We start from the raw sequence: 72,089 nt of genomic DNA on the forward strand, positions 1-72,089 counted from the left end.
AGGGAGGAAGCAGGAGGCACAACGGAGAGGATCCCAAGCTGCAAGCCGCAGGGGGGATGAGGAAGGCCCAGCAAGGCCAGGCTGGAGGTGACCCCGCAAGGCCAATGGCCTTGGCCACCTCCGCCTGCAGAGGACATGGATGGGCTGGCTGCTGCTGTCCTCCCCAAACCACCTTTGTTAGTGAGTGCTCTGCACCTTCCCCTCCCCAGTATCGCAGCATGTGACAGCAGGAGCATTGATTGGCACCTGAGGGAAACACTTGGCCCTGCTCCAAGGGGTGAGTCTCAGTGAGATGGTTGTTAGAGAGAGCCAGCAGTGGCAGCCCAGCCTCAAACAGTCCTGTCCTCCCCCCCCCCCCCCCACCAACATTGCACTTTTCTTCCTCTTGTTTTCCTGTCCTCTATATCAATCCATTACTTCCATCTGCTTCAAACCAAATGTGCCAAATAAAAATGGAGATTTTCTTCTTCTTCTTCTTTTTTTTTTTTTTTTTTTTCTAGAGCAAATTAGGCAGCTGGAGGTTACATCTCTTTTGAAAATTGACAACCCATTACCAGGCATAATGCAAAGCAGTTGGCTGCGCACACAGTCATGCAATGTTTTGCTGGGCTGATGCAGCAAAATCAAGGAACTTGTGCCTTGTGCCCAGCTGCAAATGCCGGCAAGGCTCCAGAACGCCACCAATTTTACAACGGCTGTCACACCAGAGGAGCTTATCCTCCCAGACAGTGGAAGTGCACAATTAGGTCACATTAAGCACTGAGAAAATACCACAGCGGTTCCACACGACAACTGAAAGCGAGCAACAATGGGAGACAGCTCCTGGCTGGCAGGAGCACTCTGGGCATCGGTACATATTTTCTGTTAAGCACTTGCACAGGAAGGATGTGGGTGCAGGATGGGAGCAATCACCCAGGCAGAGGGAGGCATGATGTTTTCCCACCAGGCAGTGAAGCAAGACAGCCAAGCACAGCGCCCGGGTAGCTTCATCCCCAGCGAGTTGCTGCTACCCTGGCATGCACAGAAGTAGAGGAGCCAGATCCCTGCCCCTCACTGCTCATTTTGATACATCCCCTGGTTCCTCCAGGAGGGCTTACTTCAGGGTCAGAATGAACACACCGAGGAGCAATGCTCACAGCTGGGGCTTCAGTCTTAGGTAGGGTTCTTTTGTCCATACAGCACCAAGCACAGTAACTGGAGCTCCCAGTCCTGCCACAGGAGGAAGAGCATTTGAAGTCTCTTTATCGTTGCACCTACTTGCTACAAAGCCTGTCTTTGGCCAGAGGTGGAATAGCAAGGAGAACAGAGCCCATTCTGCTCACAGAAAGCCTCTTGTGTCCTATCAGCATCACCTAATTACGCTTGGTTGATTTCAGCTTTGGAAAGCTGAAATGAAAGGTGGTCATTGTGTTGGCTCTTACTGTAGTCACAGGTAACAGGCAGCCTGTTGCACAATGTTTGGTGCTCACCACAAAGCTATCGTGCTGAAAAGTTTCTACTCCACTGCCACACCAGTGCTAGTTATTAAAAACATAAATAGAAGGGTTTTGTGCAGGACCTCAAAAACAGGGCAACTCTGTGTGGAGGGAGAGCGCAAGGAAAAACTACAGACACCTTCAGCACTGTGGAAAATGCTGGCCTGTGTATTTAACTCCTGAGCACCAAAAAAGTTACTTGTGGGGGTTGCAGATTAGAAAAGCATGTTTAATTTTGCCTGGGATCAAACACATCACCATTCTGCAGCAGCAAGCAACACACCTCTGAGATGTCAACACGAGCAGCGCAGCTCTCTCCGCACCTGAACTAACGACACGATTCTTGAAGAAACGGGAAAACGGAAACTTTTCACCACGTTATTTCCAGTGGAAATACTAGTTGTTGTGATCAACACTCCTGTTGCAACATCGCCTGTATGGGTGTGTCTTCACAGAGCATCTCTTGTGTCTTCACGGAGCATCTCAGCTCCGCTCGCACACCTCCAGGCCAGCAGATGAAAAGCCTGCAGCGCACCCCAAGAGAAGGCAGCGGAGATGCGGTCGCGGAGCGGAGCGGAGCCGGCGAAGGGGTGGCGGCGGGGCCGGGCAGCCGCGGGAGGCGCCGCGGAGCCGGGCTGGCAGCGCCGCCGCGCTCCCTCTGGCGGCCGCGCCGCGCTTATTCCGGCAGGGAGCCCGAGACCCACCCATCCCTCCCAACCTTGGGCTGGGAGAGGCTGGAGACAATGAAGAGCGAGTATCTGACACCTGCTAGCATCAGAGGAAGAGCGCTGAGTGTTGTTGCACGGCTACATTCACTTCTCCTTACCGTGACTCATTCCTAACTCACCATGCCGTCGTTTAGCCTCAGCCTGCTTTGGGTTTCCTGCAGTAATTTGATTTGCATGCTCTGGGTTTCTGATCAGATCCCATCCGCTGCAAGCGCTGTGTTGTCTTAGCACCACACCGTAAGTAAAGACTGGAAAGCCTCCAGCCAACAGACACCCAAGAAAAAAAAATAAAGGTTTCTTTGTTGTTCATGCAGTTTTCTCGAGCTGCTTGAACAAAAGTTATTGGTGGCTATTTTTTAAATGAAAGAAGTAGTGAGAAAATAACTTTGTGGCATATTGGGCTAGCAGATTGTTCAGACATTGTACAGTGACAATAAAGCCTTTAGGATTCGTTGACTGACATATATAATGAATGTAGCTGTCAAACTTTTGTGCAGCAATTTTATTTTGCATTGACAAGCTATTTCACTGGGCAGGGTTTTGCATAAGAAGAATAATTCACGTTGTTGTGTTGCTGCTATTTACAGAGCACAGAGGACAGTGGAATCATTACAATATAAATATTAATATTCAAATTTCTTTTGGAATACATAATTTTGTATGCAACGTATACTACGCATACATCTTGGTACAGGGAAAGAGGCATTGTTCTGCAGAGAGAAGGGGGGCCTGGAGCTGCTGGGGTTTGTTGTTCATTCACTGATTCATTATGTGGCCTTTGAAAAGGCACTTAGTCATTCTGCAGTTTAATTTTTCTCTCTGTAGAAAGGGGAACAATGCATCAACACAAACTGTTCCATGGTTTTTGCACTCACTGTTATCTGTTGGAGTTGTTGAAGTCACAGAGACAGCTCAGGGTCAAGGGGCTTGTCTGAGCAGTCCTCATGCACAGGAAGCCGAGAGGCAGGGAACAGCTCTGCTCTTCTGAAATGTCCTCTTTTTCCTACCAAGGCAGCGGCAGGGTAAATTTGGACTACCTAGCACAGCAGTTGCTTGTGCCTGTTACACTACTTTTGTTATGAACAATGACTTGCCATGGGTAGAATATACACTGAAATCACTAGCCTTGAAGAGAACAGAAAACAACCAAGCAGGCAAAGCAGAACATAAAGGAGAAAAAAGAAAAAAAAAAAAAAAAAAAGAGTATAAGCAAGGATGAATCTCACAGTGCATTCACTATGCAGTCAAGCCTATAAGCAGGTTGTGTATCTACGGGTAGGAAATCACAAAGACATCTCCTGTTCCCTGGAGGAAGGTAAGCAACTTCTGAAATTGCCTTCATAGACTATTATTAGAACCACACCGAGGCTGAAGTAGCCTGTGCCCAAAGCCACATCATGCAAACACTGTGTACATAAAAAGAAACACTCACAGGTCTGCAGTTAATAAAAATGTTGGGCCCATGCTCTGGTACCAGTGTCGTTTGAGAAAGCTGCTGAACAAGTGACGTTCTGGAAAGGACTTGCAAAGAACAAGCTTGGAAAAGGCACAATAATCCAGCTTGAGGGCTGAGGTCAGTAAGCACACATTATTACATTTATTTATTTATTTATTTTTAAGAGTGTAACTGTTTTTGTTTCTTACTTTACTTATTTATTCATTTCCCTTTTAAAGGGAAATATCAAGAAATTCTAGAGATGGGAACTTCATCTCTGCTCCCAAAATAACAGTACTTTTTTTTTTGACCAGAAAAGCCAATTTGGCAAAGGGTGTCAGAGCAGTTCACAGTCTGTTTATGTACCAAAGCTCTGTATACAACTAAGAAGGAAAACAGGCACTGTATGAAACTGTACCTCCAGTCCTCAAAATGAAGAAAGGAGCCAGAGCATAGAGGAGAGAAGTGGGAAGGAGCCTTCTTACCCACCCCACAGCCCTGTAAGACTTTAACAGAAAGATAAAGGGTAGATTTGAGCAATTCAAGGCAGCTGGAAGAGAACTGATGCTCGTGGGTTGCCATCTTCATTATTTAAGATGAAGTTAACAACTGCACAGTGCACAAGGTGCACGCATACAGGGATGTTCCTGCTTGCTATGAGCTGACAGTTTCTTAAAAGTGACATTTGTGGTTGGAGTTGGTTTTCTGACAGGCAGTGCTGCCTCCCCCCCCCGACTGTTATGGTGCTCAGCTTTTCCCGGTGTCTACAACAGAGAATGGCACATTCCTGGGCTTTGCCAAATCTTTAGCACTAAGAATTGGATTCCAAACAGTTCAGCATCTGCTTTAGCCAAAACAGCTCAGCCATTTCCAGGAATATTATTATGGGAAAATATATTGCTTGGCACACGTTAAATAAATCCAGACAACCTTTTATATGAGGATCTCTAGCTTCAGAAGGGAAATTTTGAAATCTGGCAGAGAGGAGGCCTTTGTGGCAGAAATGTGTCTATCCATGTTAAAATCTACCCACATTTGGCCAGATTACGGAACAAGTTAAAACTGCAGGCAAGGGCTGAGTAAAGGCATTTGAAAACAGCAGTTATCTGTTATGTCTGCTGTGGGCAAGAAGACCCTTACCTCCTGCACAGCTGCAGGAACATGGCTTGATCTGAGCTGTGGAGGAGGAAGAAGGACGCAGCCCCATCGCATCAGGAGGGACAATTAAAGACCAAGGAGCTTGGGAGCAAGAAAGAGACACAGCCCGATGCCTTGTCAAGAGGAACAGCTGGCAGAGAAGACATCAAAAGAGAGAGAGGTTTCTTCGTTACACAGCCCAGGTTCAACCTCATCATAATGAGCAGCAAATAGGCAAGGGGCCGCTGCAGGAAACAAGCTGTGACCACATAAGTCAAGACACTTGTAATACTTATGTACACAGCTGGGAGAATTAATGTCAGGCAGAAAATTTAATTGGTGGCACCTCCGAATTTTGAAGGCTTGAATGTGCAACCTCAGTAAAACTCTGTAAATGGGGATTGCATGCAGTATAGCAAGACTTTCTGGAGGAAACACAAACATAGTCCATAATTCTGCAAAATTTCATTCACTGAAAGCCTTGCACTCAGCATCTCACTGACATTGCTACAAAACCAAGGCCATCCTCTTTAAAAGCACAGACAACAGCATCTGTTCAAAGTGATGTAGTTGTGACTGCAGTAGTTCATTATTCAGACACCTCTTCCTGTATTATAGAAATACAATTTGAGGAGTGGCAGATAAATGCTCTTGCGTGTAGAAGGAAAATATCAGTATTTAAACTGTATCTATAGTCTGAACTGACTGTTGGTCTATGAGAAGGTATGCTTGCAAGGCCCCCATTCATCTCATACAAACGGGTTAAGAGGATTTGAGGATTTACAATGAAAGTACTCGACCATTTGGTAACATTGCAGCATTTCACTAATTCTTCAGTCTTGGCTCCTGGAAAAAGGACAAAGACAATCCACCTCCATCTGAATAGGCGTGTTAAATAGAGTTTATCTAGACCATGCTGTTCCTTCATCACCGCCCCCAGGGAACTGCAGCCCCAGGCAATGGTTTCAAGACAAACAAAAAGATACGTGCAAGAAACATGAAGCAGCCATGGGATGAAACAATCGCACCTTTCACAGAAGGGTGTCTTTTCCATAGTCTTCAGCAGACCATAGGGTCCTTCCTGTGGGACCTTAGAAGTCGTTCTTCTTGTACAGAGAGCTGGCACATTAGTGTCATGCTAGAGGACAGGTTCAGTTCCTTAACTGCTGCTGGGAAAAAATTACCATCCCTTTAACCAAAAAAAAAAAGGTCAGGAGTAGCTACGAAGGAGGAATCAAAGGAAAAGTTAACATACCTCAAGCTCTTTCTCCAAGATACATCCACTGTTCCCTTTTCTCATCCCCAAAGCGTCAGCAACTTCAGTCCCCTGATGCATAAACATACTGGAGGTGCAGCACCTGGTGAAAGTCAGGCACTGAGCAGGCAGGCTCAGCAGTGCTGCTGTTCCTGTGGGAGAGCAGAGCCATTCCTCCTGCAGAAGGCCAGGACTCCACGCTGTCTGCAAAAGACACTCAACAAACATTTTTGCTTTGCAATATTCCTACTTGGTTAATGATTTACCCTAAGCAACCAAGCAGAGAATAAAGGCAAGGAATAGGAAAGTTCTCTTTCCAGATATTTGTTGCATTAAGGAGAAAGGGCTAAATGAGGAGCCAATGAGAGGAAGAAACTTCACACCCTAAAGTGCTGCAGTGAAGCCTTCCCAGGAGCACGAACCAAGTTTGTGTGTCACAAAGCAGGAGAGGCCGGAACTAAGGAGTCAACCCAGCAATATGTGGACCTTGCATTATGTTTTTCATTAGCAGAACCCAGATGCTTTACACTGTCATTCTTACAAATGCAGAGGAAGACTGAGGCATAGAAAGCACTGTTGATAGATTTCCAATGGTCAACTGAAGAGCTATGATCACAGCTAAGACCTGTCCTAGCCCCAGGCTTGGGGAGACTGCAAAATCCTTCTTTCGTTTTCTACCTCTGAAAACTGTCTACATGGTTAAGGCAATGTGGCTAGACATTTCTCAGCAGATTTTAAGAAAGTGACATGTTTGTTATTTACATGTTTTTGCCCATGAGACAACTTTGATATGCTTTGTGAAATATGTGCTCTTACAGAAATCTGAGGAGGAAAACCACATAGCCAAGCATTCGGTGAAACATCTTTCTGTTTGCAGCAGGCAACTTTAACAAGCTGGTTTTAATGGGATGAGGATTTAGTAGATATTTTTACATGCTGGCAGCAGTTTTTGCTAGACAGAATTTTATTATATCATTCATTGTATAGATTGCTAATCTACTAGAATAAATCATTTGAGACTCAGCAAAGACTGTTCTGATGGTACAGAAGTCCTGTGGTTTCCCAGATGCAATTTGGGGAGACAATGGCATGAGGTCAAGCCAGTCCTGAGCAAAAGGTCTCCCCAGAGCTTAATTCTTCTGGGTCACATACACCTCCCCATTTGGCTGTTTGAAGAACAGCTTTAGCTTTCCTGTGCTTCCACAGAGGATTGCACAGAATGACCGTGCTCTCATTCCCTTTTGATTTAAGAGTTGCATAAGCACATAAGTGATTCCACGTTCAATAACTAAAATTAAAATTCCCTCTGCCCGTCGTCTCCTGCAGGAATGTGACTATTCTGCTTGAGAAACCACATCCTGTTCTGCATGATATTCAGATGGCTTTCTGTCAAAAGACAGAACCCAAGTTCAACAACCTTCCAGGACTGCTGCTGATCTCTTGGAGTCCACAGCAAACATTTCTGTGCAGTCTCGACAGCTGGGTCAGATCTGACGAGCTATAGAATTTCACATCAACCAGGACTGACTTTTTAACCAGAGCAGATGCAAGGGTGTGTTTATGGGCCAGATAGACTCAGGATCCCCTAGGAAAAAGATTTTCTTTTTCATACTCAGAACTTCTGTCCAGATGTACAAGGATTGTCCATGTATGCTTCTGTATGTACAGCAGGGGTTGGAACCATCATGCAGTAAATCCACTCAGGCTTATGAGCCAGCTGGGAATCCAATGCACACACCACAGTGCATATATTCTGCTTCTACAGAGGATAGTGTAACTCTTCTGGAAAGTCTTACTCCACACACAGTTCAAGGCTGCATAGCAACTTTGCGTAAGTCTGATCCTCAGGGAAAGTGAGGCTTACTGAGCAGGTAACAATTCCCACACAAGTAATCAAGAACCTCCCAAAGCATCAGATAATCCACGGAGCACCTGGACCATACTCCTAAATCAGGCAAGAGAGATTTGGCATTTCTTGGACGAGGTCCTGTACTTGCAAACTCAAACAGGTATTAGTACAAATAGTAGCAAACTGGAGTACATTAGCTGACTTGACAGCTTGAAATACTTTCAAAAGTTTTCCCTCCTACTCCCATGCCTTAGCATGTAAGAAAATCAGAGTGAAGTGCCTGACTTCTGCCTTTGGCCAGCTGGTTTGCAAAGACCTAAAGCTTTGCAGCTGAGCACCTCCACAAATGCGATCAGTTGGCAGGGACAGGCAGGCAGGGTGGGCAGTCATGTTGGCACCACAACGATGGATCCCTGGGCCCCACCACACTTCACTTAGAGGGCGTATCATGGATATTTTGACTTGAAGGTGATCTTCATCCCACCTGATGAGGCCAGCAACAGACTGAGGGTCAGGCTCACTTCCCAAGAGTGTGTAAACATCTGCCAGGAATGAGGCAAGTGGGGTTTTGCTGTAGAAAAAGGAGTCTGACTTTGAGGTCTGCCCTAGCTATCAGTAGGAGACAGAGCTTTCGATGCACAGGCTGTGGCATCACTTCACAAGCAGCTTCAGTCAAACATGTCTATTTATGGTGGCAAGTTAAAGGTGCTATGACTCAGGTGCCAGAAGAGGGATCTCTAATAATACCTTCCAACTATATGTAATATGTAAATATAATCTGTGGGCAGGAAATGAATGAAATAATAAGGCATTTATTATAATTATTTTAAAGGAACTTTTAAAATATTTAAGTACTTAAAATTTATTTACAGGATGGCAAAAGCTACTGGGAAGAGAGCTGGCGCTGGGTAACATTTTTCCCTAGGTTTCTTACTGGCCACCTGGCAACATGAGATAAACTCTATTTTTCTGCCTCAGTTTCTTTATTTTTACAGCTACACCAGGCAATACTTGGCTGCTAAATAAACTGACTTGACTTGATGGAAAGGAATTTACAAAACCTGCTGTAACTTATAACAATATAATACAGGGATGTTTAAACTGTGGTTTCTCCTGACAAAGCAGACAAATTTCTAGTTTGGTGTTTATAGCACATTAACCTGCATGGAAAAATGCTGGAGTGACAGCAGAGAAGTGCAACTCTGCACCAGCACACGTGGCTCCAGACATGAGCAGGGCTGAGCAGAGAGCCAGGAGCACCGTGGGCACTCCCTGACCCCTGCATGCCCTCAGGAGAAGGTCCGGGGTGACAACAGCCATTGCATGGCTTGGGTATCTGCTTGGCTGAGATCGATGCCTATGCCCATCACTGGCCAAGCCAAAGCTCCTTGGGGACATCCCGCTCTCCTCTCCCCTGCTCTTGCCTGTGAGCAAGCAACATAGGACAGCAAACACCAGAAAATCCATCCGAAACAGCCACAGCATGGCTGCTTAACAGAAGGGGAATTCCCAATAATGGAGCAGAGGACATTCAGGGGTGTTGGAGGGTGGTCTCTTTTAAGAAGAGTTTGAAACTAAGGGATGTTTTTGGACAGTGACTCATGGTGCCCAGTGCACAGCTGGAGTAGGACTGCACGTACAATTACAGTTATTAAATTCAGTCATCTATAAACAACTGCCACTTCAAAGTGGGATCTCAGAAACCACACTTATTTCCCGTTCAAACTGTAGAAGAAAAATGTGGTATTTTTTGATGCCAGCATGCAGCAGTGTTTGCAACAGCTGTACATGTTCAGCTGAAAGGGAAATGATGTTTTCTGAAAAATTTCACCTCTGATACTAAAAATATGATCAGCACAAGAAGATCCATCAGCCACGAGATATATGCATTACAGAGACAACTTTCAGGCCCTTGCTCTCAGGCAAGCTTTGGACCACTGATGTAGTCATACACCAGCGCACCATCTAGCAAAACCCAGAGTCACCTGCCCCCTCCTTTCTCAGTTAAGGAGAGAACAAAACTCACTGATAGAACTATAACTTTCTAAAGAACAAAATAGCTGGGGAAAGTAAAGCATGTGAGCAAAACATCTGTTGAGGTAAATTCTCAAATGGAACCAAGAGAACCTTTGACAGCAGCTGTGGCTTCAAATTCCTAAAACAAAGAGAAGCAAAGTGAAGCAGTCTCATACCTGGCTCCTTTCCAGACATGCATCTGGATAACTCCTTGGAGGGGGCTGGCATGAAAGCTTCAGTGCAGGTTTTCCACTCAGAGGCCTTCCAGCAGGCACACTGCTGAGAAAAACGTCCTGTACCTACCTTGTGGACTGGACTGAGTCATCAACCAAGAAGAGGCATCAAGTGAGAGGCTTAAGAAACAATCCGACACAATGTGCTTGGGCCTGCTAAGCTTAGGTGTTTCTTGTCCAGTTGGCAACTGCACCTACACTTTGGGTTTTAGCATTTCTAAATAGCTGGTCAAACTGAGATAGGGCAGGGAGGAATAGTTTGAAATAACAGTTGTGCCTGTATCATGCTCTCCAGGTTGCTCTGTGTAAAAATGATCCCTTTTGGAAGGCTTACTACTATTTCTACTAGCTTAAAAACCTGGCTAGGTACAACAGCTACTGAGCTGGACCTTTTACCCCATTAAATTAGTTCAGGATCTGATTTTGTTTTGTTGGAGTAACACAAAACAGGTAAACAAAATTTGAAACTTTGAGAAATGCTATTCCAAGGTACTCACAGGAGGTTTTACAGCGAGTCTCTGAACATTTTGGCAACAGATTGATTTTGATGGAGCAATACGCTCTGCACTCATTTAGCAGTCCCCTGTTTCTGTTTGGATTTCTCAAAGTCGTTTGGGCTTGTGGGGATTTGAATTCTCTCTGGGTTCTGAGGGGAGGGAAAAAAAGAAAAAAAAAAGCACTTTTCTCAGCATTGAGCTCATAGCTCATTTAGCCACCATAACAGGGACAACAGCATTCCTACAACAGCATTACATCTCTGCTTATCTCCACACTTAGTAGAAAACTTTCTCCTCTGCATCAAATCATTCAGCGTATCTTAAAGTATAAAGTATATTTTAGCTAAACCACCCAGGTTCTGCCCTTCAAGTTAACAAGACTGAAGATAAATGTAATTTTTATGTGATGAATTCAGTATTTTCAGGTCTTGCTGGCTTCAGAAGAGACTTTAAAATTTGAAAATAATGCAAATTGCTGTAAAAATAAAAATAAAACTGTGAAGTCTGAAAAAAAACCACAGTCATGGGGGTTTGTGTATGTAGAAGCAATCAAGGTTAGATCAGTCTGACTTCCTTCATTATCGCAGATCTCAAAATTTCAACATAAAGACGGCAAATATTTAGACTGTTATCTCTAGTAGCTGTGATAATAAAAATGATTTGGTTAATTCATCTTTTTCCCTTTGTATTTTACTATACAAGCCACTATGATACATTAGTTTTAATATGTTTCTTTACAGATTAGACTTTTCAAGTGTTGCCATTAAGAGATATTATTGTTTCACATGATAAATAGGATTTAGAAACAGTAAATTTCATCACAAATGAGAAGTCTTGTTACAAATGGAAATGTGGGTATGTCGCAATTTACAGTGCAAAGCACTAATGTAACAGCTGCTAATTTATAGTTTAAAAACACAGTATCGGAAAGTTTTCTCTTATGTATCCATTTAACGTTTTTAGGCAAAGTAAATTCTATGTAGAGCTTAACTAAACAGATGTAAAACAAATCCCAGCAAGCATCACCACCAGAACAGCAAGTCTAGCCAGTTTAAATTTCAGCAGATCACGATATGAAAAAAAAAAAAAAAAAAAAAAAAAAAGAGTGAATTACTTACACTGTCTGTCTCCACAGCATCTTCAAAAAAGTTCATTTTTAAATACATCTACATTTTTAGTCATAACTATACACATAAAGCACAGACAAGAGACATGCAAGGCCTCGTTCACAGGATAGCATGTGGGTGAGCTGCCATGGTGAATGTCTTCGTGACCTGTGGTAATCATCTTTATGAGGCCAGCAGGCCTTTCTGTCACACAAGCAATTGCTGGGATCACGATCAAAACTCCTTGGGGCATGTTCTGAGGGAGGCATTTACACAAATCACAAGTACCTAAAACATCAGGCACGGCATTACTAGCTGGGCGAGGGAAGGGATTGTCCTGCTCTGCTCTGCACTGGCGTGGCCTCACCTTGAGTACTGTGTGCAGTTCAGGGCTCCACAGTATCAAAGGACATAGAACTATTAGAAAGTGTCCAGAAGAGGGCTACAAAGATGCCAAAGGGTCTGGAGGGGAAAACGTGTGAGGAGCAGCTGAGACCCCTTGGTTTGTTCAGCCCCGAGCAGAGCAGGCTGAGGGGAGGCCTCATGGCAGCCTGCAGCTCCCTCACGAGGGGAGTGGAGGGGCAGGCGCTGAGCTCTGCTCTCTGGGGACAGCGACAGGACCCGAGGGAACAGCATGGAGCTGGGACAGGGGAGGGTCAGGCTGGGAGTTAGGGAAAGGGTCTGCACCCAGAGGGTGCTTGGGCACTGGGACAGGCTGCCCAGGGAAGTTGTCACACACCGAGCCTGCTGGAGCTCAAGAAGGGTTTGGATAACACTCTCAGACATAGGGTTTAATTTTTGGGTGGTTCTGTGTGGAGCCAGGAGTTGAACTTGATGACCTTTGTGGGTCCCTCCCAACTCAGGATGTCCTATGGTTCCCCACCCTCCATTTGCTGGAAGACAACAGACCGAACCTTTGGCCGTCTCAATACAATAACAGTATCAGTTGAGCATGAGGTTTTTGCTGTGGCCAGGTACGACTCTTATTGACTAACATGCTCCAGTATGACTGCCATGTATCATTTGTTCAACTATAAAAGCCTATGAAAGACCTGAGAGAAATGGGTAATACCTGCGCCCAATCCCGATTGATTTGCTGAAGGCAAAGAGGTAGCTGATTCAGTCAGCGATGTGATAATATTACAGAGGATGAACACAAGGCAATGTGACAGGCCATCAAATATTCCTGGGTTCCAAGCCAAATGTGGTGAGCAAAGAATAATGGAGGCTCAGGCTTTCCTCCAGCAAATGCAAAACAATAAATTTCTTATTTGGATAAGAAATAATATATAAAATAAAAAATAACTTAACGGTAACAGGAGACAAAGCACAACTGTGTTCCAGTGAGACTGTGTGACCACACAGGGGGGACCGGGAACAGTACTTCTGTTCTGTGGGACATTTTGAGGAAGGAGGTGAGCATGCACCATCTGTGGTCAAGAGCAGTGAGAAGGGTACTGTTCTGCTGAAACCACGTTGTACCCGGCAACCTCCACAATAGTACTCTCCTTGGTAAAGGTACAACCACAGTTCAGATACATGCTTTCCTCACTTGGTCACATCTGAGTTTTCCAGCTTTGGTGATGGCATTTTAACCACATTTGGTATTTCCATCCTCTTATTTTCATTACAGATGGTGTCCCAACCAACTCTTTGTTACCGCAGCCTTTAGATAAAATTGCAGAGCCCTAGGCAGCTGCTGTCGAAGGATCTTCCAGACAGCGTCACAGTGATCAAACAGAAAACCAAAGGTTCCTCAATATCCAAGATACAATGTGAGGATTCAGGTAAAAAAAACTGAAGTTTTACTAACAAACAAGAAAGAACAGTAATTAGCACAAAGAAACTTACCTCCGCCCAGATAGAAAAGTAAAGGAAAAGCAAAAACTAATTTTGTCAAGATGGAGACAGTACAGGGTGGGTCAGCTGTAAGGGTGTATATTGCTCACTCTTTTCATTTATTTGACAGCCATCAGGAGGCCTGCCATGGCCTCAAAGATCTGATCTTCACAGATGTCTAAACCAGTTTAAATATCCCCTGAGGAAACAGATTTTAAAGTAACATACAGAGGGAAAGGAAAAGAGAACGAAAAGGAATGTTTCTAAATCCTGAAGGTTTCCAGTCATCACAGGATGAAGGTAAGAATCAGCGTTTGAGAAGCAAACATGGCTATACACAAATTTTTATCACACTAAAACACTAGACAGCATGCCAAAACAAAATGGGAGGAATATGTCCCTGGGGAAAAGTGATGACTAAACTTCAAGTGGATAATCCAATTACTTGGTTTTGCACACTGTGGCATTCATTACTACTGTTAATTATGATATCTCACCACAGAAAAGCAAAGCCGTGAATTTACAATGAGAACTATACAACTCATAGACTGAGCACAACGAAGGGGGCTTTGAGTGGAGATGGTGGCTGAAGATCTGTGAGCAGATCTGAAATGTAATGTCAATCACTGCTCGATCAGTGTTACTGATTGGCAAATTGCTCAGTTAGACAAAACCTGTTGCAGCAAAACTAGGATCTAGGGCAAGCTCTGGAGGGCACCAATGTCTACTAAGTATGTAGTGCAGTAAGTGATGACCTGCTGGAAAGTGACTTCCAAGGCATCTACCAAGAGCAGCAGCCAAGTGGTGTTTCAGGGCGCTACTTAACTTTTCTGGGCAACTGTATCTCTGGAGCTGGTGCAAGTCTTAAATTCATGGGAGAGATACCAGACACTTGAGAAATTCAGGAGATCTTAAAGTGAAACAGATACCAGTCTTGGAAATGGTTCTTTCGAAGCTTGTGCTGGAATTATTTGCCAGTACCCTTTCCTTTTGCCTCCAAAGTAAAATAACCTAGCTAAGGTGACCAGGCATAAGGATTGACACCGTGAAGCATGGAATCAAGATGAAGCTAAAGTCTTCGGGAAGAAAAGGCAAAAAAGCTGAAACTGTGGATGCTTCTTAGAAGCTCTTGGCTTAAAAACCCCAGTCACAGAATGCTTCCCATATGCTTTTACTTGATTTTTTTTAATTTATTATTATTTTTTTAATTAATTACAAACACCATTTACAAACACTGGCAAGATTCATTTGATGGTCAAAGATGGCCGTGACGTTAAGAATAGCTTAAACCACAGCCATAGTGCAAAGCCATGCCTGCAGGGATGAGAAAGCAAATTTTCAGCTAAAAGACAAGTTTGATAACACCAACTTGACTGGACAGTTAGAAGAACAAAGGGTGAAGGCATCCTCCAACCAAGAGCACACAGCGCGTATGCCAGCCAGGGGAGCAGGGAAGGAGAGCACCTTTACAAATACTGCTAGGGCAGAAGGACTTGGCTTCGCGATCAGGCACAAGCATGTCCATAGTGTGGTTATACAAGCAATCGTTTGAAGGAGAAGTCTGGCTTTTTTCTTCTTGGCACATAATGAAACTGAAGACAAACGGTGTATAAATAAAACGGCGTGCTTCAGTAGTACAGAATGATAACAATCTCAGCAATTCATTGGCTCATGCCAGGAAATTCTCCTCGCACACAGCTTGCAGGTTATCAGCTTTATCAGATTGGATATAAAAAATAAAATGACAGAAGCGAGGAGTCAAATATAGTGTCTCAACAACAAAGCTTGCAAGGAGAAAACAACACTTCTCATGGGAAAAAAATCATTTGACAAAGGGCTAGGTTAAGAAATAAAGGGCATAAGGCACACAGAACCCTACATACCTGTGTATCACATATATCAAGTCCATAGCAGTCAGCTACCACTTGATCAGAAACATTCAATCAAATATTGAGTAGCCACACGTCTACCTCAGGTCTACTGCTCAGTGAAGGAAAGGCGTTAGAGACTCCCAAATTGCACAGATCAGTTCTATTATGCTGCTCATCGCTGGAGCTCCAGGTCTTTCACAAATGGATCAAGTATCACTATCATTCTTCCTCTGTTAAAGGGAAACCTGAGACAGTTAGCAGCAACATGTCCCACTTACCCCACATCTAGGAAGTCTGACCCTTGGCAGCCCTTTGTGACCTTACAAAGATCTGTCTCCCACTCTCACAAATGAGATGAATTTACATATTCCATCTAACGTAAGAGATGAGAGCTACAAGTAAAACTATTCTGAAGATTAGAGAACCTATATATAGTACTTACTATTCACTTCAGTTAAGAAGAGACTACAGAAGTCCTACTACAGGTTTTTAACCTTGACTTCCCAGATTTCATGGGACATCTGGTGGGACAGCAAAGTGAGAACAATCACAAACAGGTCTTGTCAGCACTGTTTCACCCACCTATCCCATTAACTTCTGGGAAGCTCAGATGTGGAGTCATTTTAACACTTTTCACATCGCCAGCTGCTTCAGACATGAAGCAATACCACAATCCCTTTTTTTTATGAACTCATTTGTCCCGGTCCTCTGGGTTCAGTGGCAGTAACGCTGCATCAGGAATCTCTACCGTGCAGATTTGGGTGTCCAAGTAAATGTGGACAACTGGAAGGCCCAGGAATATCCCATATAGGTACACGTTCTCTTCCGCACAACTAATGCACATAGCCATGTTCATTCTAGGACCTTTCCAATATTTACTGTATGTCTCTATATCCTGTTCTACGTACTTACGGACCTCTTGTACACTGCACAGCCACAACATGAACAGCTTTCTGAGGTGGACTCCCTCCTCTAGGGAAAATGATGCACAGAACTGATTACAGAAATCTTTCCTTCAGATTACCTGGTGTTTCAACCCCTTTTGAAATGTTTTCGCAAATTTTCAATACAGAACTTAAATATTTTGAGTGTTCAAATAATCATTAGTATTAAGAATAACAATCTCTGCAATAAGTCTAACAGAATCATAGCCTCATGTTTTAAACATGCCATTACAAGAGCTAAGTTAATCTCTGTAACTTTCATTTATTAATCAGCAGTGGATTTATTTCAGCAGAGGTTAAGACAATTAACCTTCCGCATGTTTCAGAGAAGCTAAAACCACAGACAACCTCTACTTAAAACAGCTGAAAACATAGTTTTGTTTTTGGGCTTTTGTTTTCTATGAGTTCATTAGTGATGATCAACTAACGTAGGTAAAGGAGCCTAGAAAAGACGCATTTTCAGGAGCAACTTGCTAGAAAAATACAATAAAAACTTGAGAAAGCTGAAAAAGTTGCACAGAAAAACTGATCATACTTTCAGGGAATGCCACATTGCCCATGTGCCCATTTACAACTCCTCACAAAGAGGATTTTGCTCGGTTTTCACCATCAGTCCAAAGGCAAACCTCCCCCATTTTGCAGGAAAACAGCTTAGTTTGTGCTAACTAGGGTTGTACGCACACATGTGCATCCCAAAATCATGTATACACCACCCATAACTGGGCGGGACACAACAATGACACAGACAGACACTGAGATCTGAGAGAAAGCTCACTAAATTAAGATCTTGCTGGGATAAAACTTCTAAAGAGGATAATTATTGGTCTCTCAATCTCTTTGCTCATTTATTTCAGAAGCAACAGAAACAGACTAATATAAACATGAGTTACTGATTATTTCAATCTAACAACTACTTATCCCTTTGACTGTACAGCAACTAAGTATTTGTAGAAATATCTATTCACAGCATAGATTTAAAAGGATTTCTTTAAAACCACAACTTCTTGCTCCCAAACAAACATAGAAGGAAACCAATACGGTAGTTTATACCCCGTTTATTAAGACAGAGCCATCTATTACTTCATACACTGGTTGGGTAGCCATAAATCACATTATTTTCTCACTATTAAGATGCAAGACAGTTCGGCAACCGGTTCACAAAGACAAGCTGGGCAGGATGGAGAAACATTTAAGTTGCAGTGGGATAAAAGCCACCAAAGCCAGCAGGGCCTAGAAGAGCGCCGTCACACGAGGCGCTGGCGTGGGGCGAGTGGCACCGCTGGCCCAGGGCGGCCGGGCGATGCCTGGCACGCTCTCGAGCCAACTCCTCGAGTGCCCCGCAGGCCTGCCAGGGCCCCTGCAACTGGAATGTCGGGAAAAGGTCCAGGGACCGTCTGGGTGCCGCGTTTTTGGACGCCCACCAACGACTGCATCACCGAAGCTACAGATTTCTGTGCGGGGATCGCATAGTTTTGTAAGAATGAAGGCTTCTGGTAAGAAAGTTTATAGTGCAATCTGAATTAATTTGTGCCCACAGTGTCATTATTCATTCTCCCAAAACAGTTTAAATATAATCATGTAAGAATTTGCTATCTCCATAAAGATATTACAAAGTAGTGCTTAAACAGTTAGTAACTACACATACTCGTTCTTAATAAATCTCTCATCGTGCTTTTTTGCAAAACTACAATATGAAAGCAAGGAGTGATAAAGCAGCAAAGTACTCTTCTATCTTTCAAAAGCTATTAAAATTCTCAGGACTCTAAAAATATACCTTATCGCACAGGAAGCACACACAATGCTCAGTTTAACAGCTCCTCAAAGAACAAAACCTCATTCTGCTTCCTCTTTGCCAACGTGCCACCAAGTTAGAAATCCTGCTGAGAAATCAGAGCTTGCTTTTCTCCAGACAAGCAAGTTCAGATATGTTTCTGCTTGTCAGTGTAGCTGTGTGCTTAACAAGTATATCTGTAACCTGACCTACATCACACACGCACAATTATGCATTTTTTTCTTTCTGCTGAAGACAGGAAAAAGAATGGTCGAGCACCATAAGCTTCAGCTCGTAAATACATTGTGTTGGCCCTAAGAAATCTGATAACAGCTGAAGTTTTAATGCGTATTTACAAAGTGCACATCGAACCAGCTTAAAGAGCAGATACACAATAGTTACCTGGATAACGATGAATTTAGAGAGACTTCATCAGGTTAATGTCCCACTTATATACAGGATTTGTAAATGGAATAGTGTACAGAAACATGAAAAATGGCAATGCTTCATTGAAATAACAGATTTAAATTTTGCTTCTTAAAACAGATACTATCGAATCAGTATGGCAACGTGCAAGCAAATTAAGTGAAAGAACAGATTTATTTTCATTCCCTAAATATAAGGTTAAAGTCATCAAGAAGCTTTTCTGGGAAAAAAAGAAAAAAAGAAAAAAAGAAAAAAAAAAAAAAAAAAGAATGTTGATTTAATTCATAGCAAGAGGGGAATCTTAAAAAAGAATCTTCCAGAGATCATTACCTCATAGCAAAACATTTGCTTTAAGTATCTTACTGTGAAGATATCAAGCTATTTTCTTTTTCTAAGTTCTTGCTAGTAGCATTTTTAATGAAAAAGGAAAAAAAAAAAAAAGCATAAAATTCAGATATCTGAAGTCAACTGCATTTGGTAGATGCAACCAACGGCTGAGTTACGTGATTCTTTGTACATCACTTGTGAAAGGGAGAGCACTTGGTGTCATAACATGCTTTGTAAGAATTAACACTTTAAAAGCCAACTGATCTCATTTCTGCCTAAGAATATTTTTCAAAAAAGCAATTAAGAACAAAAAAATCTCCTTTGGTCACAGGCAGGAGACAACTGCTTATGGAAGGGTGGCAACAGCAGCAAAATACACCAAGCTTGTAGGTTGTAATATATAATTACAAGTGAAAGTGCAAAGAAAGTAGTCCTTTCATTTACAACATATGCAAGTTAGGCACAAAGTAAGAGAGACTTATTTAAAAAACAAAAACAAAACAAAAAACAAACAAACAAACAAAAAAAAAACATATTAATGCTCAGGATATTGGTGTGCTTCAGGTAGCTTCTAAAAAGACCCTCACTGCACACATACCTATCCAGGGGCTATGCAGGTTTTTGAAGACCAAGATTTGGCACGTATCATTCCACAGCCATACTTCAGAAGAATGGGAATCAAAAGTACTTTCATCATTTTAAATATGATTTGTTTTAAAAAAAAGAGATAAATAGCTATTTTAGAAATAATCACAGAAAATTCGGTTGAGAAAAAGCAGCATGCTCCCTGCAGAATCACTCTGTATGGCACTCAGCATCTTCTGACTTAACACCTCCAGCCCTGCAAGCAATTTTACAGCAGATACAGGCTTTAAAGCACTCTGCAAGTATTTCGTAGAAGCCTGGCTTGCACGTGGAGACTAAAGCAAACTGGGTTTGTATCAAAGAAAAGCAGAACGTTTGCTTGCTTCCAAATCGTGCAGAACCTTGAATGCAGACTTGGCGATGTGAGCGACTGACTGTCAGGATGAAGTCTAGCACAGGAGGGGGTTACGCAGATACACACACGGGTCTTTAACAGACCGTATGCATCTTACTTACAAAGTGACAGTCTAACTTAGAAGTCTTCAAATACACACAAAAATTTAAGTACATAAATGCAAAAGATGTCTTTATTGCTTAAGAGAAGTTTAATTCTGACAAGCAAATTATTTGGACCTGTCCTTATCCTTAAGAGTACTTCCAGAAGAGTTGTCTGCAAAACTGATTCAAAAACTATAACAAAAGACCCTCAGATACAGTCAATGGACTACATTTGTCCAATTCTATGGGTACATGAAAAGAATCCTAAAAAGATTTAGATTTAATGCCCTATTTTTTAAAAAATATATATTATAATGGTCTTCTACAATGATCTAGTTAGAGTAAAACCCTCCACACACATTGTCATTGCCATAGCGATACTATTCTATTTACACAATTTTCCAGTGTAGGGTAACATTATATGGAAATTACAATTATTACAACTTCCTTCTCTTGGTAAACTAGAACTGCTGCGGAGTTCCTGAAGTATTACGATGGGCGCATTTACACGTAACAAAACCACCAAGTTGTGCTAGTATTCAAAGATCCAAACTCCCACATAGCAGCACCACCACCTTGTTCTTTTTAAAGATGGTAAGCCCACCGAGTAAGCTCTACCCTTATAGCTCTTTCTACAGCAAAAAGAACCACCTCCAAGAACACTTTATGTCATTGAGTACCAAACACTTATCTGTCACGTAAGCAGATCAGATTGGAATCATTACATTGAATCTCTCTGTAAAGAAACTGGCTGCTTGTGCCCATCTTTTTAAAAGGACTTTGTAAGATTTTCTACCCAAAACCAGAATGTTAGAGCAGAGTCCTTGAGCAGAGGTGCCAAGTATTTGCATTCTCAACATACCAACGTTTCATTGACTTTAGATCTGAAAATTAATGAAATAGTTGATTAGAAAAATAATCTGCAACTTAAGTCAGTTATATTTGTTAAAGTCTGCTTATGTAATTTTTAGCATAAGCACACTATCAAGTTATTCTGTATATTTCAGTGAAGCAAAGCTTTAAAACTGTTGTAGAGATATATATCATTGTTCTCATTTGTGTGCGTCTGCGTGTCTGTCTCGAGGGAGCAATAAATCCTCTCTGTGAAGACCATTTACACAAATGAAAGCCAACTTTGAGATTAGTTTTTATTACCAGTATTTTTCTAAAGATTCACTACATGATTAAAAAAAACTGAATGAATGTGTATTCCTGACCACATTGATAATGTTGTAACTAGAATCGCATCAGCTAGTTTATGACAAGCGACTGCAACAGGTGTAAACAGAAACCAGGCCCCCACACTGGGACAGAACTTGGTTGCAGGTTGACTGAATGGTACTAATATTAAAAGCAAGATTTTTAAAGTAAACTCGTCTGGAATTCCGATCCGATCAAGGGAACAGTGAGAATGACACGGTGAAGGTACACTTGGGTGCAATTTCATGCTGGTGACTGTTTTCCTCTTTCTACGCAGGTTTTAAACCAGGAGTTGCATATCCAATGACACACACAATTCCAAAAACTGAAGTGACCATCAGCACATTTGTACACATACGTACATAAATTCAGTATTTATATACTTTAAACAAAGCTTCATTTTAACAGTTGAAGTTTTAACACAGGAAAGATCATCTACTACAAAGAATGCATAACGGGATCACAGATTTTCCACAAGCATATAAACACGTCTTAAAGTGCTTCCTGGGTGCTTCAGACGAACCCCTTTCAGTATAAGCTTCTATGTAGTGCTGTTCCAGTCATTACAAAATTATTTAAGTCATTCTTCTTTAGGTGCATTGTGTATTCAGGAAAAAAATGACGACACTGTTGACGTAAAAGTTTTAAGCTCCACCAACATAAATGTATACACTACATAAGTTCCGATGAAGTTGTCAAATACTTTGGTTTATCATAGTGTTTATCATAGTTTAGGATAAATATTTGATAGAACAGAAATTGCGCCTCTCCACTCTGATTTCCACTACAAAATACCCCAACGTAAATTGACAGTATTCTTTGGTAAAAACAGGACATTTGGCCAGTTTGTGTGTACATCTATTTATTACAATAGTCTAAAAGTGAACAAATGCCACTGCTGTACTGTCAATTTAGAGGAATAACCATTCCTTGCTCAGTGGGGAGTATCAAAATATTAAGCTTAGCAGTTAGCTATATAACAAGCTAAAACACATTCAGCAACCATTACAGGGGATCAATAATGTTTTAGAATATTTTTTTTGCTTAACATTTATCCTTTACAAAAAACTTTAAAATGCTCTATGCCTGCGGACAAGTTCATTATTTCGCCGTGACTACAGAAACATTCAATGGTGTACACCGTCGGGTTTCTGATAAGCAACGTAACAAAACCCAGGCAGGAGCATGGCGTGCTGGCCAATATTACCTACACTAAGGACTAAGAAAAGCCTATTAAAAACTCAGTTAACTGCTACAGGTTACGTGAATATATAAAAACAGAGCAGATATACAAGTATAACACTGAACATACTGTACTTTATTAGCACAAAAAGCCAGAACAAGGCACAGCAAGCAGAAAAATACATCAATAGAAGGGTTAGTGTAGCATACAAGAATAACGTTTATTGTACTTGCAGCCAAGATGTTCCCTACCTCGCACAGGTCACTGCCATAGAGAAGTAAGTAATAACGTACTGTAGCAGCTGGTAAAGAAACTAGGGAGCACTCGTAATTGGTACAAAACATGAAACGGGACAGGGCATTCCAACAAAATTTTAGTGCAAAAATGTCTAAGACGGAACTATTTTAAGTTCCATCTCCAATTAAATAAGCAAACAGAACTTAGAATTTTGTTTCCAAGTAATCTGTTGAAACTATTATCAGTGCATATTACTTTAAAACATTTAAAAAAGCGCAAATGGAAAGATATTTACAAATAAAGTGTAACAGTACCTTTGAAACCTGACATTTATTTCAGATATGTCAGATTTTGTATTCTGATTATAATAATTCAACCACTCGTAATTTTCTCCATAAAAATATCAGACACTTTAAATAAAAAACATTGCTTCTCTTCACTATTACCTTCCATTGTAAATGACGAGTGGTCAGGCCACCAAATTCTGCTTTAGAAAAACACACGAACTGTTGTTTCATGGCAGTAATCTAACTCTGTGCCCTGCCACCGAATCAATAATTCACGCTGGAAGGTATTTAACTGTCCAAGACAGCATTACTTTTGCTAACAATGCCACTTAAATCTCCAAGTGTTTAAAATAGAATTACAGTACTGAGCAGGCATATTCAAGTCTTAACGATTAGGAAACCCTATACACTGAGAAAAGCATGATTCATCTGCTAGCATCAAAAGGCCGTTAACTCTTAATGGACTGCAGGCCATCCCTGCTTCTAGTGAACTGCTCTTGATTAAAAGAAAATACTCTTATTCACTACTATCTGCAAAATTATCCGCGAGCTAAATTAGTACTTTGAGAAGTGAAAAGTTTTCAAGAAGGTATTTTAAAAAAATACTTCAAATATTAGCAAAAATGCTCCTCCAATAAAGTCTTTCTTTATTAGCATCACATGAATGCCCCACGGAAAATGCCTCATAGTTTCTTCATCCAATTACTACAGCTATAAAAACAAAATATTCAGGAATTAGCAAAAATATTTTCATTAGGCCTTAATGAAAAACGTGCAGAATTGTGTCTGCTTATTGTTTCCAAGAGGCATCACAACTTAGTTTGATTAACAGCAGGCAGCATCTGACAGGATACTAACACTCAGCTTAAATAGGATATTGCAAAAAAGCTAGACGTTGTTGGTGCGTTCGCTGCAGTTAAACTGTAACACACAAGAAAGCATATTCTGTAAGCTTATTGGGGATTCTGATTTCCGTTTACTTTGCTTTTATAGGTTCCCGCTCCAGCCATCGCACCCTGACTTTTTGCTTATAGTGATACTCCTTTAGAAAGTCCTGCAACATTGAAGGTAGAGGAAGGTCATCGATTCCATCGTACGTAGTGCACCTGCAGATTACTGCCCGGCAGATATACTGCAGACTAAAGGGGAAGGTCCTGTTCAGGGACACGGTAAGCAACGGTTCAAAGAACATGCAAGAGCTAGGGTCTTTGTAGTGTTCCAGAAGCCCTGTGACAGTGGAGGAGTGAAACACACAGGGGTCGTGGGCATCAAAACTGAAGTTGTGATTCCACTGCTCAATGCGTGCGTGTAGCGATCGGTTATAGCGACGGAAGCTCACAGAGAAGAGGTAGTCCTCTTGCGCAGAATCCCTGAGCAAAAAAGTGCCTTCGGGTTTACCCTCCAGAAGTGCTTCTGCCTCGTAGCGGTCCATCACGCCCCAGTAGCAGGGGTTACCTGTGATCTGCAGCAAGTCTGGCACAAGGCAATGGATGTAGTCGATCTGAGTGTGCACCTTCCAAGCCCCCTGCCTGCTGATGTGGCCGTGGCTCTCTCCAGACATCTGACGCTGCTTCTGCCTGCGTGACTGCAGGCAGAGCGTTGTCGTGTCCTCCTCAGAGTCGCAGTTTCCTGGAGGGGTTAGATTTTTGTCCCCGGTCAGCTCAGTCATACCAGGGGCTAGCTTTGGTCCCAGTTTATACAATGGATTAACCTGTGCTGTAGCTTCAAAAGTGTGTATTTGGGCATTGGGAGGGGGATCCACCCCTTCTTCGATACTGAGCCTGCGTCTCTCCCGCAGCCGGTCTTCTTCGTCTTCCGTGGAGACCAAGGAAGGATCAAACGTATCAAAAAAGGTTGAGTGTGGACTCACCGGAGCTGTGTGCTGTTTGATCAGGTGCCACTTCTGAGCCAGATCGGAGCCTGCAGGAAAAGGGCATTTCTCAAGCATCAGTTCAGAGAGGTGGATCTTTCTTTTGTTAGAGAAGAGAGGTTTGGACTGCTTGCTGTAAGTTCTCATGGGAAAGCACAGCCCAACAGTATCCTGGAGACGCTGTCGCAGGGAACGGCTGCCTACTGTCCTGTTCGATACTGCATCCATATCATGGACAGAACTCACCCCATACCTTCTCTCCCGCCTCTGCAAACCACTTCGCGTTCTACCAAATCTCTTTTCCGTATCCAAGGAGCTCTGGGTTTTGGTAGAGCAGGAATGTTTCTTCTTCCCACCCCAAGGAGCATGCCGAGAGTAAGAGTCCCTGCGAGCAAGCCTCGCTCCCGTGGTGATACATGAGTCGTTCTCTTTCTCAATGCTTATTTCAACAATCTGAGGAATTTCTGTGACACAGTTTTGGTTCCGCCTTGCCGAATTCTTGGAAGGACTTAAACCTAGTTGCAAAGCAATGTTTTCTCTCAAAGGGCTGCTGGGTTGCTGTTGGGCCACACCAGTTATCTGGATAGCTTTGTCTTTAGCAGATGAGCAACTACTGGCGTTCACAACCACATTTTCACTTTGGCTTCCACCTTCATGACTGAAGAGATTCTGGCACCTGTATTTGAAATTGTTCCACATCTTTCCCACTTTATCCATGGATTATGTTATCTAAATTCAAAAGAAGAAAAAATATTGTAATAGAACTGTTTGAAAAATGAGAGCACACCTTCAGTTATCGATTAAGTTACAGACTGAACACACTACAGCTGAAGTGCCCTCACACTTGCACAAATACATAGCACTGGCAGGCATCACACCGTTCTGAGACTCAGAAAAATTACCTAGAAGAAAATGTTTTGGAAATTACAAACATTTGATTTACAGCCCCCTCTGTACTTTCATCAGATGATTAAAAATTTAGGTGGAGCTGCATAATTGCACTTGACAGACAGGAAATACGATCTCAAATTCTTCATTTTAGGTGTCACATTTAACATATGACTGCCTGATAAGCTTCCAGTAGGTAGTAATAAAACAAATCCTGACAAAGAACAATTTTGGTGACTCCTAGCTATGAGAACAGTTACAAAAGACAAGATGAAATTGCACAAAAATTGAAATTTGGAGTGTTCAGCATTCACACACAAAAAAAGTAAGCAATAAAGTATCAGCAAAACTTTAGAATTATAAAGCCTCTAATACATTAGTAACAGCCAGACAGACATCTATGCATACATACATCTAAAAAACATCTGGCTTTATTACTCAAGTCATGAAAGAGCACAAGAAACTCTTCAATCTTTAGTAAGAGCACTTAAAAAGAAAGCAGCTCTGCAGCAAAAACAGCGATAGTGAATCATGGAGATACAGTAAAGAGATAAACACATTAGCAGTGTGTGTTCTGCAACTGCTTCTTCAGAAACATAGTCTGATAACTGGAACAGGACTGCCAAAATCACAGGACTGCCCTAGGACACAGAAACAGGTTAATTCTGTACTGAGAAGTCAGGCGATGCCAAACTAAATTAGATCTAATTAAGTTCTGAGAGAAGTGCTGAACTTAAAAGAACTAAAACATGTCATCATATTTAACTCTTAATGGAAACTGCTCCCTTGTATGGATATATACATGTATTATTTTGAAGTAACATTCCTCTGTTACTGCTGTTTTTTGTTTGTTTTTTTTTGTTTGTTTGTTTGTTTTTTACCTCCCCCCTCCAGCTAGACAAGAATCTAAAACAGAGATCAAACCCACTGGGTCTTGTGAAATAACATGGATGACAGACGAGGAAGCAATAGTCTAGCAATCCAGTCTAGAAGCCCCTTAAGATAGAAGCACAGCTGTAAGCCTATGACTGTAGCAGAATCCACTGGCACTGAGGATAAGTCAGAGGTATGGCTTACATGAGAATTACAAACAGATGACTTGAAATTCTTCCTAACTGCTATGGGAATAGAAAAGATTTTTCCCCCATTCCTTCCTCAAATACTTCAGCAAAACCAGTAAGCTAGGTATCTACATCTAATTACATAAAATAAAACCTTCAAAACTTAGTGTGGACTCAGGGAGGTGGACGGAAGGAGAAAAAAAAAAAAAAACAAACAGATGTTAACAGCCTCTGTAGATTGCTGGTACAAGTTACCTAGAACACAGTGCTGATGATAATCTGAATAAAACCCAAGCGGCTGTTAAGAAGGAAGACACTTTTTCAAGTAACTTTTAGATAGAGAAAAACTAGCTAAGACAGGAAGTCTTACATGTAGCAGACTCTACAGAGTTCTGTGCATATGTTAAAAGTGAAAGTGTGTAAGCACATGAGTGAGGAACATCTTCCTAATTTAACAAACTGCTACATTATTTTTTTCTGGAGTGGTCTGGACCAAGCTGGAAGACTGGAGGAGTTTTAAGAGCAGCAGAACTAATTACACCAGACCATGTACAGATTTGTAGAAACTACACAAGCACCTATCATGCCATCACAATAATCAGAGCTGCTTGTGGAGTCTCTCAGATTATCCACACTTATGCAGAAGCAGCATACGTTTGATGTGTCTGCCTGTCAACACCGTATATATAAGGTTAAGTTCTACCCACTTTTCTCTCACATTCTCCATTTCTTCTTCTTTCAAGCCACCAAGATATATAAATTTATCTTTGTGACACCTACTAACCCGTTGTCATAATTCAGCTGAAGCCAGCCAACAAATTTTAAAGTTTTGGGAAGCGAAAATGAAGAGACAATATATAATCTCCCTTCCCTTGGGAAAGAAGGCTAGGAACTATACATATGTTTGTGACAATGACTCAGAATTGCTCTTCTGACCAGTCATACATTATTCACTATTGCTCACTATTGCTCTTCCTCCGCACTATTAGTCTAAAATGCCTTCAGGCTATTGGATGGGTTGGAAGTCCTTTATACGTGCCCACAACTTCCCAAAACAAACAAAAACTCAAAAAAATAAAATAAAATCCATCCATCCACAAAATCCCAACCATATTGGCTTAACAAACTATTTTTTGAAAGTTAAATTTAAAAGGTCAATTACTTTGTCATAGTCAAGAGCATTCTTACCCAGAAAAGCATGAGCCACTGCTGTGTCTTGACTTGAGAAAATACCTCAACATGAACTTGCTAGATGCCTTCTCTCAGTTGTGGACATGATTACTACAAAAAGAAAAAACGGTATTTTTGTTAGTTGTTTGAGTAACTTCTCAATTTGATACTTACAATCTGTCGATGTATTAAAGGGACATTTCACTAATTATGCCTTCCATGTGTGCACGAACTGCCTGCTTACAATAAAGCATAAATAAGTATACAAGTGCCAATAAAAGGCTTCACAGAACTTTTTTCATCCATTAACCACGTTTGTCAGATAGAAGCCTGGGGAGGACCCTCAAACAAAGCTTAAGAAATAAAAGCAAAGTCACAACACCTGGATCACTGCAGTGCCAGACGCACTGGGCACACTCCAGCCTGTAAAAATGGTTTCCCCACATTTTGGTTTCAAGTCCAAAGCAGTGGTTCCCATGTTGTGGCTGGCAGTGCTGTCAGATCCCCACGTACTGCCTCCCCTCCTTGTTTCCAGCTGCTACATCACATCAAAAGGCAGCTAAAAATACACTTTTCTAATATTACTTTTCCAGGTAAGCAACTGCTATACTTGCCACAAGGATGTTACGTGATTGTGAAGCAAGAGGAATACGAACCGTGATTCTAAAAAGGGGAAAGTACGTGGAATGCAAGGCAAGTTCTTTAGTAAAAGAGTAGGTCAGTGCTTCCCTAAAATAATGATCGCATTGTTTTTCAGAAATCCAAGAGGCATTAGGGGATTTTAGCACAGTATGCTCATGCCACTGTCAAGTCTAGCAGGAACAGGACAGAGAAAATGGTTTGCTTCTGCACACCGGAACCAAGCCTAGGACAGCAGGAAGAGTTAACACACTGATGAGTTATTTTTCTCTCCATTCTGCATTTAAGTATTAGCATACTTGAACATGACATATTTACTGAAATAAAAACTACAGGCTTGATCGTTACTACATGGATATCAGAAGTTAACGCTCCTCAGCAGAAACTTCAGAGTAATGTCAGAACAGTACCAAACATTATTAGCTTCCATTCACCTATGGAAGCACTAAGATTGATTAAACGCTTTTGAAATGAGGCTGGTGAATACTGTCAAAAAAAAAAAAAATCCATAAAAATAAGCTTTCCAGAGAGCAGAGTTACAAGTACAAAACTAAGATTAAGCCAAAGGTGAAGTTCTTTTCGCAACAATGAAGTTCATACACATTCCCCTCCCACCCCATGTATTTTTCCAGCAAGTCTACAATAGCTCAGCCACTACGAACTAGTAGAGCTGATTCAGAGCAAGGCCTTGAAAGAGCAAACAGAAGTAAAGCCCTACAATACGGGCCGTACAGCTCTCAGCAAAGCCTTAGCTAAACCGTGGCATCAGCCAGGCCTAGCAGGACATACCCACATTCCAAGCAAAGCCATTTTACTGAGCACCCGTGGCACGGGGGGACGCACACTGACCTCTTAACTCGTTAAAAACCTTAAAAGTACAGGGAGGCTGATCTTGAAGTTTCATGCTGTACGTACGGTTCCTAGTTTAAGCCCTTGTGCCGCTGCCATCGCTCGGTGCCAGCCGGAGCGGCCTGCTCCAGGCGCTGCCTGCGCGAGGCACTGGTTGCTTCAGGAGCCATCCTTTGCTAATGGAAAACAGCTTCCTGAATTTGGGTGACTGTCTCGGTTAAACCTCTCAATCATGTGTTAGAATGCAACTTGAGTCATTCTTAAGGTATTTGGTATTCCATCTAGTAATTTCAAACTGGTTTAAATCAACACGCAACAGACTCGCGGTTTCACGGGTTTCTTGTGGCAGCGCTGAGGTCGACAAAATACAAATTATTTCTGAACTGGCCCTAAAGCCATCCTGGTCTTCCAAAGGAGCACTGCCTGAGAAAGTTATCTTTGGAAAAGGTTATTTTAGCCTGAACAAAAAATAAACTTAATCCCATCAAAATCCACAAAGTGAATTCATCACTTGGTAAATTTTCTCAGAAAAAGTTATACTAACATTTCCAAAACAATCCCCTTCCAACTAAAAATAAATTGTCTCCCTTAAATTGGCATAAGTTATCTTAAAAATAACAGGTAGTAAGCACTCAGAAGGGATTACAGATGCAGTGACACTATATCCCCTCTTGCAACCAGTTCAGAGACGCATCGAAAGCCAGGAAGTTTGTAGGAGCACCATATCCAACTATTTTGGGTGGATAAATGATGAAACTAAAAAAAGGTAGGCAAGCCATTAGTTTAATAGCACTTAAGCGCCTCATACCAACAGGTTACAGTGAAAACTCGGGCTGTTCTTCCCAGAAGTGTCGCAGCATCCAGCTAGAGCTGGGGCCACTCCGCGTGCCAGCTGGGCTGTGTCCTAGAGGCAATGTGCTTGTCTCAATCTCACAGCGTTACTTCATTTGAAAAATAGATGATACAGTAAGTTACATTCAAAATAACTCCTGAAAATGTACCATCTTCACAGAAGTCATAACACAATGTGATGTAGGACACCTTAAAAAGGTGCTTATTTCAAAAACAAGAGCCTACCAAATTCTCTGGTTTGCTATTTTCACCTTATAACAGTTTCAACACATTGAAAGACAACAAGAACATAAAACATTGGAAGAGAACGGAGACAGACAACTCCTACGAGTCAAAATTCACCCCACAAGGATGAGAGACCCCATTAAAGAAGACGTTGCCCTCCTGCACCATGGCACGCTTGCTGAGGTGGTTAGTGCCCTATTCTCATACTGCCCAGCACCTGCTATGGGCTGTGCTCCCCCAGCCGCAGGGACAGGGCTGCTCACAGCAGCACTCCCCAGCCTTACTCGGCCAAAAACTGAGGAGGGCTGGCCAGCTCCTACCCTCTGAAGGAACCCACTTGAGGAAGGGAGAAAAGGCAATGCTAAGGATCACAAAGCAATTTCCTCCCTTCCAATGCACATTTCAGAAATAATGAATTGCTGCTGAAATCCTAGAAATGTTTCTTAAAAAAAGAAGGAATAAGTTAGCTGCAGGCTCTGGTTAGTTCAAAGCGCAGTGGTGTAGGGAGAATGATCTGAAGGTCCAAATTCCCCGACCAGAGACAGCCACTACGCCCAAAAAGGTAAAGGATATCACACTACAATTCCAACACCACACCAAGGCAGCATTGCAACCAGAAGAAATGGCAGCAGCCCCCTCCTAGCCACACGTGCCGGTACAGGACATGGTCTGTACACCGTGCGGCTGCTCAGTCAGCCAGCTCAAGGAACTGATCTAGACTAAAACTAATTATCAGAAAAGTCTCAATCATTGATGCCATTTTTTTATTATTTTTTTTTGACTTCTTTATAAACATTCGTGTTAATGCAAGGGAGGTGCGGATGAGGAGAGGGGAAGTAACAGCCAGGGCAAGTCTGCTTCCTTCCACAGCTGCTCTGGTCCATTCTGCCCCCGCTATTAACAGATGAGATGGGTACTTTGAAAAGAAGTTTCACCTGACGTCTGTATCTTCATCAGACATGGGGCCCTGGTTGCAAAGATGAGGACTGTATTTGAGCGACTTCTCTGAACACTCAGGTTGAAAGTTCAGCCACTGACCAGGTTTATTTGGAACACAAAACACTCTGCAGCCCGCTAAAGCACACTGAAAGCTACAAGTTTCAAGGACTTAACTTGGCAGTGTCAAGTGAAAGAAAAATTATGGTATTTGCCATTGTTTCAACCTGAAAGTAAGCAGTAATATCCTCCCCCTCCTTGGTGCAGGTTCACAATGAGCAAAAAGCACTCTCAGCTTGCATAGCTGATGTTCTGCCACTTTCTTTCCAAGCAGCTACACACGTGGTAACTTCAGTTCAGAAATCCTGCTTTGAGATTTTTTCAATGGTGGGAGGGATAAGTCCTTGTATCCCCTTGTTAGGCTTTGGGGTTCAGAAAGACAGTGTCAGGACTGCATGTGTTCACGTGTTAGATTATAAAACACTGTACAGCTGCCATCCACTTCCCTTCTCTTCATGAGATCCAAAATTCCTAAAAGAGAAAAGCATGAATGGAAGAACAGCATGTGAACAACACTGCACCAAAATAGACAGAGGCTTGTTTCCGAAGTACTTTTTCCTGTACTTATACAAGCCTAGCAGATAATAATACAACTCTGATGAGCAAAGTAATTATATGAGGATCACAGAACTAGGCACTGCAAGCAGAAGCTTCAGGTGTTAAGGAAGAAGTAATGCTGCACTCATCTACTGAGAATACCCACGGCTCCAAGTAAAGACACCCTCAAATCACTTAGGCAGTAACCTGATGGCCACTCACCATAACAAAAATCCAAACGAGCAACATTAAAAGGAAACAGTTTCCTTTAAATGACCTCCACGCACCGTAAGTAGGAAACAGCATAATGTCACCTTATCAGTTGTAAAAGAAATGGAAAAAGCATTAAGTTGGTAAAGGAAGGTATCTGCTAGAGAAGGGAACTCCAGGTGACTCACTGAAATAATGCTTTCTCTACTGCTACGTAGAAGTATTCCTGAACACACACACACGTATGTATAATTGGTGGTTTGTTTTCAAAACGTGGGCAGAATTGTTCCAGGCGGTGTTCAAGCTAAGCACGGCAGCCCTCTGATGACCCCTGCAAAAGCCATTAGGAGCTTTCTTAGAAAAGGTTACGGACCTCTTCCCCAGCAGGGCAAAATTTGTTCCCACTTTTATGAATGCTAACAAAGCATGCTCTCCTCTGTCAAGTTCTAAAACACAAACAGGTCTCAAACTGGTATCAGTCATCATCTGATGCTTATTTGTATGTAATTCCAGGGCATTACGAGTTGAGGAAAAGCCTATCTTAATAGCTGTGCCTCTCTAAAGCCAAGGAAATGGGAAGCGAAGTTGAAAAGATGGGTCAGTCTCACAGCACACATCCCTGACTAGCTCAGTAGAAACTGCCAAGTTAAGGTATTTTGTAAATAGAGCATTTTCATTGCAAATCAGCCATCTTGCAGATAGCTCCTCTGTTCTGGGGTCCATTTATACTCTTTCAGTCTTATTTCTTATTCCTCTCAATGTCCTACATTTTTCAAGACCCCAGCAGCCTGCCTAATGTCTCTCGTCACAGTACCTTTACCACCCCCCCAATAACCATCTCCTTTATGCAGCTCTTCATGCACCCAGCTGCTTCCCATGTTCCCTTTCTAGCTGACCCTGTAAAAGACCATACTGCCTAATAGTAACTAGCTGGCTGCTGCATCACAAATTGATTTAAAAGTTTGATTTGTCTTTCTCTAGTGATGCACCTACAACGGTGACTATGTAGGAAAAACAGTATTGATATTCGTGTAATTTGGAAGGCTTATTAGGAACACTGCCCTCTTTTCAAATTTGAGTGAAATGGACCAAAAAGTTCAAAGGTTTCTGCAAACGTAAGTGAAGAGAGTGATGGCTTTGCAATTCTTGAGAAATCAGGGCCTATTTCCTAAGACAAAAGTCAGTGTTATACTGAAAACTGAATTCTGCTACATGCACTTAAAAAATAAAACACCTCTCTCACGATGAGTTGTTCAGTTCATAAGTTTGCCATTTGTGCTGCAAGAAGCCCATACCCACCGAGGCTTTACGGGTAGCATCTGTATTTTTTGTTCACTGCCAACATTAATGGAACAAAGCACTAGATAGTAGCAAGGTCACATGCAGGTGTAAAAGACAACAAGAAAACTCAGGAGAGATCTATGGCTAAAAATGAGCTGCAAAGGCAGCAGCATGAATGGCTTGATGGGTTTAAGAAATACGAAAATTTAGCTGCAATTTATGGTACAGCTGTATTAACACAGAGCCAGTAAGTCGGTCCATTGTGCCACTGTGATACTGAAGAAATTAAATTTCCAGCAAGGAGGAGGGAAGCACTGGACCAGGCCGGTCTCTTATCTAGCCACAGCCGCGCCGTGCGTCAAGCGGAAAGGTGGCCAAGGATGGGCAGCTCTGATAGCATCCACAATCTGCAAAGTGACCTTCAAAATGATCCAGCTCCCACCCTGCCTTCTCCTGGGGGAGAAGTTCAGGAGTAAATCCTTGCGTCACCAGTTCTCTCCCATCAGTTCCCATATAAAGCATGCTTTCATAACATAGAAGCGTGTCTGGGTAAGCGCAGAAGGAAACCTGTGGCTTTAACCTGCAGACACGTGGCAAGCTAGGAGTTAAAATCCTGCTCAGGACTACCCCACAGCTGCTGTCAGCAGTCAGGCTTGTCAGGAGAAGCTCTGGGCTGTCTTGACAAGACTAATTGGCAGCAAGCACCTGGCTCCCCAGGCCGGGCAGGGGAAGGTAAAAGAATACAAACCCTGCAAAGGAAGAGCAGTGGCTGGAAGGCTGCCAGCAGCTCTAGCCTGTTTCATGCGTTCACTTTGATCCCCAGGCAACTTCATCCTAGGCCACAGCCAGCCAGAGCTATCAGAACCACGCTCCCTGCAAGCCGCCGGCTGAACGGAGCTGAAAGGAGCCCCTGCTTTGCGGCTGGGTACGGGGAACTGTGCCCACCCCACCTCGCCGCGGCACAGCAACTGCAACACCAACACTAGCACGACATTGGCACGGAGCTGAAATTAAGGTTTTCAATCGCCAACGAGAGCCAGCTGAAGTGTATTATGACAACTTTGAAATTACAGGCTCAGACGCCAGAAGAATGGACATATGAAGCATGTGCGATGGCAGTTCTCAGCACAAAGCAAATTGTAGTGCATCTTTAAGGAGGAAAAAAGTTTAAAAACCAAGCATTCTGGATGCTAGCTGAAAGCAGACTGCGTGAACAACTTCAAGCGGGACCTCCAGACGTGCGGAAAGACACTTTGAACACGCTTTGATTTTCATCACGTATGATATTGTGATTTGCAGAAAGCTTCTAATTCACTGAATGCTGCCCTTAATATTTTCACGTTTTTATAGTTTAAGCATAAAAAAAAAAAAAAGTTGAAGCATTATCCTTACAGGTTCAGCCCCTGAGTTTAAGAGATTTTTCTTACAAATAAGGGAAAAAATGTATCAGTTAGCTTTACCAGAGTTTTACATTACTGACCCAACAAGTATCTAATTATATATACACATACATAAGTGCATGTATACATGACCTATACATACATTGCATGAACACCAAAGATTTTCATTATTTGCTCAAGATATTTTAAGTGTAAATATTTGAAGTCAGAACTAATTTAAGTGCTTTGGTTTCACATTTGAATAGTTTTACTTTAGCTAGTCAAGAATTCCAACCATGTACAGTAGGGTGAATATTTCCATAACCTAACTAACTAGAGATTTGGAAGTGCCAGTAATTGGATGTAGTCTTTGTATGAAAGACGTTTCAGTCAAAAAGTGTTACTGCAGAATTCTGCAGTTGGTGAAAACAAGAGGTTGTAGTAGAATCTCTTGATGGCCATGAAACACGGGTGCCACTAGGACAAACTCACCCTAACAGCCAGGGAGCAAGCCCCTTTGTTTTTAATTGACCTATAAAAGCATTATTCCTTTAAGTGATAGTGATGTGAAAGAGTGGTAATTAAAAGATCCTTTAGCAATCTTTAAAAGAAAAAGGCTCAATGCAAGGAGATCACAAACCACTAAGTTTCAAGCTACTGCTCTAACAGCAACAAAACGTTTCTCAGTGACAGCAAAGCAAAGAATCCAGCTCTTTGCAGTGCTTGCTCTCCTTTTGTGATCTGGGCCTTTACACAAAGACAACTTTAATGAGTTTGCACTCAAGAGTAAGACGACTTCTGTGTCATTAAATTAAAAAAAAAAATAAATGAGAATGTTATACTCTCTTCTTGTGCCATGCAGAACAGGCACTGGATGCTCACAATTCAAAGCACGAGTATGGCCAAATATCAGGGTGCACCATAAAAGCTTCAAGCAGAAAACCTAATTCCTGCTGTTGCCAAAACATAAGGCTATCACTATGCACAGAGTACGCATCAGAGGCTGAGCAGTCACTGGTAAAAAACCGAGGTCTCTCTTAAAAGCATCAATCCATTGGAACTGCAGCATTAACTTAAATATTATGTTACTAGGTTATCTTTAAGCAGCTGGATTTGTCATAACAAGATGACAAAGAGGTGATAACTCTTGTCAAGGTGTGGCTATGCCTTTCTCCTTGACCTTACATAACACAATCAGTTACATCAGAACGATGTGAATAAAGCATGTATTCTGGCAAAGAAGCACGGGCGCATGTTAACTGAGCATGCCATCTCTTCCCGCACGGTGAGAGCTTTCTAAGAAAGTGGTATGTGTGTGTTTGATTAGCTCCTACCTTCTTCTGAAGATAAGATGGAAGTGCTCTACTTTTTGATGTCATCTATCTAATCCTAAAGTTGCCTGGAGTTTTCACTGAGGATCGCTCATGCTGTTGCTCCAAGACCTAGTCATAGGCCAGGAACCCACTGGCTCACTGCTGTGCCCTTCCATTAATCCGTAAGAGATGCTTAGCTGCAAAAGGCCAACTCGCTAACCTGCAATGCCAGTCCAATCCCCACCACATTTAACAGCTCATTCGGTATTGGGAGGTGAACAAGGATCTATGGTCTCAGGGCTGATAAGGGTAAGTGTTAAGTTAGAGGCTGCAGGAACTCCAAGATGCAAAGGAACAGATTAGGAAAGTGAATCTTTGCAACAGCCCTACCAACTGCACAAGAATAATAAAATTTAACCTTTTTTCCCCTTAATCAGGCTTATAAAAGCAGAGATTCACTTGTATGAATGATTTAAGAGCAAGCATTTCATGCAGAAAGCTTGCAGCACCGCATAAAACCGAGCAAACCTAAACCAAACAGTGATTCCCAGATGATGAACTTGACAGAGCAAGCATTGCCAAAAGCCAAACAACAAAAAACCACAACGTGAGTGACGCTATTTCACCACACCGAGTTGAGAAGATAAACTACCGCCCCGCATGTCAAAAGCTACAATCAAAGCTACAATCAAAAGCTATATGTCAAAAGCTGCAATCAAAGCTACAACTGTGTAACAAAAAGATAACGTGAAGCCTTAAAAACTAAGACTTCCCTAACAAAATACTGTACATTTTACAGGATCCAAGAGCCATGCAACTCTTACCATTAAATACAAAACTATTTCTCCTCTTTGTTTTTGCAAAAGGGCAGCTCAATGTTACTTAAAACACCAAACACCCTGCATAAGCTTTTCCAAGAAAACAAGCAAAACCTGTTCAATAAATTATTTCAGGAAGCTACGCTCCTTAAGCGTCCTCCACGACGAGAGGAATTTGGTTCTTGAATTAGAAAACACAAATCTCCTAACGATACAGTGAGAAAACATGTGACAGTTTCTACATTTAGCCACCATCGCAGAGGGGCCAGGAAATCCTGGTGGAAAGCAAGCAGGGTGATCACAAGAATGACAACTGCCAAATTATCCCTCCTCATTAGCGGAGGAAAAGGAAGAAGTTTTCCTGGAAGGCCTGTGATTAGCCACAGCTTGAACTCCTCCCAGGCCATTAAAGTTCAAGGGTCTGAAGAACTGAAAAAAAAAAAAAGCTACTTTATCCTATACGTTATCCACAAGCAATGCCATCTTAAAGGATGAGCCAGCCACCTCAAAAGCACCGGAGGAATTCAGCCTCCTCAGTGGGCTTACAGCCTTTTTTCCAACAAGAGGGATACGTCTTTGAAATTCGGCCTTCTTTATTTTTAAACCACTGTCACCTACTGCTTCCTATTATCAGACCATGTTCACAGGCTTACCACAGCTTACCCATTTGGTCTGAATTTTTCAGCGTGGGCAGCTACCAAAAATAGCCTCTCAAAGCTGAAGCTATTCCAGGAAAAAATGTCCCAAAAAGTTACATTTCACCCATTTAAAAACAAAAACAAAAAAACCCACCTCCTCACGTTTTAAATTTAGTAAGCATGGACTCTGTGAGGAGTATCTTCTGACATCCTTGCAGAAGTACAGCCAAACGTGGTCCAATTTGAAATCTCTGAAGGAAAAAACCTTTAGGTTCATCGTCTCAGTAGCCTTCCCAGATTTTATCTGGGATCTGTAAGATCTGTAATGAATCAGGACAGAGCTTTTTCGGATGACTGTCAGCAACCAGTACCGACCAAATGTGTTCACCCCAGTCTTAGGAAGTGATTGAGCGCACTCGCTACGAGCCCCAGATGCTCATCAGCAAGAGGAGCAACATCCTTGCCATGCTCAGCTGCACCACATGCTGGGATCCGTGCCCCACGCTGGATGAAACCATCGCTGTAGGGCACCAGCTGGGGTCTGCAGGTCCTGGGCAGCTGACGAGAGAAAAAAGGAGGAGAGACGAGGCCTGATTCCGGAGCTGCCGCATGCCAGGTCTGTCCCAAGGAGATTTTCCTCCCTGCTTTGTGGCATTACCGCATCCCCACCCCTCACTGAACTTGGGGGACCCGCTCCTTCCTTACAGCTCTGGCTCCCAGGCTCCGCACAGCTCGCTGAGGTCCAGAGGGGCACTTGAAAGGCAAATCCTGCTGAGCACGCAGACTGCAGGCAGCCTCCGAGGAATTCCGCAGAGAAACGCTGGCATGTCCAGAGCAAAAATTTTCAAAAGGAGAATTGGCTCAGTTTTGGCAGATTTTCATATAAAATTAAAACATTACCTCTCTGCCAGAGGTTACCCGCTGACAAATTTCAAGTACATGTTCCAGTTCAGAGGTGCGCTACGATATTTCAAAGAGATCGCCATAAAAAAGGCACAATTATTCTCCTTCGGTTTCTGAAAACAGACGAAGAATTTTGGCTGAACGCTTTAAACAAACTTAAACCCAAGGCAAAGAAAAGGCATCAGGCGTTTCAGTCCAAAAGATTACAGCTCAGCAACGTTATAAACAACTGAACGCAGCACCTCTTAAAAAAAAAAACTGTCCAAGGCTTCCTATTATCTATGGAAACGGGAGCTGGAGGAAGCACACCGGTGGGACCGATGACTCACGTAGGAGCTCCCGTTCTCGCTCACCTAGCAACACGCTGTGCTGCGGGAGATCACAGCTGTGCCACGAAACCAAGCACGTCAGCCATGCAGAGCCACGGCTGCCCCAGCCAGCGTTACCTTCCTTTACCTGTAACCACCAGCGTCGGGCTCGGTCAGGCACAACGGGACGATCCAGCAGACACACAGAAAGCAGTCATCTTCCCCTCTGAACGCTCCACTGGTTGTCTGCTTATAGGGACAAACGATCCGGTGACACTAACCCCCGATGCAGCAGCAAGAAAAGGCAATGCCCAAAGAGGTTCTTCACTCTCCTTCTTCACTCAGAGCTTCTTCTTCACTCTCCTGCCCCTCTGCCAGGCAGTGCTGGGCATCCCGCTGAGCTTCACACCGAAATGAAGACAGGACCAGCCGCGGCCCCTGCCTGCTTACCTCACATACCACTGCTCGACCTTCCACTTAAGGACAATTTCAGCCAGCTGAAATATGATGGAAAGAGAGAAGAGCACTACTTGCAGCCAGCCTAAACTGGGATACTGCTGAATATAGCTACATCTGGTCCACGGTCAGACCCTCCTCCAAATATCGGCGGGCTGGTTTGCTGGTTTTGCTGTTTTTTGCAAACCCATTTGATGAGCAGTCTTCTGCACGCATTTATTTGACCCCCAGGGCTGGCTCCTGCATAGAGGCAGCGAGAGATTACATTTAACTACCCACGCCCAGCTACTCGTCCCAGGATTCGGGTATGAGCCCTCTGAGCCAGGGATTTATCCCTAAGTACCTCCTGGGAGAGGTTCGTAAACCATTCACAACACACCTTAGCCTGGAAAATCGTTCCTGGGGATACAGGCTTGGTTGTTTGGGATCAGAGCCTTCTTTTAACAGATTTATCTGTTAGCAATAACCTCTAAGGGATCACACCAAAGTTTCCCCAAGCCTCAGACTCTGAGGTACAATCACTTCCATTAAACATCTGTAACCCCCCTATAATCCCTGCTGTAAGGGACCCGTGAGGGTCCCTCCACATCATTCCTTACACCAGTACCAAGTGTTTTGTAACGAGCGAGCACTGAGCACTAGGAAATCTCACCGAGATTAACAAAACTGCATGAAATAAGGATCCTCCAGGCCAGGCACCAGCTGGGTATTTTTGTACACTGCTCAGCGGTCAGGATGCTGCCTGCTCAGCCCCTCCGCGATGCTCAGCCCCGTGTGTGAATTACCACGGCAGAACAGGAGGAATCCTGTTTGGTGAGTGACCTGTGTCGGCAGCATATTCTGACACCAACAATCCCCAACCTACCGTCCTCTCCCAGTTCAGAAGAGCTTGAAAAAAGACAGAGTCCCATGCTTTCCAGATGACAGCCTCGCTCTTGGCAGGAAGCACAGAGGCAGCAAGCTCTGAAAGTGCTTCAACAGCGATCGGTCTCAAAGAGTTTAAAAACTTCCACGAAATTGCTGTGAGTTTTGTTTTAAAAAACAGAGCTGTACCCTAATAACTTTCTCACTAAATTAAATCAGTTTTACACTTCCTGGAGCACCAGCTCACCGTAGATCTGCAAATTAACTAGGTAACAGTTTTGAAAGCCTTACTAGCACCTACTCTTATGTTCGACTTTGGCAGAAAAAAACAGGTTTTGACTCAATTTTTTGTTCCATTAATCCACAGCCACATTCTTCATAGAAAGACTGCTGGAAAAACTCAACTTGCTGGAAGCAGTAACTATAATTACTGACCCTCATCAAGTCAGCCAAAATTAAATTGCAAAGTAGATTTTTTGGCATTAAAGCTATAACTTCACAGCACCAAGAAAAGCAAGTCTGTGAGTAACAGAACGAACTAAGCCCAACATTTGTGAGATCTCACAAAATGAGATAGGAGCAGGGAGTTTACAGGAAAAAACTGAACGTGTACCCTGACCACAAGTAACCTCTTTCTGGGTTCGTACTGCACAGCAAGGGCAAAACTACTTCGTTTTAGATCTTTGCTGCATCAAACATTTGTCAGATAGAGCACAACATGGAATATAATTTTCTGAAATTTCGTAGAAGTGAACAAATTGTGAGATACAGCTGAACAGCATGTTAACTCCTTACGTCATAACCATCTTTTCTCCACAATTTTCAGGTTCACTTACTTGCTGTTATCTGGGATTCTGAGAAAAAAAATAAAAATTTTAGTGCCTGTATTTCCTGGGAAAACAGAAAATGTCATCGCAGATGTCCCATTAAGAAACTCGTGTGAAATTATACCTGCCTCTGTCAATTATGAAACTGGCAAATCGAGATTCTTTCCACTTATTACAGGCTTTAAAGCAAACACAGGGGTGACATAGTCCTGAACTATGCACAGATATACTGTTGGTATGCCACGTTAACTTCGCGAGCATTAAGACAATTAGCTGAGCCTGGTGCAAAATTGATTCATCTCCCCTGTTTGACTGAAGTTTTAAAAACATCCTAGAATTAATTCACAGGCTACGTGGATCTTTTGCTTCTTTGTTTCTACTGCTACCCCGACAAACAAGGCAATTATTTGCATAAGTGAAACAAAATGTGATCCCATACCATAACTTTGGAGCCTATAAGCAAGAACTTCCAGGACTAAGACCAAAGGCATTTATTTCTTACAAACCATATACAGAAGAGGTACAACAGCAAATCACCAGCTTATCTGGTGTCATCTGTGACACTCAGCAAGAATGTATTTTCTCCCCAAATAAGCCAGCTGTATTGTTGAAAACAGGGCTGTAAAGTTCCTCTGGAGCTCACTACCAGCGAAGATTTCCCAATATCAGTTAAATGCAGAGAGTCAAGAAGAAATTTTTCCATTCTTAGAGCCACGATTAAAACTAGTCACAATAAAATAAAAAACAGCTCTCACCAGAAAAGAAAAAAGTACAACAGTGATCAACAGATCTGGGGATGGACGAACCAAACAAAGCACAAAACCAGGGAGACTTCAGGCTTTTGGGCTACACACGTAGCCTTTAGAAACTAGCTTCCAGACCTAGCCCCAGAGACAAATTTAACCAACAGAAAGACAGTTTTGCCTGAATTCCTTACCTTTTCACAGCTGACAGTAGAAAAAAATGCTTTCTCCAAAACTACATGCCATACCATGTCCAAACATTCATTTAAAATACAAGGTGACAACTTTTTCAGACAAACTATTGTACCAGCGTGGACCTCAAGGCCCCTAACCTCTTGCTTATTCTGCTCGTGGCTCCAAGCAGTCCGTATCTGTTCTGCCAAAGCAGCAAGGCCCAAAGAAAAAACTTGCTCTCATTGCAGTGCTCATCGTTCATCTGCATAACCAACTTTGAGCGGCAGGTGAGTGCAATTACTTGGTTGTTTTGAATTTTAGTCACACTCCTGATCAAAATACTAAAAATTCTTTAACCGTTGCTTCACACCCAAAGGAATTTGAGGGAACAAAACCACCTCATCACATGCATGTAGGCCTGACAGTCCTACTGACCACAACGCTCAAATCCTCTAAGCAGATGCTCCAGACCCCACGAAATTCGAGAGCCCAACAGACCCAAACCATCTGCAGAGGAGAACTGACACTGGTCAATCCAGACTCACGAGGCAAAGCAGTCTTCTCCCTGCTGACAGCACAGCCATGTCAGCACTTTTACAATGCTGAGATTCCCAGATCCTCCTTTTACTTTCAGAAAAGAGAAACAGTAGATCAGGCCAAGCCCAAAGAATCCTTGTGCTTATTCAAACAAATAGAGTTGCTAGAGTACAATTCAATGGACATAAAAATACCTGTGGGATATACACCGCCTTGTAGATGTAAGTAAGGAACTTTAGAAAGTGTTAATTGAATCATGAGAACACCACAGAAGACCAAAAGACATGAATTACTTTGAAATTGTCATACTGGAAGACTAAGTGCCAGATTATATTTATTATAAAGAACAATAATATGATATATATCTCTAACAATATATATACACACGCACACAAATTTATTTTCCATCCCCAAGCCAGACTGAATCAGAAAGTCTACTTCTACCCAATTTTAGCAATGCACACTACGTTAGATTTCCAAAGTAAATTCAGATTTTCTCCAAAAGCCTACTTCAAACATTCTCGAGATGGCTAAAACATCAACAGAAACCAACAAGCACAACGTTATAACCCCAGACGGTTTCTAGAGATGTAAGGCAGCTTTTACTCAAGACAGGGGTTTGTTGACAGCCAAGCCATGCCATGAACTAACAACAGCAGCAAGCACTAACAAACAGACTTACCAGGCCAACACGTGCCCAGCAAGAAACACAAGAGCTGGTAAAATGTTTCTGTCACATCCCTGACATCACAGAATCACGGAATTTCTAGGTTGGAAGAGACCTCAAGATTATCGAGTCCAACCTCTGACCTAACACTAGCAAGTCCTCCACTAAACCATATCACTAAGCTCTACATCCTTTCAAACCATGAGGTATTACCTTAAAATTCTCCAAGACAATATTAACAGTATTTTTAATCTAATCATCAGTCTAAATTATGATATGTAATTTGTCTCACATCCGTAAGAACCAGAGGTCCTGCTGTCAAACTCCTTGCCTTGCTAAACGTAGCATCCAGACCGTAAGGACGGTAATTAGGAGGAGCTTCAGCAGATACGCCATGTACACTTTTAAAGACAGTGCTGACCTGATCCTTTAGTTTAAAATCCATTTTATATCCAAATCTACCTAGAACTATTGCAATCAGTGTTAAGGCCTTGGCTTGCAATTAAAATAAATAAATAAAAATAGAGCAAAAATTAGAGGAGCTCATGCTTGCTGCTAAAGCTTTAAGGAGCATCAGGTGGCCCAATGGGTAGAAGTGACTGGTGAGAACTCACAGGGACAGCCTGGCAGCGGGAAGAGGGTGGCGGCAGCAGCATCACTCTCCTGATCACAGCTTCCTCCCAGCCATCCTGCCTACACAGGGTAAACGGACCAGCTGAATAAAAAAAATGGAGAAACTGTTTGGTGGCTTTAAAATACAATGAACACCTTCCCCTTCCGAGCAGTAAAACCAATGAAACAGAAGTGAGGACTACTGTAAGGCACAACAGATTTTGACTTCCTGAGCACATTTTAAATGAAAAATATGTCTTGACAAAATTGCCTTTTTTTCACTACTTATGCAGCACATCTGAAGTAATTAAACTGCACACCAATTTTAGATGCTATTTGTGTATTTAATTGAATTCCTCTCCCATCCAAGTGAGGCTTAACATGTTAAAAAGATGTATGTAATTCACCATTCCCCATCAGAGCGGTGAAAATTAAGGAACTAAGCTAACAGGACAGTGACCAGGCAGCATTAAGAGCTCACCCGAAGCTACCGGCCAAAGCCTCAGCTCCAGCCTGCAGCCTCCTGCTCGGCCGCTTCATCCACGAGAGCCCTCTGACTGCACAACTGGAACAATTAAAATACTTCCTTCTCCACAGAGGCCAGTCAAATTTAAAAGCTCTCCAAAAACAAAGCTCAGCAGCAGGGTACTTTTTCCATGAGCAAGTCAGTCCATAAATCAAACTGCCTCGCAGGCCCCGCGGCAAAACCAAGGCCCCAGGGGAGGCGGGGAGGGTGCGCAGATAGAAAAGCAGATAGGGTTCGACACGCCAAAAGCTGGAGGAGTCTTGGCGAGGGAGGTCTGGTGCTGAAGCTCTTTGCCAGAAGCAGGGGACTCGCAGGTCTGCCCTAATGAACACTGTCATCCCTAGCTGGCCAAGTTTCACAACAAAAATCACCTCAAACCAGCGCAGGCGGCCTCTGCGCCCTACATCTCTGCTGCTGAAGGACAAATGTTGTAGGAGATGATCCCCAGCAGTTTTACTGTAGTCTCCACAGAGACTAATTCTTTCAGCCACAGCCCTTGTGGGGTTCCTTTGGCTGAGAGAAGCTTAAAAGGTGCCATGTGCCCGGCCCCGGCGTCCCTCACATGCAGGGCTAACAGGACAGGCCGGCCTCCAGTGCTGAGGCCCGAAGGATTTCAGCGGGTACCACACCGACCGACGAATTACTACCAGAACCCTGCTGAGCAGGAACAAAAATCGTCATCTGATTTAGCACTGCAGGAAACCTATTCTATATGGCTCCCAAGGTACTTACATTTTTTACGCGACCTTTTAAATTCCACCTCTGTAGGTACGCTTTTCGTTTTCATCACGCGCTTTTCAGAAACAAACTTGTGAAGCACTTCCCAGCACAGCAAGAGCTTCCTCCCGTGTGAAATCAGGGCTTGCAACGCCTGGTCCTGCACTACAACAACACGCTAAGAGTGTTTCAGGCATCTTGGACAGATGAGAGCGTGCGTTAGTAAAACTACCAAAGAAACCTGAGGCAGCACAAATTTACCTTTCCTCTTGGCGCAGCAGAGGAAGGAAGCAGCTCGCTGAAGCGCTCGATTCCTCAGCGCCTCCTGCGGAGACCCAAGCTTTCGTGTGAGAAGGCTGTCGGTTCGAGCACCTCGGGGGGTAACACATCAGGGTGTTACCTGACTATGTGCTAACCATATGCTATAGTTACCTGACTATGTGCTAACCATATAGTCCATATGACTATATGAACGCACCTCATCTGGCTGTGCGCAGAAGATGCTCCAGCGCCCTCGAGAAGCGCTACCTCTCCGGGCAGCCTCCATCTGCCCTCCTTGCCCCAGCCTTTCAGACAGGCTTTGAGCCTCTTGCAGCTGTCCAACGCGAAGGCTGAAGAGCTCACCAACCACAGCTGTGCCAAAGTGCAACAAGGTTTCACAAGCTACCACGTTATCCAGGACTAGGTACAGATCCAGGAGAAGTTCCTCACTGCGAATCTCTAACAAAACCTGGCTAAGGCCCCACAAGCAGATAAACCTGTAAGATTACCCTTTTTTCCTTCCAGATAATTCTTCAAAGGGCTTTCTACCATCTAAACTAGTGCAGACGATGCAGAACTACACTGAGTTTTAGCCAACCTCGCTCACAGCCAAAAATATCAGCCGCCACCACCACTGCACACATTTTCTTACTGAGATTTTCAGAAGGTCTGCATAATCTTGTAACCGTGAAGTTAGTGAGCCATTACATATTTCCTGAAACTAAACTGCACATTAGATGATTCACCAATTAGTGTATTCATGAAGCTTTAAAAAGCAATCAAAATTTCATTTTTGTTGAAAAATTTAAGAGAGATGTCCAGCTGTATGCATGGAGAGAGCATGTGGGCTTTTCTCCTTTATTTAACTTAACTAACAGCTACGTTAGCTGGTGAAAAATATTCAGTGTGTCAGAGTTAATTTATAGAGCTGACAAAGTATAAGGGCTCCAGAAGGTATAGCATACATTTGCTAAACTTTAAATACAATTTTTAAACTAGATATAGCTCAAAGATTAAAATAAGCTGCCCAACAGCTAAACCACAGAAAAACACACCGTTTTGGGGCACTTTGAATAGCACGGAGCGACTGCATCTTGGTGCCAAGCACAGGTTAGCATCATCAGGGAAGCTGATAAATCCCTGGGATCCCAACACCATCGATGGGAGCCTTTTTCTGACCGAGGCAGGCACCTTGAGGAGCTTGCAGGCACCACCACACGGCGCAGGGCACAGCTGCATGGAGGAGAGGCGCAGCACACCCAGATAGCGCCCAGCCCGACCCGGCACCGTGGCCTTGGTGAAGCCTCGGGGCACAAATACCACAGCATAAATGCTAAGTGCTAACTTCCCCTTCAGGCTGAAGGCACTAGAAAGCTCCTGGGGAAACAGAGGCAAGTACAGGAGCTATTTTGACAGCTACTCAAGGAGTAGCTCACTATCCAGCCTGATCCAGGAATCAGTATTTTAGGAGTTCATGGTGAAACCCTAGCATCTGAAGGTCTTTCCCTCGTTCCAGCAGGTCAGACATGCATAGTTTAGGAAAGAAAGAGGTACCCCTTTGAGTTTTTAGGTTTGTTTTTGCTATCTGTAGCAATAAATGAAGCCACCACTTTAACTAAGCCTTAAGAATTATATACCTGCTGCATGGAAGTTGCACAGAGTTGTCTGAATCTTGTCTCTACTGAAAACCAAGCTATTTAGCAACATGCTGTCACAGGACGAGGTGGTTTACAACTAGTAACAAAAATCATCACTGTCCTTTGATGAGACTAAAATACATCCCTTGCTTAGCTTCAAACACCGTGAATGAGGCCAGAAAAATGCACATCATACCACCTGGGATTATTTGTCCACCAGGGAAACGTGACCTGCCACATCTAACACGATGAACAGCCATCTATCAAGAACCTTGTCACAGAGTGACAGGTTTCACATGTTGCAAAGATTTTTTTTTTTTAATTTGTAATTGAACACAGTTGATTCCTAATCCCTTCCATCTGCTCTCTCTTTCTTCGATGTACCTGCCACCATTACCAGGGTAAGAGAAGAAAAATTCTAGCTATTCCCCCAAGGACTAAAGCAGCCATTTTTCCAGGGCTCTCATACAGATGAAGTCATGTCAAGCTACTGCATGCTCCCAGCTGTCCGAATTTACTAGTTCACTGTACTAATTGCTAACGCAATTCTGAAACTGGGGTAGACACGAGACATTTAGGCAAACTGGAAAATCAGCACAGATCTCAGCAGCTCAATCCACCAGGTCTCAAACTCATCCTGTTTACTCTTTTTTTACAGTTTGCTTCAGACTGACTCAGAACACATCCTAAAAAGATATTTAATTCATTCTGCCGTAGTTATTCATGTACAGAAAGAGCAGAGAGAATCTGTCCTTACCCAGACCCCACTGCTAAGGCTCTTGCTTTAACATCAAGTCCACCTGAGCATCCTAGCTTGCAGGTTAATAACCAAACGGATTAGCAGCTATTAACTTGGAGACCTGCCTCCTTTCAGCAGTTCACTGTGGCTACTTACCTCCTGCCAGTATCTCACGACCGCAACCTCCAAAGTCTGCGTCTGATAAGGTAACGGGGTTATACCCAGGCCGAGCACAGCCCAACAGCTTCAGCAGGAGGCCTCTAACGGCACAAACCTGGGCGATGCGAGACGTGAGCCAGCCTCCAGATTCCTCTGGATGCTGCCTCAGCCATGCACAAACACACTTTGCGGGGAGGAAAGGGACTAAAAAGGTTCTTTGGTAAGAGTGATCTTGGAGCAGCATCCCTCGCTGAAGGGTTTACGTGAAAGGAAGGTAGGAATCACACCCTCAGTCTGTAATTCCTTAACAAAAACAAAAGCATTTCTAGGAAGCCACATTACGACACCGATTCTCTAAACAAGTCCACGCTAAAGGGTCCACCAACTGGGCCCTACCTAATACGATATTAATAAGATTATAAATAAAGCACCCTGAAATGCAATTGCTCGCCTCTAAGAGACTGAAGTTTAAGCAAAATAACCACACAAAAGATTTTATGATTAAGAACTCTTATCTGAAACAGAACACCCAGATGGACCCGACGCATGTGAATATTCGGATGGCCGTGATAACGCAGCCTGCAGCCTCCTGCACAACAGTTTAAAGCCACAAGGAAACTCTCGGGATTTTCCCTCTCAACTTGACATCCAACGCACATGCTTAGCTCGCTGCCTTCTGGAGGAGACAGGTCAATTACTACGAGAGCCAGCCTTTTTCTGTGCAAATTCAGTTTTAAGTAAGGTTGCAACAACGCAACCTCAGGTAGCCCTTTCCATTCACGTCACCCCCATGCAAACAGCTCCCTTGGACTACGTTTACCCTAAAAAAACACTTTCTTGTAGGAATTCCTACTTCTTGTAGGAATATACCACAGCACCACCACCAAGAATAACCCTGGAGTTGTTGTAATTTATGAGGGGAAAGCTGTGCGTTTACCAAAGCAAAGGGAGCCACACAGACCATAATAAGGGGGTGAGCTCTGGTGGAGAAGCACTGCATTTTTCACCACAGGGCTGACACGGCACGGCCAGGGCGAGGGGTGCCCCGTGGGACGATTTGGCCGTGCACACACCGCCTAAAACCCCGGGTTACAACCGCAGGGACAACCTCATCAAACTCCAGCGAGCTTTAGAAGAGCAGAAAAAAAAAAAAGACAAGAGAAACATCCTGGATGCCTTCAGGGCAGAGGGAGCGTAACTCCTGCGTGCTGCCCACCCGCATGCATGCCCTGACCGGGCGGCTGCGATTCCCTGCAAGCACCGAGCCACAGCACCAGCACCACCAGCACCACGGGGCCGTTCCCCGCAGCACCGCCCCGCGCTGCGCCCCCCGCCGGCTCCCAGCAGCGGCAGCTCCCCGGGGCGGCCACCCCGACCCCCGACCCCCGATCCCCGCCCCGTCCCCACGTACCGCGGTGCTGAGCCCCGCGCCGTGCCCCCGCCATGTCCCGCAGCCGCTGGGCGCGCGCCGTGCGCTCCGCCGGGCCGGGCCCCCTCCTCTCCTCCCTTCCCTTCCCCTCCCCTCCCCCGCCACCGCCGCCGCCGCCTGGAAAATAGCTCCGCAGCGGGCAGAGCGGGAGCGACGCCTCGGCGGCCAATCAGAGGGGGACTGGCTGGCGGCGCGGCCAATGGGAGCGGCGGGCAGCAAGGGGCGGGGCGTGGCGCGGCCTATCCGGGAGCGGCGCCCGGGCTGAGCCGCTAGGGTGGCTGCGACGGGGCCTCCGCCGCCCACCATCTTGGAGTCGGGCGCGATGCCCAGGCTAGGAAGGGGGGGCCTCGCCGGCGGCCATTTTGGGTTCGGGCGAGGGGCGCGGGGCGGGGCGGGAGGCGGAAGCGGCGCGCGAGGGGCCTCGGCCGGGCTCGGGCGGCTTCGGGCGCGCTCGGGCCGGCCGTGAGGGCGCTGTGGCGCTGGCTGAGGCGCACTGAGGGCTGTTGGAGCCGCGCTGTCGATGGTTTGAGCCGTTTTGAGTCGTTTTGAGCCGTTTTGTCCCTCCTTTCCCTCACGTCTGCCCTGTGACGAGGAGCGAGCTCACTGCTGGCTGTGGGCTTCTCAGGACTATGAAGTCTGGTTAAGCACAGACCTCAAAGCCCCAAATGTGCTGCATCTCTTCTTATTCATAGACCCAAACCTCTTGGTGTTACTGGTTTTGTCAGGATTAAGCCACAGTTTCAGCTAGAACAAGAGCAGTTAGTCCTATGTCCACAAAGATGCTACATCCTTGTAACCAGATTTTCATCAAAATATCGTTTACACCTCAATACTATTAAATATATTCAAGTTTTAGTGCATGTGTAAAGTTTTACGTTCTGAGACAGAAATAATAAAACGGAGGAAAAGCTTGAAACTTCTCACAGAGGGGAGCAATGCCTGGCACCTTACAAACCATTGCTGCTCTTCAGATGTTCCACATGGCCTGGAAGGAACCCCATTTAATATGAACCCTATCCACACAGCATCAGACCTCTTCAGTTTGTCAAGAGGAATTAAGGTCTTCAATCCAGTAATTACTACTTTTTCTTAAAATCCAGCATCTCTCAGCTCTACTTGCGCAAACATGCTTGTCCAAACAACCTCCTTCCTAATTCCTTCCTTTTGTTTCCACAGCCAGGACATCTTTCAGGATGTTCCTTAATTTCTACCTGGATTAACCCCTCCAAGAAGAAAAAAAAAAAAAAAAAAAAAAAAAAAACACAAACATAATTAAGTACAGAGATTAACTACAAAACTCCATGCGATTGCAGTGAACTGATGGAGAACTAGCAGAACAGCAAATATTAACTGACAGCCTCTATTCAGCTTTGGTAAATAAAGTCGTCTACATTTTGTGCACCTATGTGTGGTACCCTTGAGGGCATTATATTTCTTCCCTTATATCCTGTTTTATCAAGATATCTGCATTGTTCATTACTCAGAATGGCTTAGGTGGCAGTCATTCAGAAAACTGGTGAAACCAAAGCTTGTAAAGTTTCAGAAGACTGGTATTTAGGCGACAACATCTGAAAGTGGGCTTCACTGCTGCCACTGACAATTTTTAAGTTGTTAGGATTTTCTTTGGTTACACTTTTTTAATAGACTCTTATGACCAAATAAATACATGTATATTGTGTTTTTTTTTTTTTCTTAAATCTGATTCTGCAACAATTTATGTGGTCCAGGGGTTACAGAGTTACAGGACAGGGAATCAGGGATCCCTGACTTCCAGCACAACCCAAAAGAACTCGTTTAACAGTACAGCAGGCAAGGATATACGTAATGTGTTTTCATACATTATATATCAACATTTGGGTAAATAGCAGAAAGGGAAAAGGGAAAAAAGAAAGGAAGGAAAGCTTATCTTATCCTCAGTAAGTAAAAAAGTGCAAGACTAGCATAATGACTAAATCTCCCTGTTAACTGACCATTGCCACACACAGCTGCTTTTTAGGTGGCAAACAGAAGAGGATAGGTATGAAGCTGCTCCTACACAATATGATTTGTCTAAAGAGCTTGCACCGCACAGTACAGTGTAAGTAGCATAGCTATAGCCTGTTTAGCCTGTCAAATAAATCCACCATTATAGGACAGGGTTGCACCAGATGACCTTCTGAGGACCTTAACAACTTTAATTGTTCTATGATTCTTTTCTCAATTTTAATACACTCAAAAACACAATCTCAGCTTTACAGATTGTCATTCGCACCTAGAATTGTAACCAAAATGGTACAAAATATGCAGGATTTTACCTACCCTCTCCACCAAACCTACTGACAGCAGAAGGCCTGCTCCAGCTTTTGAGGTCTGTGCCTAAACAGAAAGGAAAGTTAGCAGCTCATCTTACTTACCTTTCTCCCTTCCAAAAGTACAAAATAAAAAATAGTTATTGAGAGGAAATCCTGACGGACGAGGCAGTCTCTGCAGAGCATCCACACAGGGAAGCACTTTCCTTGCAGAAAGTTTGTTGGATTTTGTCTTGCTGAAAGCTTGTTGGATTTTTTTTTTTTTCCTTCAGCTGTGTTACTTGGTTTAAGAGAATGTGCTACCTCTCTCTGTCAACCTTCCTCCCTCGCCTTGACTTTAAAAGCATTTTGGAGCAGGCTCTCTGTTGCTTTCTGAGGACAGCACTGATGAAATAATTACCCGGAGTGAATTTGAGAGCAGAACATCACGGTCTCCTTTCCACAGGGACTGTCGCTCCCATTGTTATTTCCCATGGCCTGCACCACTGCTCCACCACAGAAGCTGAAAAGAAAATACAGTGATTTGGCAACCTAAGATCAACAGCTTTCTTCATTTAATAAAAACACCTTCCATTATGCCTTGCTGCTCAGGCAAATAACCAGCAACTGAAAAGAGAGAAATAATGCACTGCTTCGTTCTTATTACCCTATGTTTCATTTCGGGAATCTGATTGTGGGATGAAGGAAAAGAAAGAGAATGGGGTGCTGCTTTAAAAGAGAAGACAATTTCCTAATCCAAAGTCCCAAGTCTTGTTTTATGCTGCTTTGGTTATTTATATTGGAAATTCCAAAATATCTGCAGTATTCATAGAAATATATGTTAATTAAGTTCTTTCTTTTTTTTTTTTTTTTTTTTTTTTTTTTTTTCCCCACGAAAGCATTGTTTAGCACTAAGCACTAACTGATCAAATTTGCAGATGTAAATTAAACTTAGACTTACATGTGTTTCAGAATTTAGAGAGTCAAGAGAATAAAGGATCAGGCCTTTTAATTTTTTGAATGTATTTGAATGAATTTTTTGTGTCTGTGTAAAGTCTCGTAAAGCGTTTATCATCAAGGGATTTCTGTTGCGACTAACTTAACTTCTTCTGTGATTTCTTACTTACCCGCACAGACGTTTTACAATAAAAATCCTTCCTGTTATTGAGGATCAGTTATGGGTCTTTATTCTGTCTGAGAGTTTGTCCATCAAATTATGGCACTGGCTCCCACAGGGGATTCAAATGCAAAGATTTCTGTGCAATTACTCTCCCTTCAGTAATAACCATTTCTGTTAGTTCTCAAGCTAGATATCTCACGTTACCTGTCAATGACAGCAGCAGGGAGAGTTCAATGTTCTCCCAAATATAAATTGTTCATCTACAAGTTAAAGCAGTCTCTCACTGCTGTGTTAGATTTGAGGAGAAAAAATAGTCAAAAGTAAACAGCAACCTCGAAGTTCCTAAGGTATAATGACTGTGGGATCAAGCTTTTTAGAAAGTAAAAATTATCTCATACAAATCTACAAGAAATAAATGTGTTTGAGCCAGAGAGTTTTGGCATGGCCTTTGGCACTGCCAAGGGAAAGGCATTTTGCAGGACAGGTAGGCAAAAGACTCACCTGAGACACAGCATGCAAAATACAGGTATTGAGCTCTTTCTTTCTATAATGTCGGTCACACTACAAGTTGTTCATGTGATAACTTATTTTCATCTGACTGGGGGTAATGAAAACACATCTCAAGTAGCTCTAGACGATGAACAGAGTAAATTAACCAGCACAGATCTGGCGTGCCATGGCTAGGGCAGTCTAGCTCACTTTGAAGAGTAGATACACAGTAAGGTTTTGTAAGCATTTCCCCAGTTCTTATGCAGCTCGTTATTACACACCAGAAGGTTGTGCTTTTATTCTGAGTTCACAGATAAGCCGGTCACTGATTCACCCAGGAGGGCTGTAACTTCCCTGCCCCGTGCCAGTGCTGCTTGCCACACGCTGTGACGTGGGTGGTGCGGGTCTGGCCATGCAGCTGTGGAGCAGCCAGTAGCCAAATCATGGCTGTTTCCTTCCCTGCATGTTCTAGCAAGCTATGAGAAACAGTTCTTTTTGTCTGATCCACTGTTAATAAACTAGATTTTCTGTAAATGGGTGGAAATCAATTTCCTCTCTTTCAGAATAAGCTGGTGCTGCCAGCTTGGCTAGAAACAGGGAAACATGTTGACATCAATCATGTCTATATGCCTTTGTACACAGACTGTACACCATCACTGAGGCAAACACATATGTACATTCTCCTCATTCCTTTGAAAAAAGAAAAAAAAAAAAAAAAAAAGATTGAAGTGAAAAAAGAGAACAAGTTAGTTCCAAAAAAAAAAAAAACCTTTATGTTGTACTTTGAATAATTAGGAATACATGGCTTTGCAGGGCCTATTGTATTCCTCCTGCTGCCTGGCAGTAGTATTGCATGGTTGCATCACCTACATGGCAGCCTCACTTTGTATTTTGCATGACTTATATTTGCCTCATCCTCTGTTTAAATCACTGCATCCAACGTGAACCTGAATCAATGAATTTTTCAAACAGGAGAGTAAAGAATAATCACTGGACTGAGGTAAGGACCAAGACACATTAGAGAGGACGCACAGAGATGAGTAGAGATTGGAACACATCCCTCGTACTGTGAGATACCAGGAGCTCAAGCAATTTGCTTAACCAAAGGAGAGGTCATGAGGTGGCTTGATTGCATTGTGCAGGTAAATATGCAAGGAGCAGGCTTTGGTAGTGAAGGGTTTTCAGTATCTATCACATAAAGATGTAACGAGAATGATAATCTGGAAGTTTAACCACATTAAATTCAGACCAAAACCAAAGCTCTTTCTTTTCAACAGCTTGGGACAGCACACATAGCATTGGGTGATGATTCTCCACCACTAAAATCAGGACTGTTTTCCAAATGCTATGCTGTAGTATAAACAACAGTAAACTCTGGCACCCCTGTGGTCTGTGTTACATATTATTGAGATTGTCCCTTCTGATCTTTCAAGCTAGGATGGCTGGCTGCCCTTCAGCTAGCTTTCACTGGCGCTCCCAGAAGCTTTAGCATTCTTCATCTCTTGCCAAGCAACAACTGGAGGAACAGGGAATTCCTTCCTGACTTTGCAGCTCTCAAATAAAATCAAGTACATTACTTCCTTCATGAGCCTTAAAGCAAAAAGCTTCTTTAATTGATAGGAGTATCAGGTCGTTCCCAGCAGCAGCAGCAAAAAGAGCAGAGAAAGTGTGCTTTCACAGACACAGTGTGACTTTGCACTGCCCAGCTTTTAGCTTCCCTGTACTTGGAGAAGCAGCTGTGGACAAGGGCTAGGGACAAAGAACAGGGAGTGGAGAGGCAGAAATCTAAGAATTACCTGTCGCTGGTAGAGAGGGTAGTGGTAATCATATAGTCCTGTGCCAAGAAGTGCAGGAAGGAGGCAGGTATATTGGTATTTATCTCTTTTTATATCTCTTTACTGTCATCACGGCAAGGACCAAGGAGAAGCTTGATTTTCTTAGACACCTCTATGATTTTTATATTAAGGAGTCTTGTTTCTTCTGTCTTTTTGAGGACTAGTGACACCTGATATGATTATGCACTAACGCAACTCCACTTCTGTCCCACTCATGTGCCCGCTGACTGCCCACTGATAACTTTTCAATGAGAATTTCAACTGCTTTTGACAAAGAAGTAAAGTATCAGAGATGTGACATTTCCACTAGGTTTCATGGGAATCAGTGGCTGGGTAGGGGAAAGAGACAAACATGTACTGATGCTAAGGAAGAGGCTGTTGAAGTTGAGACCCTTCCTAATTTCCAAGAGGCAGGGCCTTGCCAACTAACAAGGCACAGACATATGCTCCATATTTGTATAACATATCCTTTACATGATCATAGAAGCTGTTATTCACATAGTATCACAGAAGCATTAAGGTTGGAAGAGACCTCCAACACCATCTGGTCCAACCATCCCCCTACCACCACTATCACCCACTAAACCATGTCCCCAAGCACCACGTCCAACCTTGCCTTGAACACCCTCAGGGACGGTGACCCCACCACCTCCCTGGGCAACCCATTCCAATGCCTGACTGCTCTTTCTGAGAAGAAATTTCTTCTCATTTCTAACCCAGACCTCTTCAGGCACAACTTGAGGCCATTGCCTCTAGTCCTATCACTAGCATGAGCAACTGGATCCACCTGAGTTGGCCAGTGGGCACAGTTCACACAGAGTTTTTCACTTGACAAAGTGTTTGCAGGATCAAGGTCTTATCTTGTAACCATTCATTAAATCGTATTGACTAACTTCAGTGGGTGAAAGGAAGTGCCTGATTAGTTTGTACATTGTCTTCTATATAATTATTTACACATCTCAGAAGGGAATGTAAATTGTTAGTCCTCTATTCAACAGCACATTACGCTCTGCTGATATATAAAGCATCTGCTTGATATATGCAACGGACTCCCTCACTGTATTTCTCAGAAAAGTAACAATCAAACCAAGATATAATATCCCAGAGTAACACGGTCTAAACTAATATGCTGTAGTGTTTCCAAACCTGTTAGTAAATGGTTCGGTCCACTGTCAAAGACCCACTGTGGGGGCATGCAGGGGAATCGTGTGAGAACCCTCTTATCTGTTGTCACTTTGCTCACTGTGCCTGCATCAGCTCCTTTCCTCAGGTGCCAATGTACTGAAGTCAAAGTTCTTTGTCTCCCTCTTAGTTTAGAATCCAAGTAATTATGCTTTTATCAGGAACACGTTACTTTCGCTTTTTCATATTCACAATGTTAGTTTTTGTATTCCTACACATTTATTGATTTTTCAGGGTTCTCCATCTCCAATGTCTTTTAAAAATCAGGAAAGGTAAACAGGAGTATCCCTATCTATCAACTGAAAAGTCATTGCCATATTAGAATGAGATCTGAGGTGTGTTTGTATTGGATGTGGGGGACAATAGCACCACTGTGTTAATAAATATATATAAATTTTAAAACAAATAACTGGCAATCCAAATAATTCTTTCTTGCCATTCATCAGCTTGAGTGATAGAGAAGAATTCACTCGTGTGCAAAATAACACGACTCATTAGGCTTGGGAGGCTTTTTTATTTAATTTGGAAAAAAAAAAAAAAAAAAAAAAAAAAAAAAAAAAAAAAAAGAGGACTCTGAGACCCAGCACAGATGATCTTCCCTTTTTCAGGATGTCTATGAAATGGAGTCAGACATAGATGCAGCATTCCTAAAAGCATGCAATTTCTCTATTAGTACAATATTTCAAACACAAAGATCTCCAAAGTCTGGGGATAATATGATAATTTCCCTAAAAAATAGTTTTAGTACATCCAGAAAGGAATCATAAAAGCCATGGCCACTTGAAGGGAAAAAGTCATGTCAATAAAAAGCTGTTCAAGATCTTTTGGAAGAGTAATTTGATTTCTGTGTGCTGTGTAAGACTTGGCAGTTTTATTCCAGTAGAACCGTGTCTCTCTCTATGACCTCCCAGACCGTTTTACCACTTTCTTGTCCTCTTTCCATTCTCTGTACCACAATTCCCAATCTCCAGGCATCTTCTTGATGTCACCACCTGCCTTTATAAATTCATGCACTTACTGTGGCACTAGGATACAGGCTTGGATCTTCTCTCTCCTGCCAGACCACTTGAACTCCACCCTTACAACTACAATAAGCTCGACTTACCCATAGGAACAGCATTATTGTAACTCAGATCTGCATCTGACTCAGCCATAGCTAAAGCCCAGCAGGAAAGATACTGTGGTTATCTTCCTTGGGCTTCATCCACCACATACACAGCCTGGCACTGAGAGCTGGGGGATCTGCTTCGATTCTGGGAGGAAGCAGTGGTGCAAGGGGCCAACACGGAGACCTCAGCACATGATGCTACTTGCCATGGTTTTCCTGGACCAATGCATTCGTATGGACGTTTTACAAAGCTGTGTCAGCAAGACTCTGAGAAGGATATGAGAAAGCCATGGACAACTGTGGATGCTCTAGACTATGGGGGTACAATGTGTCTATTAAAAGAAATCAGATCACATCCTTTCTCAGGATGTGCACACACCCTTCAATGCAAAGCAACTCTCCGGGGAGACATCTGGGCAATCCCCCTTTCCAGCAGGCAGTTCATTTTCCTGAAGGAGGGCAGCGATCCATTCATTGTGGGAGGACGAGGGGACGCGGTGGGGAGGCAGGGCTTGGAAGAAGGTGATCAGAGGCTGGAAACCAAGCAGGCCGCTGCCTCCCACGTTGGCCCGCTTTCATCTTTCGATGTTTATTTCCCGGGCTTGCCGCCAGCAACCGCGTGCTCTGCCAACAATGCCGGGCTGCTGGGCATGCCCTGCACGGCGCCCCCGGCCTGCTGCTCCTGGCTGACGCTGCCCATGGCAGGGCTGTGAGCCGCCGTGGTGGCCGAAGCAGCCCTGAGCTGCCACACGGGGTGTGTTGCCCCAGCCCACCTCGCCCTGCTCCTTGCCTCTCGGCGGGCTCCTGATCCATCGCGGCTCTGCGTGAGGAATTGCCTGACCCTTGCAAGCTCTGCAGCTCTGGCCCCGAGCTCCTTCGCCCACTCCCTTCTCCAGGGTTTATCCTGTCTCCACCCTAGAGCAATTCTGAGAAAGCAAATGCAAGCTTAAATCAAACTTTTTTTTTTTTTTCTATTCCAAACAGTACTTCATGACGGGACATGAAGTTAGGCAAGGCACACATTTTCCCCTCGCTCTTAGCAGCTCATCAATCACATACTAAACCTCGGTTAGTGCATCAGGAGGGGTAAAACTGGAGTTCAGCAAAGCACAACAGTACCCTTTCAATTTCGGCTGATGTAGCAGGCTTCTCTGCAGACCCAACATCTCTACTCTGTGTCCAGAAGGCAGTGTGTCTGTGAGAATCGTGGTGCAGCTATAGTGGTGGGGCTTTCCTAGGCTGGGGTGAATAAGTGCTTCTTCTAGCCCACAGTAATACACAGCCCAAGGTCTGCCCATGGAAGTCAGGGCAGTCATCGAAGTGTGGTCGTTTGATGCTGCCTCCCGTCTTCCAGGCCTTTTCTCTTCAGGCTGGAGCTAGACAAACACCCCTCTTTCCTTCAGCCAGAAGGAGGAGAAGAATTGATGATGGAAAATGTAAGCTATCATCAAGGAAAGATAGCTGGAGAAAACAAATAACCACTTTCATTATCCTGTTGAGGAAATCTTGGCATCTGTGGATAAATCCTGTCAGGAAAGGATACCTTGAACCAAAACGGATGATGAACATGTGCTACATAAACCATGGGATCTGGGAAGAGGGACCTACAAAACAAAAGTGGACACCTTCTGGGGAAGGCGGAGCAAGCTCCAGTGAGTGTGGAGCCTTGCCTGGTGTTGAATTCAACACAAATAATCCCATCAGCAGGTCAGCTGGCTTCGTGCAGCTGGGCACCTTGAGCTAGTGCTAGCCTGCTTTGCCCTCACAGACCTCTGGCTGTTGCCTCCACACAAAATCTGCTGCAGCGTGGCTGCCCCGCAGCTTGCAAGCATACCTGCGAAATTTACAGGACAAAAAGTTGCACCTTGCCCAAATGAACAGAAAGCAAACTTGCACTTAAATATAAGAACCTCAGGTATCAGAAGAAAGCTTTTTGCCATGTTGACCTGAACAGCCAGCACACCTGCCCTGCCTGGGGACTGCCCCCCAAAGAAAAAGAAAGGCTGCTGAACTGTGTGGGGCCAAGCCTGGGAGACGTAGATCCAAATCAGGTTTTTCATCTGGACTAACTGAACATGAGTGGAAGCAGCAGGGAATGAAATAAAACACTGGCAGAGGAAGAGCTTGGAAGCAGTTACTTGCTTTCTCCTTCAGCTCTTTGCTTTCTCCTGCCTGCATCAGTGCAGCTGAGCTGGGGCAAGAGCTCGAAGCCTTTCTGAATTGTTCTGAAGCTGAGTCATTTGGGTGGATGAAATAAGGACATCTGTGATGCTCCTTTCTCCATTATTGCATACCGTGAATGAGCACTGGCACCACGGCTGAAACATCGGCCTTCTGATTCAGTTGCAGTCCTCCCCTTCGCACAGGAGTGAATGGTGATTCCTCCTGCTGGGCACAGGACAGCCAGGCTCCAGGACAGCTTCAGGCAGGCACAACCCATACAGTGACATTCAAAAGTACTCTGACATGTCCAAGCATGACCCAAGACTGCAGGATGTGGTCTTGATCTTTCTTTTAATAAGCAATACAAAACAACTGCTAGAACCGGTCCCCAGTCTACCCTCTTTTGCTTACATGCTGTTCATTAAGCAGCTTCCGTTCATCCCCAGAGTCTCGAATTCTCCTCTTGCAAGTGTGAGGAAGGCATCATTTGAGAATATTTTCCTTTGAAATGTATTTATTTGTGATCTGTAAATCTACTCTGGGGCTCTATTACTAACTTGTGAATTGACATATTTTTATTTTTGTTACCAGTAAACAGCATCCACCGTGACCTTAAAATGACATGGGCTGAAGGTTTTGAGCATGAGGTAGACAATTTTGGAAACCCAGTGCTTAGCTTTTCTGAAAACCCAGTCCCTTTTTAAGGTATTTCCAACCAAACACATGAAAGCGAAGAAACCCCAAATCATTAATTACTTTTGAAAATTTTAGCCAGGGAACACTTTTTTAGTGCTGGTTGAGGAGTCATTAATTATCATTGCACTGAATGTAATAACAAACCAGACCTCCCCAATGGGCAAAGGCAAACCACTTCTCTTCTAGATTTTTTTTATGGCAATAATAAAACATATTATTATGCACCTCCAACCACGAATGTTCTCCAAAGCAACTTGATATTAAAATCCAAATCATCTGACTGGATGGGTTTTTACAGATCGTTACAGCAGGGCAAGCCAGGAATGTTATTGGAGTGGCCTGAGGCACAGTACTATTCCATGGAAAACGAATAACAGTTAAAAATGTTCCAGAATTCATTTTCTCAAAGGGGATTTGTGGCACTGTTGGGAGATTAGAGCCATTCCTACTCAACCAGCTATACTCCCTGTGAGCCCTTCGTTTGTGCCTGTTTCATCTGAACGGTCAGGTTTCTTTCACTGTGGCAGAATATAAATGTGAGCTGGCTCTTCTGTTGTCTGGACTTGTTTATTTTTTCCTCCTTTTCTTTAGCAGCAATGCATTTGCATAGTTTTCCAGGCTACAGCAGCAGCAGTAGGAAAAGGTTGGGCTGAAACCCAGTTAATGCCACTCCAATATGCTCCAAGTTTGCATTTCAGAACTTGGTCCCTGTGATCGTACTCTGTACTACAAGATTCCCCTTCATGCTTTGCAAGATTCAACGTGGAAGCCCTTTTTTTTTTTTTTTTTTTTTTTTTTTTTTTGTATAGCACTTTTCATCTGCAGATGTCACTGCCTGTTGGAAAGAGGACAAGCAAAAGGATGTGCATCTCAGCTACCTGTGGTGCCTCCTGCGTCCTCAGAATAGACCTCTGTGCACATCTGCGTGGGGTGTCTCTGCCACTCTAGGAGTGATGCGGTTTTTAAAATGCTTCAGGTAGTGCAGATCTAACACCAGAACGAACAGGGTTGCATTTTTGCACATCTTTATGAGTTTTAGAGTGAAATTTAGGTGCAAACAATTAAAGACTCAAGAGGCATGGCCGATGTTTTTTGAAATTTAGGTCTGAGACCTGTATAGTTGCATTAAAACTTCTGTTTGTTCCCCAGGTCTTGGGGGCACCTGACTGTCAGCATGATCTTAGTATAAGTTGAAGCAGCCAAGCAGTCCCCTGGCGTCTGCACAGGCCATACTCCTGCTGTAGAAGAACCTGCCAGGAGCTGGGCAACCTTATGGTTGGTGCCTTCAGTCCATGTAGAGACTCATAGACTTATAGCAAAGAAGTTTTGAACTTGGTCTGTGGTTTCAGAGCACTGACTGTCAGTGATGTAAGGCTGAGGATCTCGATTTCTTACATTAAAATCTGATTGTAATTATTAATGTTCAGTGTTAGTGGCTACTGCTGACAGCTAAACATAAAGAATGAAAAAACATTGAAAAGGTTCATACAATGTCAAAACACCTGAATGATTTAAATTAAATGATCCTGTGTCTGTGCATGTGTACATAGATAAATATAAATAAGTAATCAAAAACATGAAGGTAGTAAAATAGAGAGAATGTCTTTTGTGTTTTTTTGTTTGTTTGTTTGTTTGTTTAAATCTCCATCAAGAAACAAAAAATACAGTGTATTGGTTCATGTCTTTGGGATTTGTGTGTGTGTGTGTGTGTTGAAGGAAAAATATGAACTGGGAAATACAACTAAAGCCATAATTGAGAAGAGCTGTAGAAATGAAAATTAAAAACAAATGAGAGCAAAAAGGATGGAACATTAATAAACATACAGATCATACAAATTCAGTGTCATTTATGTTAGGATCAACTGGATTAATGTTAAAATTAATACCTATTTCTCTGCGAGGGCTGTCTGGATTTACTACAGGTTGAACATTACAAGCTTGGGTATCTCCAAGGATGGAGACTGCACAACCTCTCTGGGCAATCTGTCACTGGACAGCCCTGACAAGAGCCTGCCTCCTTCATTCCCTCTCACCAGGTGTTTGTACAGACCGTGAAGATCCCCTCTGAGACTCTCCTTCTCCAGGCTGAGCAGCCTCACCCCTCTCAGCCTCTCCTCACACGACAGAGGCTCCAGACAAAAAAAAAAAAAAAAAAAAAAAAAAAAAATCAAAGAAGTTGAGAAAGTATTAGTTGTGGATTTTCAAACCTAGAAGGGAAGTAAATTGTTTTACATGTACTGTTTATTGATGACTTATTTTTAAGTGCACATGGAGACTTACCACATGTTCAGCTAAGTGGTAACTATTCATTTCCTAAACTGGTTTTCTTTTCCTAGGCTTTAACTCCTAGGTTAGAAGAGGATGTATTACCCTACCTCATCACTGACAAAAAGGAAGCCCAGGTGACTAGGCAGGACACCTGGCCTTCACGTATAGGATTAGGTAAGACAAACTTCCTGATCCCCCACGTCACATACCCACGTACACACACCCACTGGTTTGGCCATGTCATTAGCACTGACCAAGCACGTAGCTCTTCCCAAACCTGCACAGCAATTGATGCACCTCTGCTGTGGCTGTGCTTGCTCAAGGAAAGGCAAGGCCCCATTTTCCATCCCTTGTGTATCGCCCCGTGCTGTTGGAGTGCTAGCAGGGAGCTCTGGGGTGTTGCTGCTGTTTCCCATAGCCATACCGCACTGTTTGGGAAGCTTTTTCAGAACTTTCTCTAGCTGCTCTTGTGGACTTCAAATGGGATTGCCTTTGGTTAAGTCACTCAGGTTGCACAATGGGCCGAACTACTAACCACATGTCTCATCAGACCTTCACTTCACCAGAGAGCATTTCGGTGAGTGTCGTGCTTCGCTGCCAGCTGCACAGACTATTTTTGCACCTAGGATAGAGCCTGCTTTTAGGACATGTCTATCAGGACCAACATCGACTCCAGGAATGTAGACACAGACATGTCTGAAAAAGCAAGCAGCAAGTTATGGTTGTTTTCAAGCCTCTTCTGAGGCAAGAGGAGGCCTCAGGGGTACATCTCAAAGTGTAAAACAATGACCAGATTAAAGGAGATTTAAAGCACAGATTAAAGGAGCCCTTATTAGAGTACACATTAGAAGAAGTAGGACAACTAGAACATTTTCTCAGGATGTGCTCAGAACCACACAGGAATTGTTTCAAAGAGCAGTGGCTTATGACTAAAAGAGACAGTTTGAAGTGTTTTTGGACATCATGTGTCTCTTGCCTTTACCACAGCTTTAGCCTTGCATGGACAAATAGTCCAATTCCAGCACAAGGGACATTTACTTTCTTATTAAACTATGCAGTTTATATGTTGGCATTGTCTGAAGCAATGGTGCCTACTAGATTTTTATGCTCTGACTCTTACGACCCCTCTTCTCCACCCTCCTTGTGTTGAACACCTATTTGGGTTAACCTAAACATATTGCCTGGGTGACAGCAAATCCTGTGGTCAAATAATAATACTGGTTCCAATGCTCAGTTTTCTAAGCAATCCTACTTCAGTTGGGCTATTTACGAGGATAAAAACCATTCTTGTAGTAAAGGAATGCACTATTAGATTTTTTTTTTTTTTATTTTTAGCTGGCAAGTAGATGGCCTTTTAGCTGGAAATATCCCTAAGTTGTAAGTAGCTATATGACTATAATAAGATTTACTTGAAGAAACTTAAACATTCATGCTGATCTCTCCTTAAAACATAAATGTCAGAGTAGCTGAGATAACTAACTCCCACTGATTCCAGTGAAATAGATACTAATTACCCTTTGAGGATTTGAACCTGGACCATAACAGAAGGCAAAATGTAACTTAAAGAAATATATAATAGAAAAAGTATTATGACATTATAAAAATAACTTGCATTGCTGTTGTACTGAATATTCTGCACGTAGATGTTTTCTTAAAAAGACTTACAAGATTTATAAATCTGGTTCTACAACATTTTAGAATTCAAACCTGGGATAGACCATGTCATTTATATCACAGCAATCTCCTTAATTTACTTTAAATCAGTTCAGTTTACAAGAATGGACATTTTTTTTCAACAGGCTCTATTTTCTCCTATATGCATTTGATAATACAGGCCTCAGGACCACTCAATCGCTACCAAAAAGACTGTAAGTTCCAAAAGCTGGCTCTGAAAACAGCTTATTGCTGTACTTGTTGGAGCCAACAGACCATTGTCTTAGGGACAAGATGTGTATTAATTTTTGATATTAGCTAACGGCTGTGTGAAACTTCTAAAGAAGTTGTCAATAGTCAGCATTTAACTCAGTGAGACAAGAAGATGCAGCCCACGAGGCTAGTCCCAAGATCTAGTTGACTTTGGCCCCCTAAATCAAGTCTTCCTGTGTAGGCACAAAACACTGCAGCTACAAACACCCAGCTTATGCCTGCAGACAGACATTGAACTCTCCAACTGCCTAGATGACACACAAAACATTGGGTGTTCTTTTGAGTGAGACAGTTTTAGATGTACTGGGCTTCGCTCTGAATCTGAATATCCTTCCCTTGGATTTAACAGAACGTAACAGCTTCTCAGATGCCTTTATAGTCTCACCTTGTGAAATGAAAATATTCAGCCAGCTTCATGGTATCTATTCTATCACTTATCAACCTGCTGAAGGCTATGTATTAGCATCCTCAGAAGGACTGCTACGTCTCATATGCATCAGAATCCCCCAAAGCCACCCAGGTAAAATTTAGACGTTAAATCCCAGCTGCCCATTCAGAACTGGACCTGAATCCATCTTTCCTTGGGTCTGGCATAGGCTTTTTGAGTGAAGATTACTACAGTGCCATCTAGTGCCACGTTGCTGATCCTCGCATACGCTGCATAGCACGTCTGAGGGCATTGCTCTGTACTCATTACTTCTAGCTGTGAATACTCCTAGATCTCGAAAATGCAGTCCACTTCCTCGGGAACATTCCTTCCTCATCCCATCTTTTTTTCAGGGAAGTCATAATACAGATTATATATATTTCTATAACAGACCTTTCAGCAATGCTATGCAATAAAATTGGCACCGAGCAGTGTGACTGTGTGGAATGGGGAAGGAACTGGAGATTATCTTGCAAAGACCATGTGTTCCCTAATCTTCAAAATGTGCAACTTTTAAAAATAGGAATGTGGAAGTTGCTCGGTAAAGTAAGCTTAGAGAAGGGGTCTGATGTCTTCTGGCATGGCCAGTCTGGGTGCTGGAGAGTACCAGGGAGGCGAGGGGAGGTATCCCCGAATGCAAAGATGCACAAAAATAGTGAAAAAGCTATTATTTTCCCTATATATATGGGAAGCAATCTCTGTTGAAAAATCCATAGAGGTTCCCACACCCCAGGAGATGAAAAACTCTTCAAAACTTTCTATGCAATTCTATTAACAAAAATGCAGCTGATTCATGTGGCAATACTCCCTGTCAACTCACCCAGGTCTCCCGCTTTCCCAGACGAGGAGGCCTGAGCGGATCTTGGCACAGGCATGAGAGGAGAGCTGCCCTAAAGTACCCATAGATTAGGAAGTTTCCCAACGGGCAGCTTTTGAATTTCTGCAGGCTGAAGCAGGGCAGCGTGCCTCCAGACAGCTAATGCCATATTTCTGAAGTCTTTTTAAAGTAATAATACACAGAAGGTCCTAGTGAGAAACCAATGGGAAATGAGCACTTAGGGACTTGTGAAAATCATGCCGGGTTCCTGTCTACATCTGCAGAAGCTTTTAAACCTGACCTCAGGACATCTTGTGGCCAAGTAAACGTGCTTTGCTAAATGTGACACTCATTTTGGGCACTGTGGTACAATGTGACCTGTGGCCTGTGTGATTAAAAGTAGCTGCTGTCGCCAGATGTTCCACGTGTTTCCCCAGGCTGCTTATTTAGAGTGCTGGCACCATCTACCACCACACGGTCCAGCACCAAGCAGGCAAATGACTTTCTGTTTTCTTGAAGAGCTATAATGTTGGGGTGTTGATCTGAAACAGTTTGAGGCCATGTCCATGATAACAACTGGAGGATGGATAATTTCAGGTGTATGACAGGTTCCACTGAGACCAGTAAAGTCTGTTCTGTGATTTCTCTCATCTTACAATCATTGTAGTTCAACAACTATACTGGGATTGCTCTTGAAAAGTCCTACTGACACTCCCAGCATTCTCATTTTCATAGCACCTTCAATACTGATCTAAAATTAGACTCTGTTCCTGAACTGAATGTATTGCTCTTCAATATGCAAGCCACAAATTGACAAAAAAAATCCGTCTTGTATACTTAGTGCTGAATTAGCTTGCAGTAAGACAAAAAGATTTACTTTTTGCCACATCTAAGGTCATAAAGTAAATAATAAAACCGTTTTCCATGAAGTCTGATTGAAACTTTTTGCACCTTATTAGCCATCAGAGCAAATTTTGTCTGGTAGCAGAACTATAGGTAAGATAGTAAAATATGTAAGAGAAGTAACATTCTAAAACTCTACGTTAAATAAATATGTATCAAGAAATTAATGCAATCTACAAATCCAGATGTATTATTGCTATTTTATTTTGACTTAAAAATAGGTACAAGCTTTCACATAGTTGATATAAATGTCTAGACCTTATCTTACTTGAGTGAATTCATGTCTGTTTAATAAGCAGAATGGTGCCAACAATTTTATAGAAAGCCCCACATGTTTTTTTTTTCCTCTGGAATGTCTCCAAGCAAGTCACACTCCTCAAAAAAAAAAAAAAATGTTTGGCCCTGATCCTGAAAAGACTTATGTATGTGTCAAGTTTTACATGCTGTGAAGAGCCCCATTGATTTAAATAGAGCCACTCACAAAGCAAAATGTTAAGCATCTGCACACATTTCACCAGGTTTAGGATCGTTGTTTGAGCATTTATATGTTCTTAACCGTCCTTCCTAATTGGCCTTTTGTCTCTGTGCAGTCAATACAGCCCACTGTTCGGTTTGTGTGTACCCAACACCTTCTTTAACTGTTGTGTTATTACTTCAGCCTGAATTTGCTGGACCATTTCACAGGATCCTGTAAACTGTGCAAGAGGAAACTGCAAGTCGGGAACCTACCTCGTCTATGCCTTTTGCAGATCAAGAGTGCAATACGCTGTCCTTAGGACAATATTAATAGAACTCTGTGAGTTAATGAGAGATATAAGAATTTGATGCAATAAAAAGTGTCTAAAATCCACTCAGCAGGAATAGGGATGTCCCCCCATGAATGACAATAACTTTCATTTTTAAAAAGTTTCTAGTGCTGTTCCTGAAAGAAAAGAAAAAAAAAAAAAAATCACTAATGTGATTTGAGAATGACACAGTCTAGTACCATCTTCCTGAGTCTGCAAAAGATAATTCCAGTCTGCTGCTGCCAAAGTCTTCTCAAATTGCAAAGGAGTGAAAAATGACAGAGTTTAAACTGATATGAGAAGACACTTTTTGCATTTTGCCAGGTAAGTCTTACAGAATGACAGTGAATCTAAGGTCTTCCTAAAGTCTTTGAGTGAGTGGATAAGCTATTTTGGAGGTGCCCACCATCTATCTTGGATAGTGCTCAAGTTAGAGAACAGAAAAGAGTGACTTATAATCACGTCTGACTGCCACCCACTTGGAACATGTCACAGAAACTAGGGATAAAAAAGTCTGATACAGTTTAATTTAGGGACATTTGTACTGATTTTTACTTCACACTCTACATTAGCTCTGATAAGAGTCTCAATTTTAGGACTGTGCTAAATATGTCTTAGCAAATAAACGTACCAAATATGCAAGCAAACTGCACAGACTTTACTCTTTCTTTAAAGGTCAGGACTGCATTCCTATTGTGTCTAGAAAACATTTCACACAGTTTGTGAGCGCCGCCTATGATACATAAAAAAGAGCTGATTGACAGCGTCACAGTTAAGCACAGTACACAACTGTCTCATTCTTTTAAATGTCAAATAGATGTTCCGCTCTGCTATATTTCAAACTTGTTAAGAGACTTAGATATAACAGGTGTAGATCAATTTTTCACTGTCAAGCAATAAATATAACTTAAGAAACAATATAGAAACAGAAGGCTTTAAATATAAATATTCCCTTCTCCTAGGAGTTAAACCAGAATATATCAATACAAGGATCTCAGTGACTTCTGAAGAGTCAGTGACATCTGAGTTCACATTTTTACCACATATAATTGGTGTTTTGCATATAAACTCCTCAATGATATTTAGCAGGTCCAACTGCTAAACCTTTGACCTGGACTCATTTCTGTCAGAAGGACTTTGATCTAGTCTGCTGTCTCTTGTGAGAGTGAAAACCAGGTGGATGGGCAGAGAGAGTGAAACGTGGGTGTATAAACTGAGGGAGAAGCAGCCAACAACAGCAATGGGCCAAAGAAATGGAGGCTGGTGCAGAAATAGCAGACACCCAGATTTCAGAGTTCAGGGCAAGGGTAACTACAAGGGAGAGGGAAGTGGGACTTCAAGCCTCAGTGTGACTTGTGCTTTTTTTTCAGGCTGCTTGCCAACAAAGAGTTTATTGATTTTTCTGGTTATTGTTGGATAATATTAAGATATATGTCAAGTTCCGACCTGCTAAAAGTGTTCCGAAGGCTTTCAGTCCTTAGCCGGAAGAAGATTTTGCCAGTCCCCCAGTTCAATATTTAACTTGGCCATAGGCTGTCTGAGAATGCAGTGGAAGATCCAGCTGGAGTACATGGGGTTGGGCATGGGCTCTGATAAGGAGAGGTGAGATCAGTCTGGAAACCAAGCTGTACAGAAGCCTCTAAGTGTAAATGTCATCTGCAGCTTAATATCACATTGAAATGAAACACATTCACAATGAGCTTTTGCGGCTTTAAGAAAGATTCGGGTGTCCTGGTGCCCTTAAGCACAGCAGATCAGTGCCTGGGATCCTTCTCCCAGCTGCTGTGTCCAGCTGACCTGAGCTGTCTGCCTGGCCAGCTGGGGTGCAGAACTTCAGAAGCCCCACTAAGTAACTGAGCCCTTGGCTACGGTTACTTCTGATGACACTGGGCAGCCCCTTTCTAACTCTCTCCCTCACCCCAGATATCTTCCTTATCCCTTATCCCATCGTCTTTAAAAGTGAAGAGGAAATTGGTAAATGTTCACTGGATACCATCACCAGGCTTGCAGGGACTTGGGCTCCAGTGCAATGATGCTGCAGCGCCCATCTCCCTGAGCAATGCAATCCTCTTTGAGCTTTCACGAGAACAGCAGAAGGCTCCCAGAGTCAGTACTTCAACACAGCTCTGCTGGCCAGCCTGCAGAGCAAGAGAACGACAGAGGGATTTATTTTACCTGTTCTGTGTTTCCTGATGTCAAATATTTGTGCACGCACAAGTCAGCTTTCATAACCCACTACGGATGATGAGATATTTAGGAAGAGTTGCTGGTTTTGTTTTGCTTTTGCAGAATTGTCAGCTCGGGAGCTAATCTCTTGCAAAGAGTATCCCATTTCTCATTGCTGTAAACACACCCATCTCTCAGTGGTACAGTTTCCTATCCCCTCCATTTAATAGCCAAAGCTTCATTTTCATTCTTTATTACAATTCCTTTAGCTTTATACAGTTCAGTGCTATAACTCCAAATAATCTCCATCTGGAATATTACTTTGGCTTTCTTTTTCATATTACTGGGAATCCATTTGGTTTTGTCAGTGTTTCGGTTTGTTTAACTCTGCCTTCAATTTTTTATTTTTTTTAAAAACTTTGGTGGTGAGTTGCTGGAAGATTGTTAGCTGAGTTTCTGGATGGGTTGCATTAGTTTCCCATTCTGATTTAAAGGCACAAAATGCTAAAACTTAACAGGTTGTGTCACAGCAGAGATTTCAGTTTTTCAACAGCCACAAATAATGCATTTTGACATTTTGAGTGTTTCTTTTTTGTTGTTGTTGTTGTCCTCTTAATTCTTGCAGTGCACTTGTGATAGATACTGTCAAGATAATTAGTTTAGATATGAACTTTCACAGCTATTCAGTTGTGTTCCCAACTCTCTGTAATTCCTCCTTGGTGCTGGAATGCCTACTTCTGTGTTTTTTTTTGTTATTTTTTTTTTAATTTTTCCTTTTTTTTTTTTTTTCCTCATGATTATGTAGCTTCTTGTCTCAGGACAAGAAATTATTGTATCAGAAATTATTTTTCCTAATAACAGTAATGTGGATTTTTATATAACTTTTCTTGCTGTAAGATTGGTATCATTCTATTCTTTTCCCTTTTATCCCTACAGTATGTGTTAGAACAGATTTATCTCGTTACCATCGTGCTCAAATAATGTCATGTAAATCCTTCTCTTTATGATTCCTATGCATGCAGAGCAGAAAGCAATAAAGTCAGTCATTCAGGACCAGGTTTTGTTCTCCTTTTCGCAGAAGTAAAACCGGAGACCACTGCTGACTGTTCTGGAGTTGTCAAGGTATTTCAGTTCAAATGAAAACAAAATTTCTGCTTTAATGCATAGCCAGCAGGGCAGCTCTCTCATTGCCAGCAAGATATTCATTCCTAGCAGTCTTTCAACTGTCTTCTCAGAAAAGTTACAAAGATAGATGGTCAAATCTCTTTTTTAGCATGCTCTGGAATTACATGGATAATTAAGGGTGTTTTTCAAACTTCTGCAGAAATTCATTGCACTGTGAATAAAGACCACTGATTTTTTTTTTCAGTTTCCCTTCAAATTTAAATACATTATAAGTCTATTTTACTTTCTTGATCTTCCTTTCACACACCATAGAACCACGGTGCTGTTGCAGCAGGCTTTGATACCTACTGTTGCAACAATACATCTGTCCGTACTCTGAGGGATCATCCACAGATCCCCTCTCTCTTAACATTCTTCCCCTTCCTTGGGCCTAAAATTTGGCTTATTCATACTCTGCTCAGAGGGCTTTCTGTAATATGACTGAACAGTGCATGATGATGAAGTGAGAAGAGAAGAAGATTTTAAAAATATTTTTTCTTTTCTATTAATTTAGCACTGCTGAGTGATTTGAGGTTCTCTGTCAGAAAGTACTCAGGTTACTGCTGTGACTCCTGTAACTGCAGTGACCATGGTGAAAATCTAAAAGTTTGAAAAGGAGTTTTTCCTCTCCTGGAATTTCTAAGAGTCTGCTCTTGTCCAATATTATACATTTTATTCCTGGTTCGTGCGTGTAACTTGGGGAAACTCTGCCTCCCAAAAGAGTACCTTTCCTTCAGTAAGTGGAACTGTAAGAGAATCCATCCAGCTCTCCTATGCTTTGCAAGTAGCTTATTCCTCACAGGTAAGCTGCCTTCTTCTGCCAGGGCAGAGCTCTTGGGCTGCAGGGAAAGCGGAGACGGACAGTTTGTGGGCCCACAGCATTTGCCATTTCGGAACCCAGATGGGGTATCCTTCTACTAGAAGTGGTGGGCTTGATTTGCAAAACCCAGCTGCCTATATTATGGCTGAGTGAGACAAGATGACAGCTAATTCTTTCTGGCTGCAGGGCTTATGAATAAATGAAGACTTGAAGAGGCAGAGAGAGAGAGAGAGTCTACGTTCTTGGGGAGTCCTCTGTCACATGAGGAACAGGAAGCATGTCCACATGCAAAAGAAGCAGAGTCAGGGAGGCCTAAATGACCTACAAATTATTCTCTCCTAAGTTTCAAACACTTCTCTTTATACTTTTGTGAGGTAAAGATTTTCCAAGGAACGCATCTGTAATTTGAACACTTCTGACACCTTTATTCCTAAATTTGGAAAGTCTGAAAAGATTTATTATTTTTGAGTAGTAATTGCACTCTTCTCCTGACAGAGCAGTACATCGCACTGTAAAAGGACTGACACTACGGCTGCAGCATTCCCTAGTGTCATTCATTCTGTCACACCAACTTTTTCCACCTCTGAAATGTTCTTCAGCTTTTATTGACTGATCTCATCAATGTGCCACAATAGAGACACTGAAAAACAATTGCAAATTCTGGTATTATATGTGGGCTTGCTGGAAATACTTACCCTTTTTGAGAGATAATTACTAAAAACTAATTAAATTTGCTTTAGAAAACACATGAATTGCATTATTGTTTTTA

At 42.8% G+C, this 72,089-nt stretch overlaps 1 protein-coding gene across 1 annotated transcript; it reads right to left on the reverse strand.

Annotated features, from left to right (window-relative positions):
* Window positions 1-22,096: 22,096 nt before the first annotated feature.
* SOCS5 (suppressor of cytokine signaling 5) lies at window positions 22,097-49,249 on the reverse strand. The gene is made up of 3 exons (XM_084285086.1): window positions 49,167-49,249; window positions 27,907-27,999; window positions 22,097-25,498 (listed from the first exon to the last, which is right to left on the reverse strand). Exon 3 carries the CDS (start codon window positions 25,484-25,486, stop codon window positions 23,876-23,878), a length of 1,611 nt encoding a protein of 536 aa, XP_084141212.1. The 5' UTR covers window positions 25,487-25,498; window positions 27,907-27,999; window positions 49,167-49,249; the 3' UTR covers window positions 22,097-23,875.
* Between the last annotated feature and the right edge of the window lie 22,840 nt (window positions 49,250-72,089).

Source organism: Netta rufina (assembly GCF_964035555.1).
Source record: "Netta rufina genome assembly, chromosome: 3".
Lineage (NCBI taxonomy): Eukaryota > Metazoa > Chordata > Aves > Anseriformes > Anatidae > Netta > Netta rufina.

Coding starts and splice junctions, on each gene's coding strand:
- SOCS5 (XM_084285086.1), bottom strand. CDS start 25,486: ATGGATAAAGTGGGAAAGATGTGGAACAATTTCAAATACAGGTGCCAG.